We start from the raw sequence: 72,089 nt of genomic DNA, 5'->3' as shown, positions 1-72,089 counted from the left end.
ATGTTGTTTGCTCTATTTGTATTTACATACAGTACCACCTTTACAGGTCAAAAGGTTTCTCTGCTTTTATACTCTTAGGGGTATCGCATCTTTTTTTCCTCATGTACATTATGTCCTCTTGAAATACTTACCAGCACCACTAAAAAGATGCAGCAGTTCTACAGTGATTGTAATCATTGTATGAAATGTATAATCTATAAGATAAATTTAGCTTTCATTTTCAGACATGCTATTCCATTTGGATGTGGTCATAGATATTAAAAAGTAAGATCAGTGATTCTATTTTTTGGCATTTGGTTTTTCATCAAGGCATGTAAAAAAGGAATAAAATAAAAATATAAACCCATACTTAAAAAAGACAGAGAAAATAGGTTTCTAAAAAGTAAGTTATTTTGCTACATCACTTTTTATATTGCCTTCTAAAAAATAAATGCAGTTAGTTGTTCCTGTTAAATGGTACTCTTCCCTTAAGAGTTGGTGAGATTTCAGTAAAAAAAAACCTTTTTATGGCTGCTGTGTCTTTGCCTGTTAGCTAACTGAGTGATTGCTTGCCCACTCAGGAATTGTATTCCTGGCTTTTTCTTGCCCAACAATCAATCTGGCTGCCATCTAGTACAGAAATCGCATCACCTGTGGGGCTTTAGTCCATTAAGGCAGTGAGCTAGCTTCCTACAACTCACACCCTGTGGGCAATCTTTCTATACTTAATAACTGGATAGCATTTTCCACTTCCAGAGCTCCTAAAAGGGAAGTTTTCTGTTTCTTCAGTGTTTAATAGGGAAATTAAATGCTTGTTGAGGCCTCTTCCACAGACCTCTGATTTTTCTTACCAACACTAAGATACAAGGAAGAAGAATCTGAAACAGTTACAAATTCAGTGAGGTCAAGCATTTGCAGTATCAAAAGCCATATGGATGATTCCCCATCATGAAGTAATTTCTATGGGCGTAACCTCTGTTCCCTGTGGTTAATGATAGTCAACATTATCATGATTATTCATTTTGACAGAAGGACCATGGCAAAATCTTTAATGAAATGCAAAACTGCCAGTCACCTTCAAATGTACAGATGCTGCCTACTGACTTTTGACACATTATACACCACCATTCAGAGTGGTAGGAAAACCTCCTCTGTGTATAAAACAGTTCATCACCACCAAAGGGAACATAAATCCTGTTCATTAGGTGAAGCCTTGACATGTACTGTATATGGATATAACCAAATTACATAATATTAAAAAATAAATTAAAATTCTTCATGAAGTGGGGGAAGTGAAATTCATCTCCCCATCTTTTTGAAATATAAAAAAAATGTGCTAGCATTAATCGTTTTCTGCAATGGCCAAGATAGTCCTTTGAACTCAACAGGTAGCAGTTTACTCTCAAAGTCTACTTCTTCTGCATGGTAACAGCTGGAATGGCAGGAGACAGTGACAAGAAACTAAGAAACACAATTTGTGATCTACAAAAAATAGCAAAACAAAATTAAGAGTAGTATTTTGACCCCTAGCATGTCGATCACAGTGTGCGTGTATGTTTTTGTATGTCATACAATTGTCTGATGATGGATAAGTCAGATTTGCCACTTATTAGCTGCACTTGTATTGAAAATGTTCTGAAGAAGAAGTGTGCTGAAGTCAAATCAAACATCATATATTAACGTGAAATATTCAAAAAGCCTAAACTGTAAATATACGAATATACTGACAGAATTATGTTTTGTACAGAGGTGAAAGTTTTTCAAATGAACTGAGAGCATCTACTGAAGCAGAAATAAAGAAGATGCAGATGAACTGATGGAAATTTTGAGGACCATTTTAATGTCTTATTTAAATCATCCAGCAGTAGGCCCCATCAGTTCTGAAAAACATACTGTACACCCTTCTAAAGGATGAAGGTATGTTTATTTTGGCACTTCCTACAACATTAAAAATAATGTCAGACTAGCTTCAGCCTTCTTCTTCAGTATGAAAGCCATTTCTTGAAATGATTTTACAATACTCTTTTCCTGACTTGTATACTGTGCGAGTCAGTTCTGGATGAGTAAAGTCAACGTGAAATAATCCAAATCGAACACTGTAGCCATAGATCCACTCAAAGTTATCCAGCAGGGACCACGCAAAGTAGCCTCTTACATCAACACAGTCTTGGTGGATGGCTAAAAAACAAAAAACATGTTCATGAGCAAAACATGCAAGGAAACTCTTAGGTCATTTATGTAGAACTACTGATGAGTAGTGTAAAAATTCATATACATCATCAAAATAATAGTTATAAAGTACTGCAAACAAAACTAATAATACATCTTAGTATGAAATTATTCTTTAAAGGAAAATACTCAAAACACATTTACTGTACCAACTTTTAAAATATAACAGTATATTTCCAATATTATCTTCTTAAAGTACAGCGCCTTAAAAATAAGACAAACCTTTGAGCTGTGAAGAAAAATGTGCTAAACATACATTATTGTTGCAAAACAGCTTATTTTCAAATACTTTAAAAACAAAACCTGCACAGTGTTTGAGCTTCCTAAAAGTTTTTAATCTTGTTCCCAACTTATGACAGAACTACTGATAGTCTCTTGAATCTCCACAGAAACATAATACCAAAATATGGAAACACTGCAATGTACAGTAATATTATCAGGTGGTTACAAAAATAAAAATTATCATTCAGCCTCTACTACCTAATATTATCTGGGCAAGAGATATGAATCTATTGATGATAATGTCCATGCCGAGATCTGTCTGGTAACTATAATGGTAAAGACATATAAGACAGAAGGTGAAAATTCAAAAACGAATTCAAGTGCTCAATAGATAGCAGCAAGTAGTGCAGTAATGTATATTGATATATATGATGAATCAGTAAGTGAAAACTCTGGGCTGTTGTGTTGCATATGTATTCTGTGGGGGACTAGCAGAAAGAGAGCTGTAGTAATCAGTTCATCAGCTGTAGTATAAATGAGTTTTTGAATATCAGAGAAATCAAGACTGTGCTAAATGTGGGAAATATCTGTATATTATAAAAGATAGCCTTGGAACAAATCTTTAGTGAATCAAAAAATTTTCTGGATACAGTTTGAGCTCCGGACTTCAATAGTAGTACCACATCACAGTCATGAAATAGAAACAAAATGAGGTTAAAGTGTCATATTAGAATGATAGTAGATTTTTTCAAAAGATTTGACACAAGTAGGGATATAAATGGTACTATTAGATGAAATAAAAAGAGACATCTGTGCACAGTATGACCGAAAAGCTATATTATGAAGGCATTATATATTAGTAGCTCATTGCCCATATATTTATGTGCCATAAATACTGAATAAAAGTATTTTATGTTACCTCTGTATTAGTATGTCAATAAGTGAAACAACTCCCCGAGTACATTTTGTATATTCAAAGATTTCATAGCTAGATAAAAAGCAGAATAAAAGGAGGTCATGAAAAAAATATATTTCCATTTTGGATTTAAACGCAATCTCTCAGGGGCTGCAAATACTTTCTCTTGTGAGAATTTTTAACCAGAACTAAATTAATCAGATTCTTTAAACCTTGACTTCACCCCAAGCAAAAAAGTGACCCAATTTCCTTGTACCTCCCTTCATTTCAATCATATTTACTGAAACTAGCAGAGCTGTACCTGTGTAATCACACTAAAAGACTGCTTCCAAAGTTTTTTTTTTAGCTGTAGCTTATATAATTCTTTTCAATCCAGACGTCCTCTTGCTAAAGGCAATATGCAATATCTTTCAAAAACCTGAAAGAAGTAATATCAACCTTGTCCATTTTCATTGCTTGTCTGTTACCTGTACTGGTCATGTTTCCCAAATACTCTAAAGATCACTCAGTTTTCAATATTAAAAATCAAGATGTTTAATCAAAACTACACAATCAAGGTTTCATATCACAAAACTATTGAGAAAATAGAAATTAAAGAGCATAATGACTGCGCATTACAAAGTGGATTAATTTCAAACTTTTACCATTTTTATGAAACAATAAACAGGTTATATTTTGATAACAAATCTCAGTTTTAGTAAATTTTTCTGCTTCCAACCTATGTAACCACCACACCATTTTTAATTTGTTGAGCTCTCCTCCCCCTTTTTTCAGAGTTTATTTTCAACTTGTTAGCACTGTTCTAACAACTGTTCTAATTTTATCTAGAAAGCAGTCAACTCTTTGCGAGGAATAACAGGGATATTCCTCATACAGTACCTTTCAAAACTTCTAGCAGTGTATCTTCGTAGAACGTACAGCGCTGGGTGTCTTCTAAGGGCGCAGGGTCAAGCTGACAGAAACCATTTTCTGTGATGTAGACAGGTGGGTTATTGTATGTGTCCTATGAAAAAAAAAAGTTTATTTTTTTCATCCATCCATCGATTGTCCAACCGCTTCGTCTAATTCAGGGTCACGGGGGAGCTGGACCCTACCTCAGCTAGCACCCCAAGGTCCCAGTACTATAAGGCAGCAATGCTAACCTCTATAAAACATGCAATGCCACCCTCCATTTAACATTATATATAAATACTATTTGAGGCTCACAGCAAAATTATGAGGCCTCAATCATATTTTAGACAGTTATTGAAGACTCCAGTTCCTACATTAACAGGATGTTTAGGAAGTTTTTATCATCACATGCTTCTTAACATGTAATGGAGTTCCATTTGATCCGTTAAATTAATTGAGTTCAGCTCAGTAATGAGTAGATTAGATGGAAATAAAATTAAAGGGAAATAAAAATGTTGCATTTGTGGGTGAGAGCTGGAGAACGCAACTACGAGCATGTTCTCTCTTGCACATGTACTGACTGAATACCGAATAGCAAACAATCAGTCATGCCCCCATATTCGCTTAAAGAATGACTGGGACTTTCGAAGCCTTTTGTTCCAGAGCAGAATTTGCTCCTACCAGAGTTATAAAAGTATGATCATGATAAAAGAAACACAGATGTGGAAAACAAAAATATTTTTTATGTAACAGTAGGATTTAAGGACGCTTAATTGGAGAGAAAAAGTGGAGCAAACTTTGCGCTGCAGCAAAAATGTTGCAAAGCTGTTCCATAAATCCATCAGAAGCAGCTAAACTCTTCAAAAAGTGTGAGATTTACCTTAATGTACTTCAATAACTTTCGCAGACCCCAAGGAACTACTGCTAACCAAGAAACTCCAGAAATGGGCCATGATGGATCCTTTTTTCCTTCTGCCTCCAAATCGGTCTCAAAACTCACTTTATCTGGAGGGCTTTTTGAAAACTTCACTTTGCGAGAAGTGTAGTAGTTTAAAGCGAAAAAGTCTGCAGTGCCCTTAATCTGGTGCTTCTCCTCCTCTGTGAACTCTGGTAACCGAGACCTGGGGAATCCTTGCATTTTGCTTCTGGCCTCAATCTGGGCTTTCATGATGACCGGATAGTCTCCGTTCACAAAGACAGGAGTGGCAAACCAGTCCAACATGAACGCCATATATCTTTCAGTTGCTGCAACATCCTCTGGATTATTTGGATCACAATGTTCTGCCCAGTCACTGTTCAAAGCCAGAGATACTAAGCCTTTCTGTTCTTGTCTAAAAAAGGTGTTATAGCTGTGCCACGCCTTAGCATGAGCCTTCAACATGTTGTGGCCCACCTGATACACAGATTGTCCTGGATCTTTCACTCCAGGCGCAAAACTACCATCTTCATATCCTAAAGTGGCACAAACATAGGGCTCGTTCAATGTAAGCCAGAGCTTTACTCTGTCCCCAAAGGTGCTGAAGCAAAACTTTGCATAGTTGTCAAAGACATCCACAATCTGCTCAGATTTCCATCCATCCTTATCCTGAAGTGCTTGTGGTAGGTCAAAATGATACAGGGTCACCATGGGAGTGACATTATTGGCCAACAGGTCATTGACAATTTTGTTATAGTAATCAACTCCTGGAAAAAAAAAGAAAGTAATTTATATTTCCACCAACTTAAAACCATCGTAGAGCTCAAAGAGTTTGTTCCTAACAGACAATAAAGCATACAATGTCTTGTAGTTTTCAAAATGTTTTATTTTTCTCTTAAAAGTTTTGCGGACATTTAACTTCTTTTACCTATAAGTGGTGAACTTGAGAGTTCCAATTTTTTAAACATTCCCATCAAAAATGTGTATTCATTATTTGTAATTAAAAAGTGGACATAATTGTGAGGGGGTAAAAGCTTTTGTAAGGCACGGTAAATGTATATTGCAGTGTATATTGTAAACATTTCTCCACAGTAGTTCAAGTAGGTAGCTGCATCAGTAGGCTGCAAAGGAACAAGTAAAGATTTATTCCATGCTGAAAAGAGAAGAAAAAAACCACAAAGTTTTCGCTGTTGAGCATTCCTCGGTTTTGGCCGAAGAAGGTTCTACAGCAGAAACATTGTTTTTCTTTTTTTCTCTTTTCAGCATGGAATAAACTTTTACTTGTTCCTTTGCAACATTTCTCCATGTTGGCCAACAGAGGGCACAAATTCACCCAGCCACACTCTTGGGATGGAAATCTTAATGGTCCCAGAAGAGGTTATTGGAAACAAACACCAGTAGCTGTCTAGTCTAATTGGGTCTGCCACTACATAATTTATGACTGGGAACCACAGAGGAAGGTTCTTCATGCTGTTAGGTAGAAGCTACATAAATGTGAAATACTGTACAGAAGTGTGGAGCTGAGTTGTTTTTCTTTTATTGTGTCCAATACACTTGTAAGGGAGGTCTTTGAAATACTGTGAATTCCCATGGAATGAAACAAAAGTGTTGATATTTGTTGGCTATAGAATTTGTGAAAGACACTTAGTAGAGTTCAGCTCTACAGCTCTCACACGTAAGGGGCTAGCATTCTGGCAGAAGAATCTTCCTTGCTGCATCACATGGTGATTCAATCACTGCTGGCTTGTGCCCAGGACAGGAAATCATCTGTCATAAAGCTAAATTTTCTGACAGTGTAGTGGGGCTGCTGGCACATAATGGCTGCTGTGCCTAAGATGGGGATGAAGTGGGTCTTATCCTGTGTATAAAACACGTAGAGTTCCTTTGGGTTGAAAAACGTTACAAAAAATGTAAGGAATGTGTCGTTATTATAAACGCCTCAGGTACTGAAGCACACTAGGAAGACACTGACATTGTTAATTATGAATGTTTGAGGCAGCACTGCAGATGCTGAGCTTCACTGACTTCAGCACACAACCTCAAATCCTCTGCAATTATCGAATGACAGACTGATGGCGAGAAGGAATGCTTGCGGCTTCTCTCACAGACACTGGAGAGGGAAGCTATACTTTACTGCAGGATAGAGTCCTCTCTCTTTCAGTGACTTCAACTTCTTAAGAAAAACACAGGGGACACAGGCAACCGAGCAAAGTCAAAGGAGTGAAGGCTGAGGTCAGTGAGATAAACGATAGTCAGAATAATCACCCTAATAAAAAAATACACTTTACCTTTCTGATTGATATGGTGTGTTGTTCCATCGGGAAGCAGCCGTGACCACGAGAGGGACAGGCGGTAGTGAGTCAGTCCTATCTCCTTTATACACTTCAGATCGGCCTCCCAAAGCTCATAACTGTTGCAAGCCACATCGGCAGTTTGCGCTTGAAAGACCTGGCCTTTTCCATGGCAGAAAGTGTCCCAAATACTGGGACCTCTGCCATCCAGATCCCATCCTCCTGTTTTAGGCAGAAAGATGCAACATCAGACATTATAACAGTTCATTTAAGTAAAAGGAAAATACACATACAGATTTATGTATATATATGATTCCTGGAGAAATCTAAATGTTGCTTAAATCTGTTTTGTGTTTCATTGAAAAACTGAAGAATTTGCAACATGACTTCAGTCAAGAAGGGCCTGGAATAAATCAAGAATTCATTAATCCGATAATCGCAGTTTGAAAATCCCAGCTATTTGATGGAGGCTTTTCCATCTGCCAGGAGTTTCTTGCTTCATCAAAAAGGCAACCAGCTATCCGGCCCTTGGGTAGTAATTTGGAATATCAGTAAAGGGTCATAATTATAATTTAATCCAAACCTTAATCTGTTGCCATTATACTGAGGTCATGATACAGCATCAATAAAGCTTTGGTTATGGATCACTGTGAGCTATCAGCACTCGCATGTAGCACACTCCTTTCAAATGTGTTTAGGTCAGAAAAGCTGCATAAAGAAAGACTGCACAAGAAAGACTGAGACATGATTGACTTGATTTTCCTGTGCATTAGCTATCATTTAGCCATTTATTAACACCATCAAAACAGTTTCCACTTCATTACATGTTAGGATTGTTAGGATCAATAATCTTGAAAACAGTTGTGTGTAGAATTCCTTTCCTTATATCTCACGCTGCAATGATAAGTAAAAAAAAAGTTTTGCAGTAGCTCTCTAGTTTAGTGTATTAATCGCCTCAATCTTTGTTGTTTTAACACCCTTGCAGAGAACACAGTCCAAATATTGTAACTGTTTCCTGCAGCTCCACAGCTTAATTCTCTGTTGTTAATTTGTTACATTGTTTGATTTCCTGAGCTGGCTCAGTACTCCAGCATTCTTTGGTCAAAGCAAGGCTGACTTCACTTTCTAAATAAAAATCAATGTATACAAATACTGTGCTTTCTTTGTCAGTTCTGTTTACTTTTTTCACAGCATTTGGTAATTTGAGCAACACATCTATTTTATAACTATTTGAGAAAGAATACATTCTAGAAAAGCTACTGGGATGTGACTGTGAGGAATTATTATCTGTGAGGCACTATTATCACTGCTCCAAAGCCCAATGGTTAAGTACATAACACTAATAAGAAATGATATTAGTAAATAATATTAATAAATAACACTAATCAGACTAATACAAAATCAACACATGAAATATAAAATATAATTGGTAAAATGTTAAAAAGAAAAAGAATGCTGAAATAAAATTAAAATGGTGTTTTCTTGGGAGATTTATTGGAGCCTGCTGAGCTGGTGATGCTATAGTCTTGTTTTTACTCAGTTATGCTGCAGTGTTCAGTTATATTACAAACAAGTTTGACTAGGAGCGATGAAAATCACATGGGCATTGTGATATGTTAAAATATTGATATTACACTTAACAGTTGGTGATGAAAGTGATATAATGATAAAAGCAGTTAATAATTCAGTTTTATTTTGACTGTAGGGCACATTCTGGACTTCAGGAATGTTGTATGACACGCTAATACAATGTGCTCTTACAGAGTCAGACTAGTTTAGAAAATCAAACAAATAAGTATCCTCAGATTTAAAGAAACGTGAGAGTTTTACAGATGGCCTGATCCATACAGGAAAATAATTGAATTTGAAAAAGAGGCACTTACCTTCTACCTGATAGGCTGCAGTTGCTGCCCCCCAGGCAAAGTTTTCGGGAAACTGGGTTTCTTTACTGACAGACATGATTACCACCAGATTTATTTATATCCGCTGTAGATCTATATCTTTGTCAAATTTCATCAAATGTAAAAACGTGCTTGTTCGTAAGCATGCCTACGTCTAAATGAAATTCCCATGCGGTTTCAGACCTCGGCAGCAAATGTCAGCAACAGTTAAAGTATTTCTTATAACTCATATAAACCACAAAGCACAGAGACATTTTACTACCGTTACGTATCTTGTTCAGCACTTCATTCTGCTTTGGGAAACCATTACCCAGTTGCAATGAGCTGAAAACTACACGAACTATTCGAACAGGGCTAAGTCCCTCCCAAACGCAGCGTGCAGGCCGTGCTGCGTCTCGGCGTCACTCGCTCTTGAATATACAAGTGTCCCCGCTGTAGGAAGGAAGTGTTCAGAGAAGAGCAGACAAAGATAAAACAATAAAATAAGGATTTGATTTGTTGCTTTGTCAGTGGGGCTCTTGTGAGAGCTGGCGGCTGCTCATCGGTTTCTTACGATACATTTTATTATTAACCTGTTCGGCATCATGTGGAGGAAAAGGAACGGTAGACTGTATAAAAACAATAATTGGTCCCAGTTCCCTCATTTACCTGTCCCTTACCTACAGTACAGAGGAGTGCATGGCTCAATTTAAATAGTTATAAAAGTTATATTGCACGAATGCAGTTATCATTGCGCTCTAATGAAAGATTTACGCTGTTGGTACCTGTCAATATGGGGCAAGTTTAATGTGGAAAGCTAAACTAAAGGAAAATGTAGCCAAGACCTTTTTATTCGGTAACGCAAATCATCCGTTTTACGCAGTATTCAATGTACCACAAAAAACTTGCTACCATTAATCGAAATGGTGCAGTATTACCTTGAATTTTAGATTTAAAGTAAGGCTAAAAACTACAACAAAACTAAATTTTACGGCATAGCGAAATGTGCATTACATGCGGTACTGTATTTATTGGTCGTTAAGAAAAAAATCTCTCGTTCTACTGAAATTTTATTACTGTAAGTCATGTAGACTCTGTTACATGTATCATGTCTGGACAATAATTCTGTGGGATTGATCGTTTACTTAAAAATTACCCCCAAACTACATTATGAAATGGCAAATAGTGCATTATTAAATAATCCATCCCATAGAACATTTTTCATTATACATGTGAAGTTTTCTTAGTCGTCTTCCACATTTATCGTAAGTATGACGCAATCTTACATTACAGATGTGTATATTTACAATATTCAAACGTTCCCCAAACCACATTATATGGAAAAACATGCACTACCCTCAGTATACTTTTACTTTTTAATTAACCATATTAAAAACACTGAAAATATCACATCTAAAGTGTAAAAAAAAACCAAAAGAAACTAAATATATATATTGTAACGCTCGGCCGTAAGCGTTACAATATAAATTATCCTTTCTCTGCAGTATTCTGAATACTGCAACATGTATCAGTATAATTAAGTTTGACTGTGGTATTATTTTTTAAAGTAAATGCAACATTTAACCCAAAACACAAAAGGTACAAAACATAACGTGTTCTTCAGAGAACAAGAATAATGTTTACAATTATATAGCACTTTCCTGGACACTCCACTCTAAGCACCTTACATGCAATGGGGACTCCCCTCCACCACCATGTGTAGCACCTACATGATGCAACAACAGTCAGTGTGTGCCAGTATACTCACCACACATCAGAAAGGAGGAGAACAAAGTAATGAACCCAGTTCATAGGTGGAGATTTTTAGGAGGCCATGATTGGTAAAGGACAAGGGGATATTTGGCCAGGACACCAGTAACACTCCTACTATGTTTGAGGAAAGCTATAGGATCACAGAGAGTAAGGACCTTGGTTTTATGTCTCATCCGAATTACAGTGCCTTTTTGGAATTATAGTGTCCCCAACACTATATTGGGGCATTAGGACCCATACAGACCACAGGGTGAGCGCCCCCTACTGGTCATACTAACACCTCTTCCAGCAGCAAGCTAAACTTTCCCAGGAGATCTCTCATCCAGGTACTGACCAGGCTCACACTGTTTAGCTTAAGTGGGTTACCAGTTGTGAGTTGCAGGGTGATATAGCTGCTGGCTTAGAAAAGTGCCTTGTGAGTGCCACTCCTCACAAAGTTACAATAAACGTTGTTCAATGGTACCATGCTACATTTCTAAGTCCTATCGTTTATGAACAGATCCCTGTTTGTTTTTGACAAAGAAACCAGGGATGATTATAGTTATTTTTTTCTGCATCCTGTGCTGTAATCTTTTTGCCAATGGACCAGATCAGTTCCTACATTTTTTTTGTCCCATTGGTATTGCCCATTCTAGAACAATTCCCATTAACTTCTGTTCAAATGCCCTGATATAGAGTTTAACACACTGTGATATGCAATATGTGCTCTGGAAGAATCTTTACTCATTTCCCTAGATATGCTGGACATATAGTTTATTGTGTTAGAAAAAAGCAAAGAGTGCTAAATAATTATTAGAACTAGCTGAAAGTAAATCAGTTCTTTCTGGAAACATTGATTTTGCAATGTTGGTCATTTTTTGTGCTTCACTTCATTGCATTGTTCAGGTGTGCAGTGCAAAGATCAGCTAGCAAATACCTGAGTGTATATTGGTGTGTGGTGGAAAGATGGGATTCTAACTACGATCAACAGTACTGTATTTATTTTAGTCAGCAGTAAGCATAACCTTTGTGTCTGCAAACAAACATGAAACACATTGAATCTAATCCAGTTTTATTATCTGATGCATTTTTCAAAGCTTTTCAGCTTCAAGTCATTAAACAATTACACAGGATATTACCTCAGGCTTTAGATTTGAAATTGTTTAGCTTAAATTGTTTATTCTATTGTACAGTATATTATATTATGTCTATTGTATAATTATCTCATTCCCAGTTCAAACAGAATTGAACAGTATCTCGTCACATACTGGTTTTGGAGTTTACCTTATTGTTCTTTTCCTCATTGTCAGCAATCACCTTCCTGTGTATCCAGCAAAATTAAAAAAACAGGCACACTTAACATGAAAAACATTATTGGTGTTTTATCCTGGCAGTGTGGTATTGAGCAGAGTGTATGTCTGTATTGTGTAAATCTGCCATTGTGTTTAAACATCACTCGACATCTCGACTCGACAGAAATCATATTTTTTTCTTATGGAAACACAGAATAGCACATGCTAACCTATTTTAAAAACTAAACATGCTGATCTATTGAGTGGTAGCAAACCCCTTTTATGTGTAAAAGTATATTATATATCATCAGGTAATATTTTCTTTTGACAATTTTACTGTGTGATATTGTGTATGCTTTTCAGTAGAAATCAGTAAAACTCGAATTCCAACATGTCCAACATGTTCTTTTCCAGTTTGAATCAAAATCCAAGTTAATGTTTTTCCTCAGCCTCAGGTGTAAGGGTTCAAACGCTTGTAAAGGAATTCTGACAAGCAAATCAGGATGTTAGTTAAGGTTTCCCGCATTCAGTCATCACATAAGTAGCCCTAGTGTCTCTTTTGTTTCCTTCTCAAGCACAGTCTTTCTCAAGTGTCTTTGTCTTTTCTGTGAGCTATCATTCTCTCTGTCTGTTTACTTTTAGTCTTCCTTCAGCAACAGCTCAAGCCCTCAAAGATCTGAAAAACAGATAAAGACAAATGGCAGCTAATTTTTCACAGCAGCAAGAAAGGAATCACTCCAGCAACAGACATGAAGGAACTATGGAGTGTCACTGCAACTGTTAACATACTGAGTGACAAACTGTGTGACAAGAGAATATAATGTCTATCCAGCTTAATCCTTAAATATATTTTTAAGCTTCCTATTCTAAGGAATTTCAAACATTTGAGCACACAAAGGTGTTGTCACACTGGGGGACAAGCTGTGTGACAAGAGGATATGACCTCTTCCCAGTTTGGACCTTAAATATATCATTCTTAAGCTTCTTTTTCCAAGGAATTTCAAACATCTGAGCACACAAAGGTATTACTGACTTGTGGTAAAACATGGTCTCAAATCCAGTGTCCAGGCTCCATTCCTGCCTAAACATGTTTCCGCTAGTGTTTTTGGCTCTTCACACACAGTTCAAAACAAAATGAAAAAGTTGTTTTGCCTTCCATAGTGCACATATATATCCAAATTTAACTTTAGCTTATTTTAATATTCTTTGTAATCAATTTTATCAAATATCTGGAATAAAGAAGTGTTATTTTTTTTACATCTCTATTTGAAAATGTATCTAATTATACATTTTATTTTACCTTATTATTGCAACCAAGTGAAACCTTAACAGACAAAAAAATATTGCTTTGTGTGATGATTACACTTATCAATTCCAAGATTGTTTTTTGTAAGAAATTAGAATTTGCAGTTGTTTTTATTTTAGTACCCTCCACCCACATTTAGAATCACCAGGTGCTAAGTGAGCTTACAACTTGTACAGGCAAGGAGACTTTAGACTTTCTCCTGAAAATGTAATGTCAGAACTATCTTCTTCTCATTCACACCATAGCATCTACAGCAAGCCTGTAGGTGAAGCTTATAGGTCAATCCCAGACATGCAGCAACCTGAGGATACCTTGGTTGACTCAAGCCCACCCATCCAGAGTGGTTTTAAGTCAGTTTTGTTTGGTCACTATGAGATATTCTATACTGCTATAAGAAACACTTCTTTACACAAAGGGTTGTGGGAGGATGAAACAAGTTGCCCAAACATATTGTTGAAGTCAATCCCTAGGTTTTTTTGAAGGAACAGCTAGAAAGCATCCTTGGAAAAATTAGCTACCAAGTACCAGATGGGCTAGGTGCTCCAAATAGCCCCCTCTTTTGTAACTGTTCTTGTATTCTTAAGTGAACAAGACTCACGCTGGAAATATCTGGACTGTGGATCTTTAACTGTGCTGGATCTGCTACAGCAAAGCCTTTGACTTGAGTCACTTTAGGGCTAGATTATAAGTTATTTTAAACATTTCATAAACATGAAATGTCAGCCCACACCACCACAGACCACAAATTGTAAAGCTGGCATTTGCAAAGGATGAACTCAGTAAGATAAGAGCACGTTTCATCTTTCCACAAACTTTTGTCTTGGCCTTGTTTTGGGTACATCCATGGCAATTTTGTTTGAATTCTTTTCCTGCACAGAGACAGTTTGCCTTATCCAGAATTCATATGAGGGCTGACAAGAACCATATATCTCTGTATGCATGTAAAGTATGCGTGGCAGCAGGAGAGATTAAGAAAAGGGTCAATTATTATTACAGCTAGATAGCAGTTGGAAACTGACAAAATGTCATCTTTTCTGATGAAGATTCATTTTTACCAATGAACGTGATCTCATCTCTTCATGTAAATAAATCTCTAGTCGAGATAAGAGCTTTCATTGTGAGAGTGAATAAAATTCCCTTCATATCCTCCCACATGGTCTCTGCTCAGGTTATGAATAGCTGTAAGAAAGAGTAAGATGCCCGATAGTTTCCCTGTGTTTCTTTCTTTTCTTGTTGCTTTCAAGTCAGCTAAGTGATCTCTTTTTCATTGAAGCCGAAACCAACAAAGATGTATGTGATGGACTACAAACAAAACAGGCTGTGTTGAGACACATCAGTGAATTTATCGAAATCCCTAAATCACATGCTTCAGGCTGATGGACAAGAACAAAATGAAACAATAACACCGTTCTTTTCTATCCTTGCAAGCTGGAATAAGGGACAACACTGCAGAAAGAAGGATAAAGAATAAAGATGCTACTTTTAAATCATGAGTGGTGACGTTTTATACAGAATTATTTTTTCTAACAAGTTTAGAGGAAAATTAATACAGTAGCACAATCCGTGTTAATGGAGCAATGATGACATACATAACTCTGATGACATCTGAGAGAAAATGGAAATGTTCAGTTTGCTGAAACCTGTTCTGTCATATGATAATCAAAATTTCCAGATTTACTTTTGCTATTTATTAATATAAGATTGAGTCATTTTTACTGCTTCTGTATTATATTCAGTAATTTGTAACTATGCCCATCATCTTTGGTACACTCTAAGGCCATTAATACAAAATAAGAGATTTAATAATGCTTCTTCGAGGTGCAATATTTTATTTTATATTTCAAAGTAACAATGAAAATACATTTTACTTTCATCTTTATACCTGGTGATAGTTGCTTTACATTTTAGTGCTAAACATCCTCTGGCTTGCCATTATAAATAGGTGCAACTTAAAATTTTGTTTGAATTATGTTTCGTTTTGAAACATGAGGAACAACTTTAAACACTACAGTTGTTTTTGTGTTGGTCAACATCAGAGAAGGTCTCCTAATATCCTCTGTCCAAATTCAGTACTCAGTACCCCACTGACGAGTGACCCTAAAGGGAAAAAAAGCCCTAATTTGTAATACATAATAATTTCAACTTTAATTGTGAAAGTGGACAATAAAAGTTAAATGGAATTAGATTTCTGATCCAAGTACAAGGCTGATAAAGCCTATCCTTATCCCAACTATTCTTAGCTGCTCAGTGGAATGTATAACATGGCAGTGACTAAAGCCATGCCTACTTCAGAAACATAACATGCAATCGAGGATCTGGGTGAAAAATTACAAGTGTACAACTGTACAAAATAATTAAGAATTTCTCAAAAGACAATTACGCTGTTACATAATTCCTAACTTTGTTCTGTTTAATTGAAGATAAAATAACATAATGAAAGACTAAATGTAGTCGACACACCATAGCAGTCAGGTAGTTTGCAACTTTATTGCTGCAAAGTGTGTCAGTGTATATAGCTCTGTAATTGTTCTGTGGTTTATTATGCTTTTCAGAATTCGCAGCACAAATGCAGTGTTGTCTGTTCAGCCTCTGGGTGGGACGCTTCTGTTTTACTCTTGTGCAAGGTACTTTACTCAAATTGCACCAGTAAATGCCTTCCAAATGGATCTCTAGATTGTCATTTTAAATGAGAATTTCTTCACAAATGACTTACCCGGTAAATATAAATTTAAAAGACTAGCACCAATCATTAAATTATACAACAGAGTTTACAAAATGCACCTATAATTGTTTCCTTGGACTCAAGACGATAAGACCTCTGCATCTTTAAGACCTCTGAAATTCTTTTGTCAGTCTGATAATACATATATCCTACAGAATATGTTAGAAACATAATATAATCTTCTAATCATAACATCATTTACTTGTGACCTGTTGCCTAGACATTTTCAAACTAGATTACTCAAAAAGCAAACTTTGCTTACAAAGTAAATCCACCTCACTTGGCCAGAACCCTGTTCAAAGATCTTTTTTTTCCTCAAAATACAACCCAGTATGAAATATTTTTAAGGTGAGCAGGAATTATTCCCTCATACTCCAATCTGTGGCCAAAAGGAATAAGGTACTGTATTTTTAAAACTTTTCTGTTACATAAACCTAAACATGTTTTTTTAAAAACAAAATACCAAATCCTAAAATTACAACATAATAGTAAAAAAAAAACAACAACATTTAACTGTCTGTTAGTAACACCACATTAGTGTTTTGAAAATCTTGTCTCACTTGTCACTTCTTTTTAATAATTGTCTTATAATGCAAATACAGGCGATCATTTAACACAACAGTGAAAGTTGTATGAAAATGACCCAGTCTGTCCCTTCTTTGTATCCTCCAACATCTGTTTTTATTCTTTCCTTTTATTTGTCTTTTCAAATACTCTTTTACAATAATTGCTTTTGATTTTATATAATTCCACATTTAGTTTGGATTGTTTGCAGGATTGGACCCCACTATAAATTAGCTTTACAGGTGGTGTTGAGCTAGATTATTTGTTATACAGTATGTCAACTATAATATGTTAACTGTGAAACAAAAAAAATCAATAAAGAGCTGTACATTGAAGAAACAAACATGCAGATAAAGACAATACCAACTCACATACCATTTTAACAAAATCTACAGTTTCCCTACCTCACTTTTTAACAACTAATCCCAAAGATATCAAAAAGACTTAAGTACAGTTCCAAAACTCCTGATGGCAAAACTTCTGGAACCATTGTGATAGAGGTGGTATCCAGACTTTGGCCTCTGGGGTTTTATCTTACTCTGCTAAACTCAGCAAAGATACTGAACTGAGATAATCAAGTTTTTCAAGTTAATATAATGCCTGTGTGTTTCCAAGTTTACCCGGAAAAGCAGGCTATGTGAGTTCTTAATACAATACATTTTCCGATTATTTTCTGGTATCTGCAAACTTTATTTGTGATACTATCTGTGATTCATTTGAAGATGTCATTGTAAAAAAAAGAACAAGAGGAAAAAACTAAATTAAATACACGAACGACGCAAAGTAATAAAACCAAGCATCAGATCAATTATATTCATTAACAGCAATACATAAAGGGATGCAGATTCTTTCGATAGTGTAAATATTGGTGGATGGAGGTTGTCTTTAAAAGGACAGACCTGTGATGACGTCAGGGGGTGGAATTTCAACATGGAGCCCGGGGCAGGTCTTGGAAGAGTGGAGTTCTCAATGAGAAGCTTGTGAATCGTATGGACAGAAGCATTGCGTTGTGTACCAAGGAGGGTCCGTCAAGCACATTTTATTTCGAGGCACAATTTCAAAAGGCGACTTAATTGTTTTTTGTAGAGTTTAAGTGCACGCGTAGAAACAAAGCTGAGTTGTAAAGCGAAATCTTAAAAGTGAGGGAACGTTGCATACATTACGTGTTTCTGGATGTTGGAATATTTCTACTTGACCAAAAGAAAAACTTCAAGGGAGCTGAAAGTAAGCCTCTTTACGAATGCGTTTGTGTGCTTAATGTGCAGTAGCGCGAACTTGCCGAACAATCGAATTTTGGATTTTGTTTTTCAACAGAACTACTTAACTGAGAAAGTTTTTTTCGGTGATCGCATTTCCTGAAGTTTAAATGTGTTATCTTGGGAAGACTGCAGCTGTCTCCTTACGGAATAGGGAAGATTCCTGATGCGAGTGCGCGGTATGCAGACAACAAAGAGAAAATTGCGGTTTCCTATTATGAGGGTAATAATTGTGTGCTAAATTTTATAAACAGTTGGAGTTTTGTGAAGGTGGCCAGTTTCGTATACAGCGTTTTTTATCCACTGATACTGGAAAGCTAGAAAAAGAAATGGAGTGGTTAAGTCTCTTCGCCTGGGAAACAAAGGGATGTCGAGACAACCTGGCTGTCTGACTGACAACGAGCCCATGCAACGAAACCCGTGCAAAAATGGACGAGGAAGGCTCCACGTTGGACAAAATGCTTGCAAAATGACTGAAACGAAGGCTTTTCTTTGATTTTTTTTAAATTGAATAGGGCGCGCACAGGCCGTCAGTGCGGATTAAAATACAAACGTTAAATCAGTTCGGGATTTTAAAAACAATTGTTCCGATGGTAACATCTACATTTTAGTCGTCTTGTTCGAAACATGCGTATTTATAACTATTAATTAGACATGAAGAACGTTTGCGCTGAGGATTTTTTGCAAGTGATTGCAATTCTGCTTCTTGGAAGTGGCTGCTCGGCTCTACCCCTCGGCTGTAAACCCAGCGAGGAGCGTCCAAAAAGCACTGGAAAAACCACCCAGGTCGTGGAGGGGAAAGTGGTCTGCAGCAACATAGAACTTGATCAGGTATTGCCACCGGAGACGTTACCAAACGGAACAGTGACCCTGTAAGTATACAGTTATTCTCCTTTTCTAAGGAGGGGAGAGTGTGTCGTTGATACGCTTGCACGGCTATACTGCTGTACCTCCCCTTCTAAAAAAAAAATGTAAACTCGCGCAGATAGGTGTTGTGTAATCTTATTAAACTTTAAATTCTGTAATTGATCGCCCTAAATTGGAGGGGGGGTGAATGAGTTGGCACAGCGAGTGGACGTTGATTGTTTTTTGGAGTACAAGCCGTAGGTTCCTGTTTACTTACCTGCTGGTGTTGCGCTTTAAAAAAAATATTAGAGACGACAAGGAAGTAGTTGTATTGATGAGGGTGGAGGGTAGGGGCGGGGGCGACGGATTTTTACTCGTAACAAACTTGAGGTTTTGCTGCCGACATACAAGGTTTACACTAATGAAATTGACGTTGGATTTGACAGTCGAGCGTTAGTCATTTATTCGCGAAAATTATTCTTTTTTAACTCAATTTTCTAATATTTTGACTGGCCTGAAACGGCGGTATCGGATGTAATAGAAAGTCCCCAAGAATCTGATGAATTTTTATGTGATGATCAATACTTCACAGACGGGCAAACATAGTTCTAGATGTTTAGTGTGGTTTAGTTGATGTCATTCACTGGGCGTTTGGGAGACAACGTAGTTTCATCCACGTCTAAACACAACCAGAAGTATTCATTTAAATGATCTTGTTTCACCCCTTTACTGTATTTTTTTGCGGCCGGTGTGGTTGTTGACATAGTGTTAGTTATGTAGTTGAAAGCAACTTTTTTATTTCTCTTCCGGGTCAGTTTTTTAAACTGCAGACACCTATTTAATATCCAGTTAGAAGTTGCAATGAGACGTTTATTTGGTCGATATCTTGGGACTCGCAACTAGCCATTTGGATAGATGTTCTTTTCTTCTGCTCCACCAGACGAGTTTTGAAGTGTAAAATGCTGCTTCAGTTTTTTATGTATAGGCTAGCTTTTAAAATCGTTTCCTTCTTTTCCCTTTTCTTCATTGCAATTTACACAAGTTGAATTTGAATCCTGTATAGTGCCACTGTTTGTAATCCCCTTTTTTAATTTTAACATGTATTTGAAAAAAAAAAAGAACTGGAGTAACCCGAGTTAGGAAAAAGCCTCGTGTACAAATACTGTTGCTTATCGTTAATCGTGTCCTATTCATCTAATTACAAACTTGGAGATTGTTTAGTCTAATTTTAAGAGCAGAATTTAAAACAGGATTAGACACGAACTACAGCATACCACTTTGGTTACACATTGGAAAACCTGATAGGAGACACGGATGTAACGTTTTAATAACACAATGTCAATTTGTCCCTTGTCTCCGGTAGAGTATAAATTTAAGTAATGTATACATTTAACGCAATCCTGAACTGTTTCATTGAGTTTTATGGAGATCCAATCTTATTAGTCACTAAAGTATTAGTCATTATTTGATCTAGTCTGAAAGTAAATCTGGGAAACATAAACGTTCAGTTTTAAAAAAAAAGTTCCACTAGGTACTAAATAAAAAAGATCGAAAGTAGATACTACCTCACAATAGTACTAAATTCATAATGCGTTAATTTTCATGAGCATTACATCTGATCTAGAGCATTGAAGCTACTTCCTCACATCAGATTTGTATGTTGCATGACTGCCTGATAACGCAATGTATTTTTTTTTCTTGCAATGTAATTTAGACACCTTTGGTCAGGTGGAGTGCATCAGTAGTATTTAAGATTAATAAAAATTATTGGTGGTATTTAATGCTTGATATCAGGTTCAACACTTTTGCATGAAAACGTAAGCACGCTGAAATCAATTTGTGTGCTAGAAACTTACAGCTGACAAAGGAGCATAGCATATATTTCTCAGATATGAAATAATATTTTCATATTTATCATGAAGTAAAAATGGAAAAGAGAATTAATGTTTGACAAACTGGTTGGTGAAGTCTATTAGATCTGTTTGAGTCTCCTGTAATTGGAAGAACTTTCTCACTAGAGTGAATAGATTCCCAAATCAGACTCCACAGTTATTCTGTTTTTCTTCAGCTACGTTTCAACATTTGACTTGTATGGTCCATAGCCATGGAAGATTTTCAGAACTTGGAAAGACTGTGTGAGGAAGTCATAAATAGCACGTCATTTAGACATGCACTAAACACCTATTCTGAACATTTAGTGATTCCTCATGAAAGTTTGATGTACTACAGCATCAGTTTTTATAACAGCTTCCCACCATGCTTAGATTTGCAGCATGCAAATCTGCCCTACATGCGTAATGGAGAAGCTGTGCTATTAGAGTTCATAAATAAAATTACAAGATGTTTTTCCCTATTTCAACAAAGGGTTGGTTCTAGCAAATGGTGGTGTGAATGGTTAGCTGCAGACGGTTATTCTGAAATAATTTAACATTCAATTTACAACATCTGCCTTGAAACGGGATGCATTTCATTAACAGATTAGATTCTTGTTGCAAAACAAACCAGGGTAGCTTGTACTTATTCAACCTTACTACAATTAGACAGGAAATTGTGAGATGTAGTAGTGTGCTGCTGATGAGCATGCCAGGAGATAAAAAGCTGTAAATTGACAAAGATCTGGAACTAGTCAAAGCTGTAAAAGCTTGCCTAAGACTGCAAAAACCACCCAGTAGTCCTGTTTCTGTAACTTTCAGAGAGCTGGAGTAACACTTAAATTCTTTCTTCAGGGGTTTACTATTTAGGTATATTACCTCAAAGCAGAGGTGGGAAAATGAGAAGCAACACCACTCTTTGAGGCTTAATTGCATCTATACTTAGTGCTTTTGTTAGTCTAATTTAGAAGCAAACCATGTGATAAAGTATCTGAGAGCTATATACTGTATTGATACCGTGTTCTCTTCTCTTATGGCCTCTTTTCATGTTTAGACCTATCCCCACACTCAAAATAAAGATTTGGTCCTCATGAAAAGCATGTCACGGCTCAGTGGTGATGGATGTCATTTTTGCCTAAATAATAAGGGAGGAAAAAAAAGTCGTCAAAGGCTCCTTTTATAATGAGATTTAATTTGTGTTTTCAGTTCACACGCTCAATCTCTCAAGTGATGGTCCTGTTGTGTTGTTGTTAGGTATTTCTGTAGTCAAGCCTGTTGTCACATCTGTTTACCTTTTCCCCACATGTAAAAGTATCTCCACACATTATACTTTACATGTACTCACCTGTGTGCATTGTTTGATCTGGTCAAAAAACATAATTCTTCAAAAACTCATATAACCATGTTTGGTTCTTGTGGTGTGTAAAAGTGATTTCTTTGAGTGTATTTATGATGACATATAATAACTAATTATCACTCATCTGCAGACAGTACTAACCTTTACTGGGAAATAGATACTTTATTGATCCCATGAGGGAATTTGCAGAATTTAGCAAATTTGGCAAAATCTGTGATAGGAGTAAGTGCCTTTGTTATATGTGTTGTCGGTGAGTCAATGAAGAACCAAACTAGCCCTTTTTGTGAGAATTGTTAGTTAGTGTTTATTAATTGCCTATAAAATCAGCAGCTCTTCTGGATTTTATGGTGTCAGGCGTTTTATAGCTACTGAAGGGTCACAGAACAGTTGACACCACTACAGACCTACTTGCTTTGCAGTATTGAATGAGCGCAAAATCAGGCAAGTCCCTGCTGCTTTGTTAAAACCTTTCCTGACCTGAAAAAATCAATCATTTCCCCATGCTGAAGTTTCTCTAAATCATTGTCCCAGCAGGAAGGTCTGACTGCGGGATTTTTGCAGTGCAATTGAAAGTGACCAGCTTCTCCTTCGGAACTTCCAATATGAAGCTAGAAACAAAATAAATAGTGCACTGTAAAATATGAATGTCCTTAGACTGGTTTCTAGTAAACTTCCTTGACTTGCAGGCTCAGTTTTTAATGTTTTTGAATAAGGGCAATGAATGATTATTAATCTGAAATAATTTACCATCAGCAGCTCCTGGATGACCAAGGCAGTCCTTGAGATAAAATTAATATAATGAAGGCTGTTATTATTAAATTATGGTGTTGTGCTGTAAGACCCCAAATTTTACTTTGTTGTACATTTTGTAACAAGTCACTGGTATTACAAAGGACAGGCTATTTTTGTGGTTTGTTACAGTTTTTAACCAAAGCCTTTCACTAGGCAGTTAAGTTTGAAAATGTCTGAGCCTGCTAGGCATGTTTCTGTGGAGTTCTTTAAGATGCGGTTTAGTTATGATGGACTGTCCTGTGGCTTTTACAATGTAAATGTTTCTGTTTTCACACTTAGCTGTCTTTGCCAGCTGAATAGGACTTCTGATAGAAGTGTTTGTTGGTGTCCCATTCTCTGTAAATGTCTGTCTTCCTTATTGAAAAAGCCTTCTGAGTACTAGTGTGATCATTTTTACCTTTACATCTGCTTTAGTCTGTGGAGTCTTGAACATATCTTGTTGTCTTACAAGATCACTTTGAGGCCCTCACTGGAAAAGAGACTGTTTAATAATGAATACACTTAATTAAATACTTATCATATGTGGTTTCTGTTGATAAGTGTTTTAGAATTCCTGAACAAATCAAGTTCTACTCAAATTTTTCTGGGAAATAAACACTAGCTCAAGGACGGTTTCATTCTTTGACCTTTTCAAGCAGTGTTGTCAGCAATTATTATGCTGTCCGTTCTGAAAAATGTATAGAAATTTGGTAGCTCTTCAGAATATCCTGACATTGTTGCTGCTTGGCACACTTCCATTTTACAGGCTGTATGATTTCCTTTACAGTTTCCTGTGTGTGAGGTTGTAAGTGAAATCTTATGGGGTTTTTTTTGTTGTAAGAAATTGCCGTGTCCTGTTACTTATCATGTAAAAGTCTAAACTCATTTATTTTCCGTTTTCTGTAACAAGTATGCTTATGTTTACCCGAGCTTTAAAAATGAAAAAAAATTGGTTGTACAGTATCATACCATACCATAGAAGACGTTTCCTGTCCTGTAACAACAATATTTTTGTTTTTTTTTAATAACTTGCCCTGGCTTGTGGAATGAAAATGCAGATTCCTATCATGTCTAATAACAGGGCTGCATTTAAGTAGTACACTGCTAGACTACTTTCTGACATTTCAAATGTTTTGAAATGAAACTGAGATACTGTGGAGTGCTTTCGCAAATTTTATTTCAATACTATTTTAGTAGTCTTCAAAGGATGTAAAATAAAATAAATAAAAAATAGTTTAAAAAGTCTTTTTAAGGTACAATGTAGGGAAATTGTAGCCACTAAATGTACATGATTGAGCTTTTGTTGTCGTTGTAATGTTCAAGTGGAGGAAATAATCCTGTTACCCTTGTGCATGACTGCAGTATTTCTGGCCTGTTACTGTGTTTGGTAAAAAGTCATTTTTGACCCATATTTCATGTAATCATCACTCCTGGAGCTCTCAAGTGACTTTTCAAGTAAGTGATGTTTAATGGGCATACAGGTTGTATCTAGAACTCCTCGTATGGCCCAGAGAAATAGGCAGACAGCACTTCCTCAATTTGCAGATCCCACAGGGCTCCTGTGATCTTAAAGCGCGATAAGTAGAAGATCTTCCTCTCCTCCAGTCAGTGCCATAAAATCAAGTGAGCATTTAACCTGTACTGTAAAAAGTTACAAATGAGAGGAAGGCATTTGGCCCATCTAGCCACTATGGTAGTAAGTAGTTAGATGATGCAAGCATCTCATCCAGCTGTTTCCTGAAAGAAATCAGAGTTTTGGTTTCAACAACATGGATTAGATATCTTCTTCCATACTTACATTACCCTTTGGTTATAGAAGTTGCTGCTATTCTTGATTTTAAAAGCCTTCCCACATAGCTTCCTTCCACTTGTATCCTCTGGTTTCTGAAGAAGTCCATTGGATTGACTTTACGGACCTTATGCTTGGAAGAATTTTGAATACCCCAAATCCTTTTCGAGTTTCATTTGGTGCTTCTGCAGTGAATGCAAATCCTCCTCTTTTGATATCTTTTGCGAACTTGAATTGTTTACTTACTATGGAACAGGTAAAGGTTTATTCCATGCTAGAGGAAAAGAAACAACACTTCTGCTATGAAGCCTTCAAGTGTAGATTTACTCCATGCTGAAAAGAGAAGAAGGAAAACACAACGTTTTGGCTGTGGAGCCTTCTTCGGGTACTTCGGGAGCATTCTTTCTTCTCTTTTCAGCATGGAGTAAACCTATGACTTGTTCTTTTGCAGCCTATGCATGCTGATGCAGCTATGCACCCGAACTACTTCTTCAAGTGTGTTTATTTTCTTTTCAGTATGGAATAAAGCTTTACATGTTCTTTTGCAGTCTGATACTTGAACTGTTTTACTAATTATACCAACATTGAAATTTTTTGATTTAAGTTAGGGAGGGTAGGGATTCTAATGCATCGCTCCAATATTAGCAGTCGTCTCTTATCACCTGCATTTCCCCAATTGCCTGCTGCCTGTAATTTGAGAATTTTTGCTTCTGTATAATTCCTTTTATAATACATTACGTCAAAGGCCTTCTGAAAGTCTGTTTACTTTATCATATGCTATGTACATACCCATTTCCTGTTGATGTTTGTTCAAAGAACTCTAACAAGTTAGTTAAGCATGACCAACCTTTCCTAAATACATTTTAACTATCCCCTGGGAACTTATTTCCATCCTCCAGTTATTCTAATTATTGGTTCCATAGCCTTGCATGTCACAGAAGTCAGATTATTCTTCTGCATTTATTTTTTTGGTTCAGATTTGTCAGTCTTTGTTTGGACGGACACGACATTAGCAGTTCTCCATGGCTAATACCCCTTGTCTCAACTCTCTGGAAGCACTGTATAAATGACTCACGTGCAATGTCTCTAGTTTCCTTGCATACTATTACCAGGCCCTGAGGGCTTATTTATCTTAAGTGCTTCTAGTACCTGAAAAACTTCAACTTTTGCTATGTTGATGTTATGTAATAACTATGTTCTTCCACATTTCGGATATGTTTGTGGTTTCCTATATGGTGAACTCATTTAGTACATCAATTATTTCCTTTATGTTGTCTAAATAGTTACCATTATTATTGTGGAAAGCTCATAGCACTGAGTATTTCCAGGTGGTCCTTCAGCCAAATAGTAACCAGACTCAGTCCTGCTTGGTTTGCAAGATTGGAAGAGATCAAGTGTACTCAGGATAGTATGGTCATGAGTCACTTGGAAAGCACTGTAGTGCTTGCAGTCAGTCAAATAAGCTGTGGTTCACAGGTGAACATGGTCTTTATTCTCCTTGTTCAACATGCGTAGTATAACAGTAATAGTAATGAATTCCAAATTTGCTGTGACAATTAACAACCACATATATTGTGTTACACTAGGGCACTTCAAGCAGATCCCCTAAGTATGTTTATTGGTACCCTCAATCTTTCAGTTTTAAAAGTTAGGGACTTATTAAATTAACTTTTTTTAATGGTGTTTCTTGTTCTAAAATGACCCGTAAGATACTTCATTTAACAAGTGTTTTGCAATTGATCACTTTTGGGTTTTTCCAAGGTTTAAGAGATTTGTGATATCAAAATTATCTATAAAACCAGGATTTGGGCTCTCCAGGATTAGGGCTGGACTTCAGTGCTTACGCTATGCGATACACTGCAACTCGTATAACATGGACTCAGTTAAACCGATCTGCAGATGGGTCTCACTGTTGGCCAGTTTAAGAAAATAGCCAGTTCCCTTCAGTATGTATTCAGAATAATTCTGAAATTATTCACATTTTTATTTGATAATCCCCTCACAAAGTCCCAGTGCACTTTATTCCACCCTTCTGAGAATATCGTGGAATTGGATGACATGGTCAAATGCAGAGAAGGCCTAATTATGCCCTTTCCCAAGTTTTTTTTTTAAAGTATTTGGTTGCATTCTGCTTTTTCGAACTGAGTGGAAGTGGGATCATTTCTCAGCCACACCATGGTCTCACACGATAGTTTACAGCATCTGGCCACCTCCAGTGGAAATGAAGGATTGATGTCAGGATAAGGGTACGGTTTCCTTCTTGGCTCTGGACAGGAGTTTAACTTGATTATGCAGTTGAGTGCTGTAAACTGTCATGGTTCGCCACAGCATTGAAACACAGAGCGGCGCGGAAAGCAAGCCAAGCTATGTTTATGACTTCAACAGTTCACAACTAGAAGGCAGTCTTTGATTTGACTATGTTCAAATGTACGCTGCTGTAGATGAAGCTGTTTATTAAAAAAATGCTCTGTTTTCCAGTGTTTGGCATGTCATTTGATAACATATCGTTGGGATCATGATTCTTATCCTGCTATTGATGATCAGATTAGCCTAACATTTTACCATTCTCTGTCAAAGTCTTTTCTGTTGGTGTGGAAGACATAGCTTTGTCTAGAACTGTTTAGAAAATTACTGCAATAAATACCTCCAATACATGTTTTCACGTATTTATAGTGGGTATGTTTTATTTATTTTTTTTATCGATGCCATCCACTCTTTCAGTACAGCAATATGAGGAATGAAGAATTCCTTAAAAGGCTCGTTTTACTTTGCTGTTGTGCATCATGGTGTTTCTAAATATTTCCAACTCAACTGAGGCCAGCTGATGGGGGGTGGTGATGGTGGAACAGGGAGAAGCAAGGGTTCCAAAACATCTTTGACCTTTCAAGGCTCCAGCAGGCTGTCTGAATAAACACAATCTACAGACGCAATTGCTTTGATTTTGGTCCTTTGTACAGAAAGCACCTCATACTAGGATTAAGGATGAATTATTCTTCAAATGAATTCAAAAGTTTGCTTCTCTTCTTTCTTGTTTTCCTATACTGCTTTCTTCTTTTGGGGGCAATAACTAAGAGTGAAATTTATGTTCTTCTGTGGGAGAGAGAGTTTTATCATGTTTTGTTTCAGGAGACTCAAGATCATGCTGTTATATTCTACAAATTAAATATTATACACCCAAGCTGCAATCATCAACCTTAAAAAAAACTGTCCTACTTTTTCAAATGGGGGGAACATTTGTGCCGCTAAATAAAATAAAAATTGCTGTATTGCTAGCAATATATATGAAATATTGCCTAATATACATGTACCTAAATTACAATGCCAAGAATAAAAAGTGTAACTTTCATTATATAAAATGTTATATTCAGAGACATTCTGTCTGCTTATTTTCAGAAACAAAAAATAAATAAAAAGATACTAGATTAGAGACTGGGGTTGTATTATTTATGTTGTATTGCTGACATTCCTGGTGTCATGTCTACATAAATGTATATTATTTGTTTCAAATGTATTGTTTATTATTGGAAATGAAATCAGTTTAAAACAGAAAGTAAGAAACTGTTCTATACAATGTATCACTACATCCAGTGTAAATGTTAGAACCTAAGTCAAAGGTTTGTTTGTGTCAAAGGTGGTTAAGAGATGACTTGGTTTAAATTCTAACACTAAAAATTCTAAAAAGATGCACAGAAAAGGTGCACATTCCACAAACTGTTTTGCTGTGTACAGTTGAAATGAAAATTGTCAGTAGCAGTGACATCTTGCAGCCCTAAAGGTATTCACCAGTGTAAAACAAACTAATTATTTCCGCTTCTTTCAGTTATCTAATATCTTAATCATATTCATTAAAGAAACAGAACATTAGTTAGCATGTTTCCTTAAAATGATAGCCTCTCTGGTCAGGCCTTATGAATTTTAGCAAACTATGCTGCATCAGCATTTGTTTTAGAACACGGAGGGATTTAATAAACCTGATTTATCAAGATAAAAGTGTAAATTTTAAGTTTTAAAAGTGTAAAGTGGTGACAAAGGTCATCTTATGTTACCTTAGGTGTGTATGAAGATGGTTTGGAAAGGTAACTATTTCTTTTATCTGTTAACTGTAATGGGTCTGTGGAAGTACCAGTCAGTAGTGGTCAGGGAATCTATTCGTTGCCCTCTGCATTCTGGGATGTGTCGTTAAACAGCCCTGCATACGAATGGTTGTTTGTATCAGTGGGGAAGAAGAAAGCCTTGTTGTCTTTGATGCACATAATAGGCAGCCCACAAAGAAGGAGACTGTGTTTTAATTGCACTGTTTTGTCTGAGAAGCTGTTCTTTCCTCTCACTTAGCGAAGTCTCTGTGACCTGAGTCGTTACCACTTCATGCATTGTGTTTGGCATACCTTTAAGATTTGTTAGTTTGCCTCAAGCTGAAGCATTCAGTCCCCTTCCTCCTTGTTCAATGATGACTGTTAACAAGGTGTCAACTTACCCCCTTCCCCTTAATTCCTCCAAGAATTGTGTGTTCTTGAGCAGTAAAGCACACGTAAACACACTAAAGAGTAGTAAGAAACTAATTTCAGATCACATAGTTGAGCTATCTTAACCCTACATTTCAATGTCCTGCCACAGATCTGAATGTTTCTAATTGGATTACAGTACAAACATTTGTGCTGATGAGAGATACCTTGCTTTAAAGCCTTTTCTAGCTGGGGAGCTATTGGGCGGTTTGCTTTTTTTGCGTATTGATCCTATTTCTCCACTATATTGTGTGGTGTTCTGAAACAGCACAGCTTGCTACTACTGCTTGCAAACATCATTGTGATATGAAGATATTTGATTTCAGTAATGTAGGTGTAACTGTACCTTAATCTCAATTCCAATTGTTTTCTTAATATGCAAATAAATGAAAAGTGTCAGATTGAAAAATGTTATGTTTTAAAAAGAAGAATGTTTGTTTTATGTATATTACATGAAGCCAAGGGGAATTCCCATCGGAACATTCTCAAATATAAAGCACAGTCATTTATATATAAAATAGTTCAAAGTCACTGATGAAGAGCGCACTTGGAAATTGTGCAGTTATTTTAATATGTCCTTTTTGTTCAAGCTATATACACTCAATGCTATTTGTTTTGTGTCATGATGAACACGAAGAGACTTCTGAAACTGATCTTCAGTCTTCAAATGAATTCATAAGCAGTCTTCCGCATTGCGCCACTATTGGTGTGTGTTTAAAGATTTGGTTATTTTTAATTTGCTTGTGTTGGTTTAATAACTATTCAGTAACAGCAACAGTACCTGAGTTCGGTGGCTGTTTATCACAGTATCAGTCTGTCCAGACTGTTTATTGAGGCTTCCTGAAGCTGAAGTGTTTATAGACAATCACCGCTGGAGAGAACAAATCTAATTTGTTACATGCTAAGACAGATTGATATTGTGGGTCATCCCAAAATGTTGCTGCCATCAAGGTGTACTGATAACCTCTCAGTCCACATGACCAGCAATTGAATGAGATGGCCTTTTATTGATGTTCCTTGATAATGTTGGAAAGCCACCAAGTTCTAAACATGGTAAGAGGTTATTGTAAAGTTCCTCAAGAAATCATGAAAGGTGGTGTATACAATAATTATACATTTCAGGACTATAATTTTGCCCAGTGCCTGTGGTATTTGTCGCTTTTTTTGAGACTCAGAAATAGGAAGAAAATATGACTCTTATTTAAAAGAAATTGCCTTACTTTTAAGGTGCTTATTTTAAAACTTAATTTGTCAGTGATGCACCACTTATAAGTCTATTATAAAATTAAGACACTATTTTGAATTATCTACAGTAGTTTAAAATATTGTCTTAGTTGGTGTGAAACACTGAATAAGGCAAAGGCTGCATATTTCCATCACCTGCTATGATAAAACTAGTCAAAATACCTTGTAAATAACCTTCAATTGTTGAGAAGCTATGTAAAGCCTGAAGTTCTGTTTGAATCCTATTTTATAGGAGGACTCTTTTGGTCAGATTTTGTTTCTGAAATCTTTATCAATACACGGTAAGGACTGGCATTTTTCTCAAAATGTCAAGATTGATGTAAAATGGCCTAGATTCTAGTTTGTTACATATGGCCGTTCTCTTTTCATGCACTGCTAAAGAGTCATGGAACACTGAAAATTGTGGAGCTAATCTCTGCCAGCCAATTCTGTAGTAAACTGTGCTGGATCCAGATTTCAGAGCACAACAAGAAGCAGGATTCTTTGGAGGCTCTTTGTGTGATCAACATCCCTGAAGCCAAAAATTTAAACCACAAATCAGTTTGTGCTCTCTGCCGAAAGTAATAATATATACATATGATTAATATCCCATAGCTACTGGTCAACATTTTTTTGGTGCTGTTTGGGAACATGAAATTGGAGAATGGAAACACTTCTCCAGTCGTGTGAAACAGCAGTGTCTCTTCTGTATTGGTTTTGAGTTTTAAAAAATGAAATTTGGAGTTGGTGGGGGGTGGGATCCATGGGGCTCTTTGTTTATGTACTTCAGTCAAAAGCCTACTGAGGCAAACATTTTCTTTTGGTCGGTATTCATTCAGTTATTTCAAAGTGACTGAAAACTGGCACTGAGAAAAGCCAAATTTGTTAAGATACATGCTCAGCCACAGTTATCTAGATCATGTTAAACTAGGTTGAATTTTTTTTGCAAACAGCCTTGGTATTAAAATGCTAAAGGATTTTTCTTGGGATTAAACAGCGTAGAGGTAATTTGCACGTGCTACTTGTAATGATTTGTAATCTTGTAGAACTGCCTTCAATAACCGGTTGTGCTAGACAGCATCGCTGTGTTCCTTTGTTTAAATTCTATTTCCTTCCAGTCTAGTTACAACACCTGTGCTGAAACAGGATTTTTTGTGTTTCAGTATTTGAGGTCATAGAATGTCCAAAGCTTTTTTGGCAACATCAGTGAGAGGATTAATCCCTTGATTTTGAATCCCTCCGAGCGATGTCTTGCTTTTTTGAGCTTGGTATTAAGCATTAAGTAAATCAGTCCTATTAATAAAGCTTATGCTCTTCTTTCTAGTTTTATACTTGTGAATGTGATTTGTTAAAAAAAAACATTTTAAAATGTGCTTTCATTAAAGGCTGTAGTGTTATATGACTTGAATTTATAGATAAATAAGGAGTCCATTATGGAAGATCCTGGCAAATTTTACATCTTGACGGGGTGTCTATTACCAGAAATATTTATGACATTCTTTAAAAACATTTTTATAGTTTAAGTAATGATGTAGCCCTAGAAAGTGGGGCTTATTAACCATATCTGAACTCCAAGGAATGCATCATGCATACATTTTGTACTGTTATCACATGACCTGGAACATATTTCATATTAATAGTTAATAACTGAATGATTCACCGTTTGTCTTAAGAGTAACCCGACAGCCATCCATTAAGAGGTTGCAGTGATTAATTTCTGTAGAAATAAGACGGTACTATGCCTAGAGACATGCATATGCTGTAAACTGATTGTATTACCACTCTTAATGTTAAATATTTTTTTCAAAAAACTATAAATCAATGTCAAAATAAATCTTCATATCTGGTTTTAGTAAAAGACTGTAAAACCTTGAATATCAGGATGATCAAGTGTATAATTGTGGCTTGGAAGTTTTGTACATGGAACTATGAAAACAAGATCTTAATTATTCATACCAATAGGCCAGGTCATCATACTTCAAAATCTGCAGCAACTTCAAAGGTGTTTGCATTGGAATTTAAACCCCTTTGATGACAAGTATGCATCTTATCAAGTTTATGCCGGTCTCTTCTGCTGAAATAAATATAGAGGCATCTGTGTAAAAGTATCTGGAAACCTGATGAATACAATGTTTTAAATCGGAGCAAAATAAAAAATACCAGTGCATCTTTTTTTTAACCCATTATATGTTAAGTGTTTGCCAGCTATTGCTATTGGCTGTAGTCCAGTTACAGTATATTTAATTTGAAAGTTTGCAAGTTCTTTGAAAAAAACAACAACAACAACAACAACAACAACAATTGTAAAATCTGAGCTGACGAGACCCCAGGCATGAGATTATGTAGTTTGTGACAATTTGTTTTAGGCAAGGAAAAAAACTGTTAAGGAAGTGTTGCCAGCAGCCATATCACCCTGGAACTTACAACTGGCAACCCACTGAAGCTAAGCAGGTTAGCTGGTGAGTGAGCAGGGGAGTGAGCCTGGATGTGAGTCCTCCTGGGAAAAACTATGGGTTGCTGCTGGAAGTGGTGTTTGTGGGGCCAGTAGGGGACGCTCACCCTGCGGTCTGTGTGGGTCCTAACGCCCCAGTATAGGGATGAGGGCACTGTACTGTTAAAAGGCGCTGTCTTCTGGATGAGACGTAAAACTGAGGTCCTGATTCTTTGTGGTCATTAAAAATACCTGGGCATTTCTTGAAAAGAGTAGGGGTGTAACCCTGGCATCCTGGCCAAATTCCCCATTGGCCTTTACTAATCATGGCCTCCTAATAATCCCCATCTGTGAATTGGCTTCATCACTCTGTTCTCCTCCCCACTGATAGCTGATGTGTGGTGACCATACTGGTGCACTATGGCTGCCGTTGCATCATCTGGGTGGGTTGCACATTGGGGGTGGTGGAGGGGAGCCTCCATTACTTGTTAAGCACTTTGAGTGGAGAGTCCTGAAATCTAAGTGTAAGGAATTATTAAGGAAAATGAGAGATAGGGGCAGGAACGCAGTTTTAATTTTCAGACAAATCTTGCAGACCTAATTAGGATCTAATGCAGCTGTTAGGCCAAAAGTGTCCAGAAATGATCAGATCAGGAACAACGTGAACCTGTTTACATGTTTCACTGTTGGGACAAAACTTCCATTTGGCAGCTTTGTGATTTCTCAGTTATTCAGCAGGCTGCTCTGCCAAGCTGCTTTTGCATTTGGTTTTGTGTAAATTGCGGTTGGATTACTTTAGTGCTTCGTTAAATGCAGATTTTTCCAGACCCAGCTGTCACGCTTCCAGGTGCTTGCATTTTGAGGTGTTGAATTCTTGCATAAAATACATAAACTAGAAAGATATTACATGTCATTCTTTTTTTTCTTTTAATACCTTACAGTGTGCAGTAGATCAGGGGTTTCAGAGTGTAGAGAAATAGAGAGTTGTGGGAAATATTCTTAATAATGTGTTGTATCGTGTGAGTGCCGTCTTTACATTTTTCATATGGGAATTATTACTTATTATCATTAAAAAATAACTAACGCATTTTATTTTTCCCTAGGATCCTAAGCAATAATAAAATTCAGGAATTGAGGAATGGCTCGTTTGTTGGTCTCTCAGCACTGGAAAGACTGTAAGTATATATTTATTTCGCTTATTTTGAAAAAGGTTCTCTTGTCAGGTGGTCTGTACAATAAGAATTCAAAATATGATTTGCAAACACTGCATATGTTGGCGTTTGCAAGACAACCTTATTTGCCAGATTCCTTCATGTATCTTTTGAACATTAGGCTTTGCTGGAGTGGCCACTACCGGTATAGGTAGTTCTACACACTGCATAGTTCGTTTTATAAGGGGACAGGGGAATGGAAGGGTTCCATTTTTTTACAAAAAGCAAGAAATTGTCTTAAATGACCAATAACCAAAAACATCCTTTTAAATGAAGGAGTGGGGGATTGTCATTTTTTTACTATATTGTCTTATCTGTTTGCTTCCTTAGGGCTGTTTTATATTTTCACAAAATAGTCATACGCGCTGACTCAGAACCTCTGAAAATTGAATTCAAATTTTTTAGGGGGTTGTTGAATGCAACGTGTGGCAGTTTACTTGAAAGAAATAGTATTTGTACAGTTCAGTGGCCCTTATGAGTTCCTCAGACATTGGGGAAACAACATTCATTGTGTTTTGTAAGTTAAATGCCACATTATAGACTTGTTAGACCTATCATGATCTAAAGTGAATTTACTAAATGAATGTAATATGCTGGTACTTGGCTTAGTTTTCTAATTATTCCCTGAAAAATCCTCTAGAACTTTAAACCTTATGTGGGCTTTGTCATGTGAACTAACGTTCGTTAGAGATTAAGGAGAGACGGATGACAAAATGTACTTGTGATCTAAGCGTGATTCAGAGGCATTGGCTCCTATGCCACTCAGAAAACAGTAGAATCGAATTTTTGTATTTAAAGGGAAGTGTACACTTTAAAACAATGATCTTTTTCTTTACAAACAAAAGCATACCTTTGTATGAGCCATGTGTTAAAACTTGGACTTAAGTAGTTTTGATTAAGTGGGTTTTATAAGTTTTATAGTCTGTCCTATAATGAGATGCTACACTTGCACAGTCTAATACTGGATTGGTTACCAGGTTAAAGACTCCCGGTGTTGTATGCATTTACTGTCTTGTGAAAACTGCAATAATATGTAGGTGATGGGGGGAGGGGTTAAGGAAAGAGATTGAAAGAAGTTATTGTTCATACTAGAAAGTGAAATGCTTGGCTGCTGAGTTTGAAATATTGGTTATGTTTCTTTTGAGATTTGAAGGAAATACTTCATGCATGTGCCTGTGGATTGGCTTGATTTATTGCTCTTGAATTGGTTCACGCAGATAAAATAACCAGAGCACTAATAGCCCACTTTTACAGAGACGTAGAATAACAGATGATTACATAAATGTGGAATTTTAAGGAGAGTTTTCCATGTAGTTATTTCAGATCTTTCTTAAAACGGTCCAGAAGATTTTGAACATTTACAGAGCTGTGTTTCCCTGGGTCGTTTTACTGTAATTGCCTATTCATCAGGGGACTTGGAATATAAGTGGCACTATGATGGAGAAAGGAAACTTTCGTTACAATGGCTTATAAGATTGCTGTTACCTGTACAAGGAAAAGGACTTTTCCATTCTTTTACCATACATAGTCAGACCATTTTTCCTTCCATTTGACTAGTTTATTGCACATGAAGGGTTCCAATTAAATAATATGGACTTTATACAAGGTGAAACCTTGCCAAAAACGTGGTATTACTGGAAAATGTCTTATGAAAAGACTTTTCATGCAATGATTCCACTCCTGTACTGTAGAGATGTCACAGGTAACAAATGTGATGTATAGTCTTGCCTCTATAAATATTCCAAAGTATCTGACCTCTAGCTTTAAAACCATCTATCAAGACAACAGCAATTAATATCATATCGGATTCCTGTAGAGAAGACTTTTGCTGGCAAGTGATCAAATCCCTTATGCTCAAGCATGCTTATACTCAAATCCCCAGAGTTATATTTCATAAGGGACTGTGAGGATCAAAGATTGCAGTTTAAACAGTTCTTTTTTTACAGTAAGACTAAGGAAGTTCTGGTTTTAACTCAGTATCTCCATTTAAGAAATGTGTGTATGTAACTTTAACTGCACTTTATAAATGAACATTTGTTATGGAAGCTTCTGAATATAATGCACCCCAAGTCATTTGATTTAGGATGCTTATATATATCCATAAATTACAATAAATATGTAAATGCGGTACTAGAATGTGGTCAGTATTTGTTTAGATTATTAAATGACAGCTACTATAGAATTATAAACAGAACCGCAACAGACGTACACCTCTCCTAACAGTTTGCTGTGCACTCAGATCATTTCAGCATTAAATCACTCTAATTGAACACCAGTTCATTCTTCAATCATAAAAAAACAACATGTTGGTAGCTTTTTTTAGACTGCAGCAGCTTGATTCAACCCAATTGAGTTGAGCTCCAGCCGGATATCTAATTGGTGGTTAGCATTTGGGTTCAGGATGATATTTAATGCAGTCCCTTGAGTGTCTGGGAAAGAAAATTGACAAATTGACAAAGCAGATTTATTTAAGAAATACACTTTTTCTTAAGTTTATTCCATAGAGGAAATTCTCAGTCACAGTAAAGTATTTTAGCCAGCTGTTTTTGCTTTTGTTTATTGTTATAATGTCTTTATTTTGTATTTCTCTTTTCTGTAGTATGCAGAAACTAAGCAGCAGGTACTCTTTACTAGCGATTGTGTTTCCTAAGAATATTACTTTCATTGAGCTTTATGTAAAAAAAAAATCTTGATTATTTCATCTAGAAATCTTGTTGTCATTATATGGGTGAAAAATGTTAATGTACATTTTTATTGAAAGATATTCTGTTTTTTTAGGGGAAAAAAATTCTAGAATCTTTTCATATAAAAGGCATTTAGCAAGTCATTTTAAGAAAATGATTTTTGGTTGCCGCTATAAAAATAGCCCAGAGCATTTTTAAATTTCACTCTTTATACATCTGGTTACGCTAGCTAACACTAAACCTGCAGGAATAAATGAAAGCCTTCTGAAAACAGACTTTGTTGCTATGTTTATGTATCATAACGTCTCCGTAATATAATAACATGTTAAAAGGACTTAGAGGTCACATGCTGATTGAAAGATGTGACTTGTCTACTTTTGCTGTCTTGGCGAGAACAGCTTCTTTTAACACAAGTCTTACATATGTAGGAAACAGTCAAGAAGGAGCCAAAAGAGTTCAGTGTTTTAAAATGAGCCTCAGCATTGATGCTTCAGATACAAAGAGCGTTGCGTCAGAAGGTAGGGGGCTCAAGCTGTAGGGAATCAGTGGGCTGTGTATCATACTTTTACTGATATGTAACCACAGATAAAGTTCCTTAGCTGGAAAATGTGCCCGTGCCTCCACAACTAAGTAGCAGGCACTTCTTTGTCATTTTAATGAGTTTGTCTGAGCCCAACAGTGTCCCTCACTAGATGCCTAGGACAGCCACTCTTAAAACCCTCACTCCTATTTTCTTTGGTTGAACGTTTTCTCCACCAGCGATACTCTGAAAGGAATTCCCCATCTTTCTCCATCAGTAGCTGCGGTGAACCGCTTTGGAACTGATCGTCATAAAGCATCTTGAGTGGCAACCAGAGAAAATCAATTACAATGCCTGTGCCATGAAATTGCGCGGCTAGTGTTGGCAACTGAATGATTTTGTTAAGTTTAAAAAGGCATCTCCTTTGGAAATTAAAGCTCCAAGTTTCTTTTGTTAGTTTATTATAGAAATATGACTCTAATCCGGATTGCATGACGGGTTACTTCTTAAAAACCATAACTGTGTAAAGCACCCTGCAGCACATGGGAAAGAATGCTATGTCTTGAACCACAAAGACCATTGAATGGAAGGGACGCTGAAAACTATTGTGTGCTTAGAATGTGGGAAAGGACTTCAGTAAAAGGCAGAATACATTTGTAGTATGAAGGTGGTTTGTTCAGATTATGTATTTTATTTCAAACACTCCCATATTTCAGAATCAACTTTTAAGATGACATCCTGCAGAAAATATATAAAGTGTCATCAAAGGTGATATGATTAAGTATGAAAATTTAAACACAAAATTCACGTTTGCGGTTGAGTGTTTAAATTAAGAGGCAAAATTATTTAACAGAAATCACAATTTTAGATCTCCCTTCCCTCATTTAGAATGATGATCTTACCCAGTATTGTTTTCTTGCCATGAACATTAAATAGTTGTTTGAATTGTTTGAGTTGTCTTGGGAAAACGCTGATTTTATAAGCACTATCACACTTATTCACTAGCAGTCTGGACCCAGGTTTCCATTCATCTAAGTGTGGTATCCCAGCTTGTTCAGGTGATAGCATTGTAGCAGTTCATTTTTCTGTGTTCTAAAATCAATGTGATTACATTATTTGAGCAGATGAAAATAATAAATTAAAAAATAAGGTAACAAAGAAAAGTGCTACAAAGAAACATTTTTTGCCATTTGTAGTGGTTTTGCATATTACAGTTATGATGCAGATCTTCCAGCTAAGTCTGTTTTTATTGTAGTTTTTGTAATACCTTGTATTGTTTTGATTGTGATCTAAAGGGAAGTAGGTTAAGTTCTAATTAAAGGGGATTTTTAATATGCCTTGTAAAACTGTCAAACTTGACACAGTAATAAAAATTGTATGCAGTCTGAGCCTCAAGCAGAACAATTTGTGTATCATTTGCAAACTCTACAGGTTAACCTATGTTGAGTTTGCAAATGATAAACTATGTTGCCTACACTTTTATATGTTTCCAAATTTATAATGTTCCCTGAAAATAAGTTGTGTGAGAAGCTCTTGGTGTCATGTTTCATCCAAAGATGTTAACGTTTAAGCCTCATTACTATTTCTGAAACTCATTCTTTTTGCTTTAATGCAAGTGAAGCAACTTGCTCGTTATTAAAATACAGTGAAGAAGAATTGTGGAAACCTGTCATTAAAATTAAAATTTCTGGGGTGTCAGAATTTGATGACCAATAACATGCCTGCTGTGGAAAAATGCGTTTAAACGTTTGGGCTTTTTTGTCAGCAGAAAAAAAGACGTGGTTTTAGGACCTAATACGGTTTGAAACAGTAACGTGAAAAGAGGTGAAGTAGCAGAAACTTTTTGTCAGTCGCTTTTTGTCATTCATCTATTGTATATTAGACAAGGGTTTCAAACTTTGAAAATCTTCAGCATTTGTGGAACTTTAATTGCAGGATGCTTTAATGGAGGACTGTTTTTTTTTAATTTGTATGTTGCTCATTTAAAGTAATTTATGGATCTTTTTTTATTAAAATGTAATGTGAGCTTGGACTGCTGTGGTGTGAATTCTTCTTGGTTATAACAGCACACATTTGGCCCGACTTGGAATTATCTAAACCTCTGTGAGGCTCTTCTGGTTGTTTGAAATATTTGATACTTCAGCTGAATAAGAGTCTTGCCTCTGGTGTCTGTTCACCCTAATCATGGAGCAATTTTTGCTGCCTCCTTAATTAGAATGTAAGTTCATATCAATATGTAAGTCATTCACCATTTTGACTATTGAGAATTGACAACCCCTTTTAAACCGTTTCAACCATATTCATATAAAACATGTTTTTGCAGTTGGCTTCAGCTTTGTTTGCTGCTAGCTATAAACACTCAAATCAGATTTTTAATGTTCTTTTGGTTTTCTTTCTCTGTCTCGTAGTACTCAGACTGTGAGTACACAGCAGCCTCTTGTGTTGAAAGACAGACTTCCTTTCAGAGCAGGCTCTGAAATGCAGCATTTTTAGCTACTTAGTTGGTGTACTTGATTAAGTACATCAATGTAATACTTCTAACAAGGCTTTGAGGTGATTTATTGATAATAGTACCTTCGATTTAGGGAATATTTTGAGTATAAAGGAAAGGAAACCTTTAAAAAATACTGTAAATATAAGAAAACAGTTACGTTACTCAGGTTGGTTCAAAAACCAAAAGATATGGAAGTCTCTCTAGATTTTCTTTAATATCACCAATGAGATGCTTCGTTCTAAACTCTCGCAGTGATGCATTTCATTGTGGACAAAATAAACATTTCTGTCCATAATCTCAATTGAGACCATTAGTGCAATTTATAGCACCGCTCCTTTTTGGATAATCTCAGTATGAAAACAAAAAGACATTTTATACATTGTATCTTTTTGCTATGTATGATTTGTACCTCAAATGAAAATAATTATAATAACTTTGTTAAATTATTATTTTGGATAATATTGTATTATACAAACTTCATAATACAAACTTCAAGATCAGTTGTTCTTGTGAAACCTCAAATTGGGACAATGAAGAAAATTGTTTTAAGGGGACAAAATATTTGAAGGACTGAACTTGTTTACAAGAAATACAGAATAAAGTGACTTTGTAACCTGCTCACACTCAATTTAGCTGTTTTTGTGAGTTGTAGTGTGATCACTGTAGGAGGCTCTCGTATCTAATGAGGTGCTGTGGTAAGAAAATAACAGGCTGCGTTTACTGACTTCAGGAGTAAAGACTTTCCTTCCTTTTGTTTTCTCTAGATAATGCATTTAATGCAGTTGCAGTATTTTACATATCTCCTCAATTAATATTCTTGATTATTCCTTTTTTGTACAGTATATAATAGTGAAGAAATGGCAGGTTTTTATCCACACACTGACAAAAGTGAAGCAGTATTTTCTTGTGCAAAATCTACTGGGTCTGACAGTAAATTAAGTGGGGTATGTTTCCTGGTCCAGCTGCCCAGCTGTGGTTACTTTCTTTGGTAAGCTTTACCTATAGCCACAGCTAGAAAATCTGATGTGTTGCCTGTCAGAGTAAATTCACTAAACACTGTAAGATCTTATTTTCACAGTGGCCCCCTTATATCTTAGGCAAGCATCGCTGATAATTCCTGTCAAGCATATAACTGATATACGAGACTTTTTGCGTTTCCTGTTCACAGGTGGTCCATTAAGCTGGGCATTTGTCATGTCAAATAGTTTAATCTAACCCTTGAACTACATTGTTCAAAGACATTTTACAAAAAAAATCCTAGGGTTTTTGAGATAACACTGAAATAGCTATACAACAGTGTTCATGTTTTTTATGTATATGAAATCAAGCAGGTGTTCATAAAAATCGGAGAGGATTGTCGCAGACGTGTCAAGACATCTAGTTTTGTTGATGCCTCACATGCGGTTCATTTAACATGGCAAGATTGACCGACAATTCATACAAAGATATGGCAATTTAAATGATACATTAGTGATATGGCTCAAAAGGTAATATTTTGTGTAACCATTCTTTTGAAATTAAGTTCTGTTTCATGTATATACTGTATGCCTATTTACTGCAATCAAGATCATTCTGTTTTATTGATCTTTTTTAATCAGCTAATTTGTATTAGATGTCTTGTAATAAACAAATACATTAAAATGTATTACATAAATATATGTTCATAATGCTGTTATATTGATAATACCTTATACTGAAATATATCATTGGTGGGAATATAAAATGTAAAGTTATGGCACAATCTACTTCTTTTTATTTTGTTTACAGGGATTTGAGAAACAACATAATAAGCCACATAGAGCCAGGAGCTTTTCTGGGACTGCAGGCTCTCAAGAGACTGTAAGTAGTTTTCTATTTTTACTTTCCTGTTGAGTACGAAGACTGTATTTATTAATGCATCTCTACACTTACATTAAGAAGGAAATATGTTGGATTTTTTATACATTTTACAACATTATACAACGTTTTTACATCATATAAATGTTCAACAGTAAACCTTTTGTAATAAATGTATCTCTCAATCTCACTCTTACACAATTTTCTAGGTGTTTGGTGTTTGTTTTAAATCCTTGTATAGGTAACTTTGATACCCAATTTGCATAATTGATATCCATGATGAGGAGTTGATGCATTGGTTAGCATTGCTGCAATTCCAGGGGTGACATCTGTGTGGAGTCTGTATTTTCTCCACATGTTCACGTGGATTAACTCGGGATTAGCTCGGGGTGCTCCGTTTTCCTTCCACAGTCCAAAGACATACTGGTGCATTAATTGGCTTCTGGGAAAACTAGCCCTGGTGTGAGTAATAATAATAATAAACTTTATTTTATATAGCGCCTTTAAAGGTGGCTTCTCAAAGCGCTTTACAGGATGACAATAACAATAAATAAGAAGACTACAACAATAAATAAGAAGATTTCACAAGATAGGAGACAATTATAATTACAACAATACAACAATAACAATAGAGGAGACCGTGGAAGGTGGTATTTGCATGTTTGTCTGTGTGTGCCCTGCGAATGAATGGCACCCCGTCCAGGGTGAATCCACCTTGTGCCTGTTGCTTGCTGGGATAGGCTCCAGCTCCTCTACAGCCCTGAATTGGATAAAGCACTTAGTAAATGGACGGATACATATGTTTGATTTTTTAAGAATTCGGTTTCAGTAAACTTAAGGTAGTTAGAAGATTGACTTCCAAATATAAGAACTGCATAATGTAAATGGTTTTGTGAATACGAATCATATGTCCATCAACAGGACATATTACCTCTTTGCTGGCCCTGATGGTGAATGAATAAGGTGTGGTTTTAGTGCTTTAGAAAAACATTTGAATTACCCGTTTCTGTCGCTGTGTGGCCACAAACAAAAGAATGTGAGTTGAAATTTCTTCATTTACAGGAAAGGAAAACTGTCATTTAAGTTATTTACTTAAGCTGAAGATCCATAAACCCATCATTAAACTATTGATTTAATTTATATTATTGTCTGGTAAGGAGATAACTTACCTACCCGCTGTTTTTTGTCATTTCAATCACTAGTTCAGTAGCTCAGTGCTACTCACTTTAACCTGATGGTTCCTTTTTTGCGTGTATTAGTTTTCAATGTAGTCTTTCTGCATAATTTTTTCCAAATGAAATGTTATTGTTTTTCTTTTGATACTGCCAGTGGTTTGGCTACCCCTATGAAAATCACAAGGTCTTTAAGTACATGCAGGTTGAGACCATCAATGAAACTTATAGCTCTGATCCTTTTTGGCAGTAGTTTGATTAGTGTATAATTTACAACTACTATGATAAATGGCCAGTGCAGTTTACAACACGTAAGTATATGCCAACAAATTATATGTTTATTTCACCTTGTTTGTTCTTCATAGTGTATGGTCCCTTGATGAAAGTTTTTTTTATGTTTGATGTGGTTACAGAGTCACTAATTATTGATTCCTTAAGGCCAGAAATATCTCATTGAGCTGTTTAGGCAATGCCAGCTCTGATTTAGATTGGCTTCTATTTTAACAGACGGTTCTATTTAGCATTGTCTAGATGTTAAATACACTGCTTTATTTTATTGGCTCCATAGATTGTAACGTGTCTGAAAGCAGTTGTTGAAATGTAACTGCATATCCCATGTGCCTTCCAACTCTTCTGAGAGCAGCCGGGCTTAATTGTGTATGATGTGTATTTTGCTGTCTTAAACAGTTTGGGTTACATGAATAGGAGGGGAAAAGATCTGCCTGTGTTGAAAGCATCTGATTCTGAATTTTTTTTTCTGCCAATGTAGAAAAGAATTTCCGAGCTGCCTTGAAGACACTTTGCAGGTTTCTCTGTGTTGATAGTTGTAATAGTGGGTTAAGAAAGAGGGCTTTCTCATAAATATGGAGAGCCGTGGCTTTCAGATTCAAAATCAAATTGAGCACTTCGCCATTTTTTTTTACTTCCATGTGCTATTCAACCTAACCTTTGGCGGCACTTCTGCACTACTTGTGTCTGCAAGATGTGTTGTAGAGTCTATTCCTCATTATTTGCTGCACCTTCTCAGCGAGAAATGAGTGGATTTGGGCTCCTTCCATCTGGTTGTCGATTTAGACTACCTAGTTTCAAATGCAATAATATAAAAAAGTTATATTTTAATCCCACAGCTATTAACCTGCTTAATTTAGATAATCGATTGTATGGTTTGCTTTAGATATTTTAATTTCTCACCATACGTGCATGTCTCTTATTTGTTAACAGGTTCATGTAGTGTTAAATGTATTGTGTATTTTGTTACGACTTTACCTGCCTGCAAAGCAAATTTCCGATTAGGGACAAGAAATGAAAGCAAGAGTTCAGGGTAAATTTTACTTCCTCTGAATCTTGCTTTGCAATTTTTAGAATAGAAGAATTCTGTTTTAAGAGAAAGCTATTGTTTTTTACTAGTTACTAATATGGAAAGAAACCAGAGTATTAGCTTTAGCCGAAGAGGTTCCTGCTTGCTTGTTCTCTCGGGTATTTCTTTAGACTTATCACTTCACCTTAGAGACAAATTTTAAGCAGATATTTGTGTCTCCCAGAATCAATGTATAGAGGGCACAAATACAACAGTGTCTGGGAGACTGGTCTTGATCTAGGCATAGACAATTTAATATAGCTGCCCAGGGAAAACATTAATATTTGTCTTAAAGGTAAAATTACTAATTGACTTATATCACACTATTTTTAAAAATGTCGGAGCGCTGTATGTGAGTACAAGTTTGCTCGTGTCAACTTATCTTGTATTGAAGGGGTTTGAGTGAAGTGAGTGATGCACACATCTTGATTGTGAAGTTGGGAGCCAGTGAGTTTTTTAGAACATCATGCACTGTGAAAACATGCTAACAATGTAGATCTACTTTCTGTGCTAGGATAGTCATCCTATATCTGCTCATGAAAACCAGTCTTTCTCCAGTAGGAAGGCTAGAACAAAGCACAGCAATATTACTGAGGAGAAGTAATGGAGCAGGTGATATTTGATCTAAATCTCGTGGTAAATTTCAAATTGATTTTAAACCATAGCAAGTGCTGTGGTACTGATATTGGAGGAAAGCCCAATTGTTAATTGGAGGACTTGGTGGGGAGGGTGTTACAGTGTTTAATATCACTGGTAGTATTCTCACAAAGAATTACAGTGTACTGTTCTCTTTTTCCATCTGTAATTTTTCCCATCTGTTTCTACCATTTTTTTAAAGAGCTCAATTAGATTTGTCTTGGTTTGACACACAAAGCTTTTGCTAAACTATGGCTCCCTTCATTTAGCTTTCAAAATAAAGCGTTCTCACTTTCTAAGTCATTCCACTGCTAGAGGCACCTTTATTTACAAAAAACGTTCCCCCGTGAAGCAGTTGTCCTAAGCTGTTGTGACACACGTTAACTATCATGTTATCCGATTACATTTTTTTCTCTTGCAAATGTGAATAGCCTGATTCATTATTTTACCCTGTTTCTGCCACCCATGCTTGAGCCAGAGAGCTTGAATAGGAAGCAGAGATTTCCATATAGTATCATCTAGTCAGAAATGTCATTGTTGGTTCAGAGCTTGTCATGAACATCAGGTTGTTAAGCATTACTTTTTTATGTTGAATGGCACGCTCAAGAAGGAAGAGATTAAATATGCCCCCAGGTGTCAACATTTTTTATTTCCTTCTATAGGCTCATAATTTCTAGACTGAAGACATTTATAGCTACCTGGTATAACTGAGTGCCAACTGACCCACCTGCCTCTCTTCTTTCTTGGTGTGCTGCTTAACAGTACTTTAAATCAGTATCTGAAAGCCTAAATTATTTAAAATCCTATGAATAAACTTTGAATGTGGTTTTGCTCTCTTATTGCGTAGGTGTGCACCAGTACATCAAAGCTAAGCAAGCTCTAAGGCTTATTCTAACGAAGGGATAATTCTTCCTTGACGCGCATCTCAAAAATGACTTTTTGTGAAGGTTGCAGAATACATAACTATACACAGCGCTATAAATTTTTTTCATTGTTGCCAGAGAATAAAACCAACTGTTTACAGTTAGTACACGAACAAGGAAATTGTTGTTAGAATCCCCCTCCCCCTTACAAAGTAGGGATGCTAGGGGCTCAAAAATGTACCTCACGGCACAAAAATGAAAGAATGAACGGTGATATAACTATCTAGCCATTTGACGATTAGGAAGAAATAAGTCAATTACTTCAATTAATTTTGATAGTGTTTTTAAGTTTGAATACTCCAGATATATAACAGAGATCTTAGAATATTTCTTAATAAATCGGTTACCCGCTATTATGGAATTTAAAGCTGGGTTCTTATACTGCTATGGGATTTGTAAGAAGTGAGCAGGATAAATGACTTAATTCTCACAGTGTATTGTTGTAAACCCTGTTAAATTTGTGTGTGAAGTGTACAATGCAAATTTAGTAATAAACTAAGTGTTAAAAGTTTTAGTTAACTAAATACATGAAGACCTTTACCTTCAAGCTAAAAGGAGAGTTGACAATTTGCAAGAATGCACAGCAGTCCGATTCTGACTAGTTCTGGGTATTCGAAGTTAATGGCTTATGTTCAGTAAAGGAATTTTTTACTCCTGCCTGCTGTATCAAATTTCCAGGGACAGATTAAGGCTGTCTCATTGTGCCATCATTTATCTAAAAATGCTCAGTTTTAATGGAGAAAGGTGCCCCTAGTGCAAAGAAAATATGTTTTCCTCAAATCATAGTTTTCTCTTAAGTATGAAGCAGATAAACACTGATAATCACTGGAATGGGTAGGGTAACAGAACAAGATTAAATAAGACAATGTAAAAAATGTAAAAGGGAAATGCTAATTATGATGGAATTGTTCTTTACTTTAAAAATGAGCTTGACAAGAAATGTTGATGATTATTTTTAGCATGTCTTCTAGGACACGTTTTAAGTTCTGCAGACATTTTACAATTGATGTCAGTATTTGATTTTTACCAATGCTGTTTTCCTTTTCCCTCCGATCATAGCGACTTGTCTAATAACAGAATTGGCTGCCTGAATGTGGACATTTTTAAAGGCCTCCAGAGTCTTGTTAGACTGTAAGTACTATATATTCCTCTAAATTACAATAAGCTGCCATGCACAGTGAAGCAAACTACTTGTAAACTCCCTTTGCAATTTCATTTTAGGAGCTGCAGGCTCTTAGTAATCCAGCATCAGATTTTGTGTATTTGAAGCTGACATAGTATGAGTAAAAATAATTGAAGAATGGGGTAATATTTTGAAGGCTTATCTCTGCAAGCATTTTCTGTTAGAACTTGGTTCTTATTTGTAAATATTTTTAGGACATTAATAATATACTTTCAAGTGATTAAATGAAGACCTTCATTTTTAACTGTTGAATTTTTATGTAAACCATGTTGTGAACATATTGCTAATTAACCCCTGTAAGATGCAAAAATTTAGTTTTTGATGGATCAGAAGTTAATCTGTATTGCATTTGTCATTGCCTTTCAGGGATTGCCATGAGTATTTGCTCTCCAGTTTTTTAAAAGTTCTCTAACCAATACTTAAAGATTGTCCATCCAGCAGCTGCAGGGTTAACATTTATGCACTTCACCTCCCTGATAGATAAATAATGACCTTACATTTCTATTAAGGAAGAAAAAAAAATCGAACAAATATTGTAACAGCTGAGTTAATCAGTTTTCTCCTTAAATAATTGCAAAGACTAAGTCTTCAATTTGTCAAAACAAATCGTGCTTTGAAGTATCATTAAACGAATACATTATAATTGCTGTTATGTGCAATATAGGTTTATGTAGAAATAACTTCAAAGAAAATGTTTTTTTGCTTTTATTTCCTTGCAGAAATCTTTCAGGGAACATATTTTCTTCTCTGTCTCAAGGCATCTTTGACAGTCTTGACTCCTTGAAAACCCTGTAAGTATAGGTTTTAATCTATTGTTTTTTGTGTGTGTTCTGCTCAGTTAAGATAGATCTACTCTATGCAGGATGAAGGTGAATATTCCCAATCCTAATTCCTGCCCTTGTGTGTAAAGTGGATGCAAAAGTTTCTAAAGCACAAATAATCCTCCATAGAAATTAACAACTTCCTTCTCAAGATTTAGTAGTAGTTTTAATTTGACTTCAGCATGGTCCTGGAGTGCTCAATCATTTTCCATCTCCATTCTTGTGTACAGTGGCTATCAAAAGCATTCACCTCCCCTTGGATTTGTTTTTTTCATTTTATGGTGTTACAATATGGAATCATAATGTATCTAACTGGGAGTTTTTGCCATTGATAGATAGAAAATGCTGTATAATGTCATAGTGAAAACTAAATTCTACAGATCCTGCTAAATTAATTATAAATATGGAAAATAAGTGCAGAAGGATGCACCCTTTTTGAGTCAATATTTGGTAAAGGCATGTTTGGCAGAAATTACAGCCATGAGTATTCTTGGATGTTTCTGCCAACTTTGCACATTTGGACACTTTTCCAAAATTACGCAGACTCCCCTCAGGATGGATGTGAAAAGTTGGTGAAGCAATTTTGAACTCCTGCCACAGATGTTTGATTGGAGTGAGGTCCGGGCTTTGCCTGGGCCGCTCTGGAACATTGACCTTTTTTTCTTTTTAAACCACTCCAATGTGGATTTGTATGTTTTGGGTCATTATCCTCCTGGAAGACGGATCCTCTCCCAAGTCCCATTTCTCTTTTTTTGCTTATCCATATTTGCTTCTATCTTCATAAGTCTTCCCGGCTCTGATGCAGCAAAGCATGCCCATAGCATGATACTGCCACCAACATACTAACACAGTAGGAATGGTGTTCTCAGGATTATGTTAACTGTTACTCTTGAGCTAAACTTAACTGTTGCATGTGTTACTCTTGCACTAAACTCTAAACATCTACTTACCATTGAGGCCAAAAAGGTCAATTTTCTTCTCGTCATACTATAGAATCTTATTATACTTGGTGTCAGAGTATAGTTGAGATTTGATGTGATTTTTTGTCACTCTCCCATGAATCCCAAATTTGAGAAGCACACAAGCAATTATCATATGCACACTGCACATCTCAGCCATGGAAGACTGTAATTCCTTTAGAGTTGTCGCAGATCTCTTGGTGGCCTCCCTGACTAGTGCTCTTCTGGTCTGGATACTCAGTTTTTTAGGACATCTCATTCTTCACAGTTTTACAGTTGTGCCATATTTTCTACACTTCTGTATAATGGACTTCACTGTGGTTTGAGGAATATTTAATTACTTGGAAATGTTCTTATACCCTTCTCCAATTGGTGCATTTAAATAATGGTCCCTTTGTCTTCGTGATGTAGGTTTTTTTGGGTGCTGTACTTATCAATTGTGGGACCTCGCATGTTAACCCATGTTAAATACCCTGTTTACACAGAGGTGGACTCCATTCAACACTAGGTGACTTCTAAAGACATTTGGTTGCACCAGAGCCTATTTAGGTGTAAAAGGGTAATAGTAAAAGGGGGTGGGTACTTATGCATTTATATTTATAATTAATTTAGGAGGGTCTATAAAATTGTCACTTTTGTTTTCATTAGAGTGTGTTTTATGTCGATCAGTGACAAGTAAATACTATACATTGTGATTCTATATTGTAAAACGGTAAAATGCGAAGAGGTCCAAGGGGGTGAATACTTTTGTTAGCCACTGTAGTTTACCTTTCTCTGGGTAATTAGTAACTCTCAGAAAGGTTTCTCTGATAATTCTCAAAACGGTGTTGGCACAAGCATGTATAGGTGTTGATTTGCTTAATTTATCTTTTTGTTACAGAGAGTTTCAAACACCGTACCTTCTTTGTGACTGCAACCTGCTGTGGTTGATACGCTGGATGAAGGAGAAGAATGTCAGCACGCGGGGAACTATATGCTCGTACCCGCGTTCTCTCCAGGGCCAGCTGGTGAATGCTGTCATGCCAGACCGTCTGACATGTGGTGAGAAGCACTTTCAGCATGTGGTCCTGTCTGCTTCCCACCACTCTGGGGATATCTTGAACAGAAAAGCACAACTGTGTTGAGATTTGTTTTTGAGTGCTTAGTAATAGTACTATTTTAGATACCATGGCTTTTATTTTATATAGTCATCATAACGTCAAACTGGGGCACTTTCAGAATTTTAAATGGTCCTAAATCAAATGTTTAAGATTAAGTTCATGGCAGTGGCTCCTGTACTGCAGACATGGGCACCTTCAGAACACACATCTGTCACAGCCATTCATATTTTGATACACTGCTTGTGCCAGAGTCTCTCAGAGTAAAATTAGATTTGATCGGAGAAGTGGTGTGTGTCTGATGCCATGACCCAGGTCTGAGCCGTAGAGCTTACTGTGTGCTGAGTTGCCACTTGCAGCTGATTTGAAATATGGAGCCACATTACTTTTCTGTACTTTAAATGTTATGCTGAATTGGGGGGAAAAAAAGCTAAAATTTATATGTTCTGCATGTACGAAAGTAAATTCAAAAGGCAGTGGTTTGAAGATCTTAAGGAATAAGACTGGAGTATTGCCTCATTATGAACCCTAGAAATAGGTGCATGTTTTTAATTGAATTATTGCATATTGAAGTAAATACTGTTGTTATTTTTACGGTTTTTATAGATGACATCTGTTTTTAGAGTCTTACATAGCTTTTAAATTCATTATATGTTGTGTAAAACCTGATGTGAAATTATGTTCTGTCCCCTATTAGAAAAACACCGATGATGTTTTATGAAGTGCTCAGTTAGGCACTTGGACCCATCGTCACTGACACCTGATTTTGTTTTTTGCAGATGCTCCCCTTGAGCTGCCGTCTTTCCAGATGACACCGTCTCATCGTCAAGTTGTGTTCAAGGGCGACAGCCTGCCCTTTCAGTGTATGGCTTCCTATATCGATGAGGATATGCAGGTTTTGTGGTATCAGGATGGAAAAATAGTGGAACCTAATGCTTCCCAGGGAATTTTCATTGAAAAGAGGATGGTGCAGAACTGCTCGTTGATTGCAAGGTAGGAGTATAAAGACTTAACCAATTTAATGCACAAGTTCACATGACAAACTGAACTGAACTTCAAGGTTTAAAAACCTTCTTCTTTCAAGTGTGGATTATTTTTACCGGTAAGAGTGAAAAATTGTGTGTTTATTTTTATTAGATTAAAGCTTAAGTATTTCAAAAGCCAGAATTTAATTGGGATGAAACGTCTCCATTGTTGTGTAGTGCAAACCAGTGGGAGTGTTACAGATGCTAACCCTAGATGGAACTGTAATCCATCTCAGGTGGAAAGTTTTCAGCAATGCTGGGTATCGTTTGATATTTACCACACTATTCAGGGTAAAATTTGGGATTGTTACATCAAACTCCAATCTAGGGACATGAGCCCTCGGTTCTTTACTGCTAATCCATACTTTACCTTTCATAGTAGTCAACTTTGAAAACGTAAAACAAGAAGTAAAGGTTTATTCCATGCTAAAAAAGAGAAGAAAAGAAATGCAACATTTTGGTTGTTTGAACTGCTCACAGTAATGCCAATATTTTTTTTGTAAAATGGTGACCAAATTGTGCACAGTATTCTAAACAAAGTCTTACTAATGCATTGTATACTTTCAATATAATTTATCTTTTTTTTAATTCTATGTATTTCACAATATATTCTATAACTTTAGTTGACCCCTTTTTACTCATTCATTTCACTTCACTTTATGGATGAAGACATTGAAGCGGCTTCCTTAAGCTTGCATTAGTGAAATGTAAGAATGTATTAGACTTTGTTTTAGATTTATTGCAGAAATGTGCTTCTGTGCCCCATTAATTCCAGCATTCTTTTGCCAATAAATGAATCTTGAATGTGGTCATTTTCTATATGATTATCATAATATAATGACATGACTTCTTTTGACATGGGATTTGTGCTGCAGGAAAGTAAATATAGGTAGACAGGTGAGAAGTCAAAGCTGGTAGCTATATTTCATGAGGGCATCTAGACTTTTTTACTGCATTGTGAGTGAAATACATATACGATTTAAGACACACTTTTGATGTGCTTCACTGCAGATGTCTCTCAGCAATGTGGGATTTGTTTTGTGTGCAGATGGGAATTTGTAAAAACTGTATCCCTGGTTATCCTCTCTGACATTTCCTTATTTAATGTCCCCTTCAAAGGGAGTGTTAAAAAAATGAATTTCATTACAATATATAGGAATGTGGGGAGTTGGTGTCAATGGGATTAAGCCCCTGCTTTCCTGTTGCAGTGCCCTTACCATTTCCAACATCCAGCCTGGCTCGACAGGAAACTGGGAGTGTCGTGTGAGGACAAGTCGAGGGAACAATACCAGAACCGTTCACATTGTGGTCTTGGAGAGCTCTGCTAAGTATTGCCCTCCGGAGAGAGTGGTCAACAACAAAGGAGAGTTCAGGTCAGTGCCAGCTTCTCCACACATCTACCCAGCCCATTTTCACATACCTGAAAAACGATTCTATACTTTAAGTTCTTCACCAACAGGTACTGCTGCGCATAGTTCTTAATAACAAACATTCTGGGATATGTAGATGTTTTAATTTTATTGTGTGTTTTGGATAGCAAGCAAGCGGGGCTTATTTCCTTTGCTGAAACTTTTGTGTAGAATTCAGTATTGAAGAGGAAAGCAACACAAAAAAGAAGTTCGGCTTGTATACAATCTCAAAGAAATAAGTAGTTTTTGTAAACGTTTCTTATTTATTTCTAATCAAAAGGGCATTTACTGTTATTGCATTATCGACTTGTATAGTGCAAATTATTTTATCAATCACAGTGTAGTTTCATCCCTTGAATTTTGTACATATTTAAGTGCTGATTTAGCTTCAGCATAGGGTGAATTGTGTAAATGTTTTCATTCTATATCTTATATAATAGAGGTTTTCATTATCTGACTTTGTTGTGTGTGTTAACATTTTTTAATGTGCAAATTGAGGAGCACGATTTGAGAACAAGTGTTGTTTAATTCCATGGCAGTGTAAAGAACAGGGCTTTTGGCTCTTGAGTCTTCTTCGAGTCTTACAGCTGAAGAAGTTATACATACCTAAAGAAATCTTCGTAGCTGCATTTTGTCCACTTTTCAGTCTGGAATTAACCTGTATTTCTTATTTTGCTGACAAAGCTCCCTGCTATAACAATTTTGTCAAGTTCAGTATTTTACCAGATAAGCAGTTGAGGATTATTCAGCTATATAGTGTCCCCTAGTGACAAAAAACAGAATGAGGTGAAGCACTGAAATCTTCAATATGTTGCGAGTGAGGGGGGTGATGGGAGGTTTTGAGTTGGCAGAGTCACATCAGCACATCTGTGTATCAAGGAAGTAACAACCCCAGGGTTTCTTTTTTAATAGCGTGTTTTATTGTAAGAGGGATGTGTATTAAATATTCTGCCACACCATGTGGAAAATTACAAAAAAGTTCTTTTCTGTGTGATTGAACTCTCCTCTCTGGAAGGGAATGATTTAGAAATGCATTAATTTGGGGTTTGATAAAAACCTTCTCACACTGTTAAAACTTTTTGGAAAAGAGCACCGTAATGTATGATATTGGAGTTTTAAAAAAGTCAAATTAATTGGTGCCTTTTTTTACGTTCTTTGTGTACAAGTGAACTGTTTAAGTTAACCACTTTGCCTGTAAACTGAGTAAAGAGCGGAAGCCATCTGGGTATTAAAAAGTTGTATTCAAATAATATAAACTTTTAACGCTAAAACGTGCTGAAAGCTTTTTGAGTAACAAAGGTTAATGGCATTAAAAGTTTCCCATAGTTAATAATTTTACAGTGTTGCTCATGCTACTGTACAGCATGGAGGACATAGTGATTCGAGGGAGTGGGAGTAATTACGAGTTCTTGAACTTTAGATAGGAGGAGTGTCTTAGGAGAACCAATAGACATACTCGGATAACACACATTCGGCAGGGGGAAACGCGACGACTCGAGCGATTCCTGCGATCTTGACATCTCCCACGTGACCGTCTATTGTAGGTGGCCAAGGACACTGGCGGGTATCACTGCCTACCTTCCATGCACTCGATACTCTGCGGGAAGTGGCATCTACCCTGGCTCTTCCCCTGATGACAGGAGAGCCTGGCGAAGGTGCGACAGGGGTGGCTTTTGGACGGAAGAAGACTACTCTAAGTGCCAGTATGCCAACGATGTCACCCGTGTGCTGTACATAATCAATCAGGTAAATTGTCATTTTACTGCACAGTGAAATGGCCTCTTTTGCTCATACAGCATCCCTAAACTCTTTTTGGTGAGTTTGATTCTCCAGCCTTTGAAAATCCAGGGCCTTTTTTTTTTCCTCAAAGTGCACCACTTTGTGATTTTTAACACCTGTTTTGCAGTTCTAAAATTTGAGGGCTTTATCTTTTGCTTCATTGTAGTGTTCTGGGAATTTGATCTTTAAAATAGTGATACAAGTAACTGTGGCAAGGAGTTTGTGATCTTAACATGCAAGCCTTCTTCTGCCAAGTTTATGTAATCATTTTGTTCAAAGTAGTTTAGTTAATGTGCTTTGTCTTTGGATATGTATGTAAATTGAAAATTGGAAGCAGTTATTTTAAAAGAGTATTTTACAGCAATTTTTAGATGACTTGTACATCTTGGACACAAAGCAATGTGTTACCTATATATAAGGGCAGTATGTCCAGAAATTCTCAAACACGGCATACATTATATTGCTGACACCTTTTACTAATCCTCTTCATGTAATATATTTTAGCATTATTAATGGATGTAAATCAAAGCATGGCAAAGACCTCATTTCAGACTATTGAATTCACTGCCTGCCTTCCATGTACCCTGATTCTTCTTCAGCTAACTGGAGAGCTTTTAAACTATTGAAAGTTACAGAGCCTTGTGGGTTAACAATGCTCATTTTTGTTCCATTTTGGTCTGCATTGTCTTCCCAGGAGTGATAAAGATGTCTTACTGCCACATCCACAAGCTGTAAAAAAGTTCACCCAAAATAGAACCTATTTTGAAAGTAATAATGCAGCTCTGATGAATGTAAGTGATATCTAGTCTCTGCAGGTATTGAACTGCTGTGTTAAGGTGGATTGCTTTGCCTTTGCAGATGCCTCTAAACCTGACAAATGCGGTGACGACGGCGAGGCAGCTGCTGGCCTACACCGTGGAAGCGGCCAACTTCTCTGACAAGATGGATGTCATCTTTGTGGCTCAGATGATTGAGAAGTTTGGAAAATTTGCGGAGAAGTATAAAGAGGTATATCCACACAGATGGTAGCTACAAGACAGTTTGTCATTTTAAAAGCCAGATTCTTCCTCTCTTGATTAGATGAGGTCATATCAGGGTTATCCCTGTTGTTTTCTGCCTTTTTAAATAGCTCCTTTGTGTCGTGTGTGAAGAATAGCTGTCTTCTATCGTTCCCCTTCTGTTTTCACCTGTGGAAACATTAGTGAAATATACTAATATTCTGCCTTATTTCTCTGTAAAATCCAAACTGCTGTCAATCACATCACCCACCCAAGTTTGGAAAAAAATGTTTTTTAATGTCAGTGGTACAGTGAAGAGGCATGCGTATTGCTATTATGTATAAACTGTGTTGTGTTGTTTTCTAACCTTTTTATGTGAAACAGCTACTGTCTGCTCCCTTGTTTTCATTATTGATTTTAATTGAGTTTATGATAAATAGTGTTTCACACAAAGCCCTTACAAACGTTTTCAGTGATGATCCACAGTTTGCAGCTCCGGGGCCTGACCTCCAATTAACTCTGTTAGTAGTGAGGTAAACTGTTTGAAGCAGCTGTGTTATTGTGTGTGACAGCTTCCAGGAGTGGGGAAAAAACAACATTCAATCAGTGCTTGCCACAGCTCAACAGGCTCTTGCTGGATATCCTCCAACGTTCATTTCTTTTTTTGTCAAGATGGTTGATAAACCAACCAAAGAAGTGTTGAACAGTAGAGCGCTGACTTTGTAATGCCTGGTTTTGGTATATTATCCACTTACAAAATTAGATTTCTTGCTGATACCCCCAATTTAACAAGCTTGCTTTATACAGGTCCCTATCATTTGCAGTTGTCCAGACTTAAGACATTCTGTGTTTTTCTCTTGTCGCCTGCTTTGTGTCATGGCCTTCTCTAGATAAATGGCTTCTCAAAGTAAGCTGGAGAAAGGAAAGGGATTTCTTTTTTAATAGAAAAAAGAGCACCTGCATTTTGTTGCTGTGGGAGAGATGAAAGCAATTTAAAACCTGCAGGAGGAAATGATAAATCACCCAGTAATAATTGCCTGCTGCTTGGTTTGTCCTTGTGGCCCTGTGCAGTGCTGAGGTGTTTAATCTAAGCTACTGTCTGCAACAGCTGATGCTGGCTCTCCCTGCTTGCTGTTGCAGCTGTCACAGAGCAGCTGTGCTCAGCCTGTGTCAGGATTTGTCAGTGCTTTTTCAAGACTCCTTTTTTTTCCTCTGCCCTGCTTGTGTGTGGAGGATAAAGCTGCTCCTTCATATTAATCCATCCTGAAATCAAAATCAGACCGTGCGATAACAACCTTGTGAAGTTGATGCCAAGAAAGGCTCAATTTGTAACTGTTATCTGTTTTAAAGGATTGAGTTTCATCCAGCTGGAAAGTGACACAGTGGCTGGAGTGTCTCATTGAGTGATACCAGTGGAAAAAAATCAAGATTTTCCATTAGGTGAAATATGAAGTTTTACCCGAAAGCGGTAAAAAGTGAACACTATAGAGGAGTTCTAACTTGACACAGGCAATTCTCTTCACCACTGGTGTTTCATGGTCTATAAACTCCTAGAGGAGTATATGGATACATCTCTAAAATACTAAACTAAGTGTTTGAAAAGCTTTTTTGCTTATGCTGAAGACGACAGATCAAGTCCTTTTTGTGCTTAACATTTTTTCTTTAGATTGTATAGAATACTGAGTGTTTTGAAGCCATAGTTCCACTGGTAGAAAAAAATACTAAATTTCTTTATTCACCAATGTATGATTTTCAACTGGGAAATGAGATATAATGTAAAAAAAAAGTAACGAACAGAAATCTGCAGTGTGGTTTGTATGAATTGCTTGTTAGATTGGTGGCAATTTTGTTTCAGGACAATGGGCAAAATTTCATCTTTGTTTTACAGCGGTTATCTAAAAGAAAAATAATTCTAAACTGCAGAGAACAGCTGTTTTGTGAGGTTGTGTGTGTGAGCCTGCTAGGCAGAAATTTTCCTGTTTTTCAGCTGGGAGATGTTATGGTGGACATCTCCAGTAACCTCATACTGGCTGATGAGAGAGTTCTGTGGATGGCTCAGAAAGAGGCCAGAGCCTGCTCACGAATTGTGGAGTGCTTGCAGAGGATTGCCAGTTATCGACTGGCCAGCGGAGCCCAGGTTTATTCCACTGTAAGTAGAATAAACTCATCTTTCTTACTTTTTCTCATTGTTAACACTTTAAGGATTTAATTAAAAGATGGAGAATAAAATGCTCTGAAAATGCTGTCCCTTCTTGAAATGATTACCAAACATCTAAACCAGTAAGGTTGGTCTTGTATTTTAATGTCTCGGATTAAGGAAGTTTAACTCAGTAATGCTAGTCTAAAACAAATCTAATGAATATATCTCGACTGCTTACTGAAAAGAAATTGTACCAACATCACTATTAAGTAAAGGATTTGCTCCATTAATTTCCCTACCATGTTGAACACTACATCCACTATAAGACATGGTCATATACAGTACATATCTGTTCTCTTTTCTGGTATTTGTATGACTGTATCTCAGTGTGCCCCAAAATCCAGTCATTTTAGCCTTTTCAATATTTTCTTCATCGGCTAGTATTGTCATATTAAATCATTTAATTTGTTTGCACTGATGAATCCCTGAAAATATGAAGTGTTAATCAGTTGGGACTATATAATACAGGATCCTTTACATTTGGAAGACAGAAAAGTCTGTCATTTGAACAATCAGTGTAGAATTACTTTTATTCTCTAAAGTTTTTATCATTGACTCTATAACGAGCTTTAAGATCTTTGTAATACAGCTCACAGGTTTGACATGTTGTGAAAATGTCACAGTTGAATATGTGATCGTGAACGTTTTTCTTGAGGTGTTAATTTTATATACCTTAGATACATGGTTACGTCCCAGAGTGAATAAAAGATAAACAAAATATTGGCTGCCAAAGTGCAAAGAGTTTGTGTTAATTGTGTCTTGTCTTTGTTAGTACTCTCCGAATATTGCTCTGGAGGCGTATGTGATCAAGGCCAGCAGTTTCAATGGAATGACCTGCACGGTATTCCAGAAAGTCACCCCAGACCGCACAGGGCTGGGCGAGTTTAGCAGGAGGGACCCAGATATGAATCTGGACAAACAGCTGAGCTTCAAATGCAACGTCACAAGCACTCTGTCTAGCCTGGCGCTCAAGGTAAGCATGTATCATAAACGTAAACAATTCAATTTTATTTTTATAGCATGAATTGAATTTGGGGTTCATATCAGGAACTTAGATTTTGGTGTCTAGGAAAGCTGCGTGCACATTTGCTTAAGATTTAAATGTGTGGAAATGCTTAACAAACGTTTATCATTATTATGACAATGGGCAAATATGATTTTGAAACCATGATTGTAATATTGGGAGAAAGTTAACCTTGTGCTTCTATTGTAAAATTGTGTCCATGTTCTTTTGACTAATTGAAAAGCAATTGTGTTGCTTAGGAATATACCTATCCAACTTTTAAAGGTATTATAGCGTAAGTAAGACAATGATCTGTTTTAGTTGCTTTTTTAAAGATGAAGGAGAGCAGCAATGACTACTCAAGTGCAGCAAGCTCTGGTGACTAAATTTCTTGACTGCTCTGAATTTCTTCAGAACACTATTATAGAGGCCTCTATCCAGCTGCCTTCAACTCTGTTCTCTCAATACACCACTGCCGGCCAACCAGATGAAGCCTATTACAAGCTACAGCTCCTAGCCTTTAGAAATGGAAAACTTTTCCCAACCACTGGGAATTCGACAGTGCTGGCTGATGACCGGAAGAGGAGAAGTGTGGCAACCCCTGTCATCCTCGCAAAGATAGGTGAGCATGGTCAGGACATATAGACCGAATTTTGATAAGTGAACAATTGGATTTGTCTGTATGTGTAATAGTGTTGCTTATACTTTAGTAGTGAAATCAGGGAACAATATGGTTTTTAAATAAAAATCAAATAAAAGTAAATGTATAAATTGGTTCTTAGTTGGATATATCAACACTGCAGGCTACAGTATTTTGTCCATGGCCGGTCAACTTTTTTTCTCGACATACAAGCGTGGAAACTTAGAATGTCAACACAAGTAATTTGCTTAACGAGGCTATGATCTATGAATAGAATAGATTCTGCATTGCGATCATCGCCATGTCCAAAAGTAATGTGTGTTGCTGCAGCTTGGAGAGGGTATAGACACAGCAGAGAAGTGGCTTTTTCATTTGCTTTTCCAAACATTTTGGACAAGACCGCACCTGCTTATCTTTGATGGTTCTAACACGAGTGATGTTCGGACGAACGCAATGACTGCTTGTGGGGAAAAAAAAATACACCTTTGACCAGAGTTTAAAGTGTTGAAAACGGAGATGTTGAACTAAAACCCGGTACATGCAGATGGTTCCCAGTGGCTGCGAGAACAGGGATTTTCAGTGTAATTTTATTCTGCAGATGGGTATCCTCTGAAAAACCTGCGGAACCCTGTGAATGCCACCCTGCGGCGGTTTGCCCATGGTGTGGATGCGGTAGCGGCTTACTGGAACTTCAGCCTCCTCAACGGACAGGGGGGCTGGGAGTCGGAAGACTGCCGCATCCTCTTCTCTGATGACAACTTCACCACTATTTCCTGCAGTTCACTCAACAACTATGCAGTGCTAATGGTAAAGAAAAATGAATTGATAAACCACCGTTTGGTATTAGACCATTACATCTAATGTTTCTTTCAGATTTCTATTTTACTTCTCATATATAATAACTAGCTTATTTTAATATAATTATGTTTCTTTCAGAGCATGGCTAATTTCATAATTTCATAATTTCATATTTAACGTAGTATTTCTGTTCTTTATCTTAAGTTAAATGTGCCTGTCATTCGATCATATGTGCAAATCTATCACGTTAAATGCACAGTGCAGCAGATTAAATCTGGTTAAAAGAAAACCTTCAATATGAATGTTTTTTTTCTTTTCTCACGTGTTCTTAATTGAATATATTTTAGCTCGGATGAATCGGAAAAGCAAGAAATCCTGACCTAATTTTGATGTTATGGTTCTATTTAGGGAGGGAGCTTTTAAAGTATGGTGTAAAATTCACTGTAAGTTTTTTTTTATGGCTCTGCCACCCAACCTGTCTCCTTCTGCAAAGGGGTTTTCTGGCTTGCATTGTCCTCAGCTTTTTGAAACCCTAAGCAAATAATAGGATGGCGTAGTCCTTTTTTTACAACCCCGCAAAATAGATTGAATTGTGGGGTGTTGTGTGTTTTTTTTAGGACCTAAGTGGCGGAGAGTACTTCACCTTAACAACTGAGCTGCTTCATCCAGTCATCTACGCTACTGCTGTGATACTTCTGCTGTGTCTGCTGACAATAATTGTTAGCTACGTGTACCATCACAGGTAAGTCAAATATAGTTGAAGTATCTGATTATTCACCTTCTGCAGTCTATCTTACAAGAGTCAAGCAAGGATAATCCGGAATAAATCCCTTAAGGAACTGTCTAGTTTTGCCAGGGTTAATAAAGAATTAAGGCTTTTTTAAAACTGTTTATTTTTGTGTTATAGAATTTGACAATCCAAGATTTTCCAAGGATTTTGTTTCCACCTTGTTCGTTACTGTGCTTTGATTTTCCAGGTCTGTCCGAATCAGCCGCAAGTGCTGGCACATGCTTGTTAATCTGTGCTTTCACATTCTCCTGACTTGCGTGGTATTTATCGGAGGCATTAATCAGATGCGCAACACGAGCATTTGCCAGGCGGTAAGTTGCATTTTATTTTGTTTCAGAATCTTGATGATGCATGGCATTTGAGAAAATAATGGGAACTGGTAAAACCCTTCAGTGTGCCTCACTATTCACACCCTTTATATCATAAGATACAGATTGTAAGATCTTGTTAGAAAAATGTCACCAAAGAAATCTTTATTCCTGTGGATAACTATGTACCAACTTTTATTCTTTTCAATGAGATTTATTATTATTTATTTATTATTATTATTATTAATTTATTATTAATTCAAGCTATTATTTTGCTTAATTTTGCTATTCAATAAATTTGCTTACCAGTTTTTTAACAGTTTGCAGAAAAGGGAAATCTATTAAGGGAAGCTGAAATGTCATCTTTTTAGGTGGGGAAGACACGTATTTGACAGCAATGATAACAAGAAAATATAACAGGACAAATAGCGCACTATTTTCTACAGCGCATAAATTGGATGCAAGTAAAGATTCATGTTTAGAATATTATACTATTATTTATACTTCTATATTCACTTCTCAGATTGTTTCTGCGGGTAGTAATTATAATTAAATTACATGCTGTGTTGTCAGTGCTGTTTGTCGGTGAATGTTTTGCACATATGTAACAGTAAATGTTTAATGAAATGTTTATTATAGAAGTTAAGAGAAATATCTGGAAAATTCTATTTTCTAGGCTCCTTTATAGCAGAAAATCTGACAGCACTTAGAAGTCATTAAGAGTTTGTGCAGGTTAACACTGAATTACTTAATGCAAGCCAGATAAGCAATTGAATGCAGATCTTATATACAGTATCTATTGTCAGTATTTGGTTAGCTTGTAAAATTGGTATAAAGTGGTATCTAAGTGGTACTGTATGTGCATACTTCATGCAGTTAACTATCTGGAATATTTAAATTCAATTAGGATCACCGTTTGAACCACACAAAATTTCATCAAAAATGAATTCATCTGCTCTTGACGTGGGTAATTGTGACTCGATTATAACTCAGTCATTTTCCTCAGGTGGGGATCATTCTGCATTACTCCACACTGGCCACTTTGCTGTGGGTGGGCGTGATGGCCAGGAACATCTACAAGCAGGTGACCCGGAAGGCGAAGAGGTGCGAGGACCTGGACGAGCCCCCTCCCCCACCGAGGCCCATGCTCCGGTACGACCGCTGATCGAGCTGTGACCAAGCAGTCGCTGCGTTCTCCTCCGTGTCGGAGTGTCGAAACACTTTTCTGAGCACTTCACGGGAATGAAACGCTCAAACTGCAAAATATGTCGAGTTTAGTCGCAGGGCCTTTTGCGATGGGGAAAAATTATGTAAATACTGAATGCATTTGGAGCTGCTGTTCCTCACCTTATGTAAATAGCTATTCTGAACTCCCTCTTGACTAGGCACAATAAAAGAAACTCTAATATTCAGTTTATTCTCTGCATGTAAACATGGTGAGCTGAAAAGGCTATTCTTAGTGCAGAATGTCTTTGACCACAAGATGTCAGTAATGATCATTCTTGAGAATTATATTCTTGTTAGTAATGCCAAGTACTCACAGAGGCTGGGTTTTTGCATCTATTTAAAACTGAAAAAAAGTGGAAAAGATTGTTGTGTTTTATAACACAGCTACACTTCTTAAAATATGGGTTTTAGTTGTCTGGGTAAAAAAAAAAGACAAGCTCTCATAAACAAGCACTTAGACTCCGTTAACTACACCCTACACGTCTTCATTTTTTGTTTATATAGAACAAATACATGGGAGAAAATATGTGATGTAAATATATAGGTTTGTGATAAAAAATGTGCTGCGTTAATAATTTTCTTTAAGCTTAAAACATTGATTTGCTCAGTAACATAGTAGACTTAATGGTTTGAAAATATGAACAGAAGTTATAAATGACTCACATCTGAGTCTTTCCACTGCTAATTCATTCAAAGCAACTCCTCGGGGTTATTCATTATGATATTATTTTAACAGATGGTTATTCACTGTTATTAACTACTTTGGGTCAGTAGTTCACAGATTAAGTAAGAAGATTACTACATTACAGTATTGCACAGAGTGTATATATTTACTATAAATATGAATATAGCAGTGATGCACAGGAATTTCCTGGAGTAATCTAGTTTTCCATTTTTAATATTTGTCTAGCAGTAGATATTGTTTTAATATAAATACCAGAAACCAGATGTCCATACGTGTACATGTATACGCACAGTGCCAAAGTTTACATAAATGTTATAAAGTAGTGATTATCATCATAATACTATCCAACAAAAAACAGTCAAATAGTAATGTGTAATTAAACCAAAGCCACCCACGTTTTCACAAACAAAAGAAACAGTGAGCATATTACTTGATTTCCATACTGCCATGAGTATAAAGGATGTCCTTGGGTTGATTTGTACACATTTTCAATTTGTTGAGCAGCTTTGAGAAAGTCTGTTTTTTGGAGTTTTGTGGTAATTGATGTTATTGAGGAAAAGCACAGGTAGGTGGTTCAAAATGTGGCTTTTTGTTACATTGCACGGTCGTTGATTTTTACCTCCAACCAAATGCTTGTGAAGCTGATAACTGCATTGTTTTAAAGGTCTTACTTGACCAAGTATACTGTTGTATTTATAGAGATAGCCACAGCCATTTCTTTTTCTTCCCTATGACATGAATTTGAACCCGGAAAGTTTTGTCGATCTGTTTCTTAATGAAAGAAAGTCTCCCTTCTCAGAGACACTGCACAAACGCGACTTAAACATTCTTTTCCAGAAACATCTGTTGCTTTGTCCAGTTGCTGGATGTATTTATTGCAAGTTTCAGTCCGCTCCATGAGCTACATTTTGTTAATCAAAAGGCATATCTTTGTTTTGTTTTTTTTGCTGTGTTTTGTGGTTAGTTCGACAGAAGCCCTAGACAGCTAAATTTATGACGGGTTCTATTGCTACTAGATGTTTCTCTCCAGTTGTGAAACTAATATGCTCTGAGAGAGTATAACTTTTTACTGTTATGATGACTGATTCTTTTAATACATACTCGCACACTTGCAGAATTCAGATTCTTTCAGGTTTCTAAAAAGCACTGATTTATCCAGCAAATGAGGATGTCTGGAATACAAATACTAGTGTTTTGAAGGCTTCATTGATCCATTTGTAATGTCTCCAAACAACGTCAGATTTTGTGAATTTAGATTAGCAATGAGACCAATACCTCACAATTTTAAATTTCTCATACTTCCATATTACACGCTTCACAGCATGCATCTTTTTTGGTGTTTGATTTACAGGGTTCTTTATTCAGAGATACTCTTTTAAGAAAATGGTCTATGTTAAAAGCAAAGTTTAATAATAATCCAATTTTTCTCTTACAAAGACAAATGAACAAACATAGTCACACGCACGTTTTAACATCTCACTTTGCTGTTTAAGCAATTTGGATCCTTTGAGTGTTACTGTCTCAGTGCCCATTATGAAAAAGGAATGCTCAGACATAATCCATAGGGAATCTTCCTGCAGTCTTTTGGTAGCTCATGATCCTGCATTTGGAAATCACCTGTCTACAGTGTTGGAACACGGACACAAAAGCATGCCATCTTGTACTGAGTGTTGACATGGTTATTCAAGCAAAAATTTCGACATGTGTGAAAAATAGCTTTATGTTGTTCTTTTGGAAAATGTTAAGACTTTAGTGACATGGCAGTGTTTTGGTTATGTGTGCATGATTAACTTGAGTTAATATTTAAGAGCTGATGACATATTTTAAGGGTTGTTGAATTATCTCTCTCTTCAAACTGGCAATGCTAGACTGATGCACATTCATCCATGGGGTCTATACATATTTCATCTTAGTTAACTACTTGTTGATTTTCAATATATATGAATTGGTCTTGCCGTAAGATATTAAACTTTATTTTTTGTCTAAATTGAATTGCCTAAATTGATTTCCTAGCACATTAATGATATTACTAAACTGTGTCTTTTTCATCACCCTCAAAAACGTGTGGTACGTGTAGGGCTCATTCCTGTATGATTCGAATTAATGATGAGAAAGGGAATCTCTGTGTTACCGTGGATTAAATTAATGCTACTTTATCTTCTTCTTGCAGGTTTTACCTAATAGGTGGAGGAATTCCTGTCATTGTCTGTGGAATAACCGCTGCAGCAAATATAAAAAATTATGGAAGCCAAGTGAACGCACTATAGTAAGCACAGTAGTTCATTTAATAAGTAAAGATGAATTCCTTTAGTAAGATTGTCTGCTGCTTTGTGTTGTTGTAGAAGCCTTCATTTATCAACTGGTCTGTAGTGCTTTCAGGAACAAAACCTTGTTTTTCACTACATTTCTCAGAAATTTCAATAGGGAAGTGTTTGCCTCAAGATGGACATGGCATCTTTGAATTTCTTAGAGCTATATTAAAGTGTGCTGTTTTCCATCATAAGTGCCACTAAACTAATTATGGCTGTCTATTTATAGATCTCACTTTACTTGCTTGCAACTGCTGTTTCTAAAGCTGTTCATCTTTGACGTGACAGCTGTTCACAGTTACATAACAGCAAATAGCAATTTTATATCTGCAGTGTAGAAGTATTTGATTGAAACTCTTTTCCATTGTACAGAAAAATCAATGAATCATCTCAAGATTTAATAACAGTTGTGGTATTATTAAAAAAATTGTAAAACAGTATATGTACCATATTTTAGAGTGCATACTTTAGTATGACCTTAATGTGTTTTGTTTTTGCTCACCCTCAGTTTTGGCTATTGATTCTTCCAGTTCACACTATAACAATGATCATACATAACATTATAAATATTAAATCGCCATTCCAACCTGAAGTTCTCATATATCTATTAAACCAAAGAAGGCTGGTTCATTAGATTGTGGACACCATCAAATTGTCTTTCACAAAAATGTAATTTTTAAACTTCAATCTTTCAGCTGTTGGATGGCATGGGAGCCCAGCCTTGGCGCGTTCTATGGCCCAGCGGGATTCATCATCTTCATAAACTGTATGTATTTTCTTAGTATCTTCATCCAACTAAAACGGCACCCCGAAAGGAAGTATGAGCTCAAGGAGCCAGCAGAGGAGCAGCAGCGCTTGGCAACCAACGAGCACGGAGAGACCAACCTCAATGACTCTCTGTCCATCTCCCAGGGCAATTACTCGGCCGTCTCTCTGTCAGCCCTGGAGAATGAGCACACTTTCCCAGCACAGCTGTTTGGTACTAGCTTGACCCTGCTGCTGTTTGTGGCTTTGTGGGTTTTTGGGGCTGTGTCGGTCTCGCAGGATTACCCAGTAGACCTCATCTTCAGCTGTCTTTTTGGGGTGGTGGCATTGGGCCTGGGTGCCTTTTTAGTGGTCCACCACTGTGTCAACAGAGAAGACATGCGCCGTTATTGGATCTCTGCCTGCTGTCCTGGGAGAAGCACTTATTCTGTGCAAGTGAATGCTCCTCCAGTGGGTTCAAGCAGCGGGAATGGTGAGGCTCCTAAATGTGCTAACAGCAGCGCTGAATCCTCTTGCACGAACAAGAGCGCGTCCAGCGTTAAAAATTCCTCCCAGGGCTGCAAGCTGACTAATCTGCAGGTTGAGGCGGCTCAGTGCAAGCCAAATCCTGCTCATAGCAATGGGGCAGCCCAGGTGGATAACAGCCTGACAGAGCATTCGTTGGACAATGAAATTAAAATGCACATTGCACCAGTTGAGGTTCAGTTCCGTCCAAATGGGCACCCGGGCAGGCACCATAAAAACAGGACTAGAGCCCACCGAGCCAGCAGGCTGACGGTGCTGAGAGAGTATGCCTACGATGTTCCCACCAGCGTGGAAGGGAGCGTACAAAATGGCTTCCATAGAAACCGTCACAGCAGCTATGACAGCCACACGAGAAACCGCCGAGCCGCCTACTTGGCCTACAGAGAGCGGCACCAGAACCAGTTCCAGCAGGACAGCAGCGATGCCAGCACCACAATGCCCAGACGCAGCAGGAGCACTGATAAAGGAGGAGGTGGCGGCACAGGGGAAGTGGGCTGTGGAATATCAGACACAAGCAAAGACAGCTTAAAGCAACCAATCCTTGAAATTGAGAGCCAGAAGTCATATGGCCTGAATTTGGCTAGTCAGAATGGACCACTTAAAGACAGTGGGCAAAATGTGCCATTAATCAATGCAGATAACACTGGCAATATAAGGACTGGCTTATGGAAACATGAAACTACTGTGTAGTGATCATTCCTTTTTAATACCACCCTATTTACTATTCCCTGAACTGTGAAATACATTATTTCGAGCTTTAATCACTGTTTAAGTGTTCTGCAGGTGTCTAAAATATTTAATGTATAAAAAGTCATGATGATTCAGTACGTGAAGCTGTCATGCTTGTATATTTCAGTAAAATGATAAGGGTGTGAAAATGAGTCAAGTCACACTTGATTGTACGAGGGCACGTTTATCACACTTGTAAATTGTCTATTTTTTATATTGTCGGATCCTGTTTAATATACTATTTGAATTTTGTAATTTTTATATGTGATACTGCATGATTCGTGCTGTTGCCCTGTGAGTATAATGGGGGCTAGTCATTTCTTTTTTCATAATAAACAGAATGTGTTCAATTGCAGTTAAACTCAGGACTACTGCATCACTTGACAGAGTAATGACAAGGACTTGTTGGTCTAAAGTATCTGAAGTTATCAGAACTTTTCCAAAGACAGCTAGTCAATTGGAGATGTTTACAATTATAGGACTCCTATTATTATATATATATATTTGAAATGTTTCTTTTTATACACTCTGAAAACAGCAATAGGAAACAGGAATGAAACACTCTCCCCCCACCAGCCCTCTCTCTGATCCTTACCATTAGGGTCAATCTACTCTTAAAGAGGAGAGGGAAAAAAAACACTTCATCAAAAAGCCTGTGACTACGACAATTATAAGAGTAGAAAACATATGAAATGTATACATGTCAAAACTAAAATAATGAGTTATAGTTGTTATGTGTTATACTGTCCTGTATTTAATTGGGGCCAAGGTCAGTCGAGACAATTTGTCAAGACCCATCATCCTTATTTGGTGGAAATCTGGGAATAAATATAATAAGTTATATTTATGTCAACACTGTGGTTACTTGGAGTGCTGTGTAAGGAAGATAATTGGTGTTATCTTTTTAAGTTTTAAATGCACACATTTTCTCAAACTTGGAAGGGAACAAAATCAATGAATGCACACTAGAAAAAGGAATGTGGCTGCCAACTTGCATAGTATGATATGAAATTGCTCTGTCTTTGATTGCTAGTGACAACCCTCTCTTCTCACACCTGAAGAAAGCTCCACAACTGTGACCGTGTTAAATTTTGCTGTTAATATTTTAATTGCATAGATCTGCATTATTGTATCACATTATTTTATTTATTTCTGAGTTCTGTGACTTCAGGATTATGCCCGACCTTTAAAAAATGCTTTTCACAGTCATGTCATTACAAGGGTTATTAAATTGCCTGCTCTTTATATTGAGTGACCTAAGCAGATATTGATTTTGATAGTCTTAAACACAGCTCCCTTTTATGCATCATTCAGATAACCTAATGTGTTTCAAATTCCTCGAAAGTCAAGCCAAGGATTTTAATTAATGGTCCCCAATCTTGATTGGGGAATAATTAATGAATTTTTGGATGTTTATTTCCTAAGGAACTGGCAGAACACAAGATTTAACATGGCACATTTACCAACATGTAGGTAGCTGCACCAGCATGGGTGGGCTGCAAAGGAACAGGTAAAGTTTTATTCCATGCTGAAAGGTAAGGAGAGAAACAGCATTTTTCTTTCTCGTTTCTTTCCTTAACCTTTCAGGATGAAATTTGCCATCAGTCATTCCAAAAACTCGATACCCCTGGTAGATTAGCCCTGTTAGTATCAGTTTGAAGAGAATGAGCTCAGACTTCCTCACTACTTCTTTAAGAAGTTGCATTTCTGCTTGATGCAAGTAAAGCCCCAAAGGTTAATAATATTGATGAGGAGCTGTGTTGGAAATTAATCCTCTTAGAAATAGGGTCCAATATGATGGGTTCCAGAAAAAGATAAGTGGCAGGCCAGATTACAGTTCTGGTTTGGGTGGAACTGGTTGCCTTGATATAATTATAATTAAAGAAGCTTAAACTGTCTACATTCAAGAAACCAGAGGCATTTTAAGGCAGTTGATTTTCTGTGAATGAAGTCGCATCTAACCCGAGGTTTACACATGAATTAAAATACTTTAAATCAATCTCAAAAAAGCTGATATCCAGCAAATTTTAATACTAATTAATTTAATATTAATTATGAATTCTAAAATAATTGTTCACCTCACAGAAGGCCGCAAGGTCAAGTCTGGCATCCATCACAGCTTGAAATGGTCGTATTGCTGCAGAACACTTTCACTGTTAACATGATGAACGTAGACTTGCTGGTCACCCAGGTAAGGTTAATCCTCCAATACATTTATTTACTAAGTAAGCTTTGGTAGATGTTGCATTGTTTACAGGGCCTTTTGAAAAAATCCTTTCCTCAACTGCTTTGTTTTAAATTCAGATTTAGTTTTATTCAGCAGCCATCTGGTGGCTAGTAGTTTGTCACAGGGGCTTAGACATTAGTGATCTGTGATTCACTCTCAGCACTCCCTGACGTTTATATGAGATAATCTGTGTGATTTATGTATACCCTATATTTATTATAGATTAATTTTGTGCATGTTGCATAGCATCTGCTTTTAAAGTACCTATCACCCCTGTTTCCTCTCAACAGGAGTTTTAGGAGATTTCGGAAATGTTGGGCTATACTTTGGAATGTAATCCCCTTAGGTCAGAATAGAATGATGTTATGCTATTGCTTCATTAAAATTTAACACGTTTAAAAAGGAATTAGATAGCCCATTCATGTTTTCCCCACATATGTTATAGAAATGTAATCCTTTAAGAGCTTTTTCTGTGTTGCTGTAGATGTTTGAGAACCATGGTTGTGAAAATTTGTTATCCGCAATTCAGGAACAGTTAACAAATAGAAACTAGTTTAACCCCATAACATAATTTAGCACACCCCTCTCAGGCAAATGAAAAACCACTGTGCTTTCCAGATGCTTTCCTTTTCGGTATCCTTTCTAATTTGTATTGTATGAAATGGCTTGCTATTATATAATCCATCCATTTTCTAACTATTTTATCCAATACAGGGTCACGGGGGAGCTGGAGCCTATCCTGGGGCACAAGGCAGGATACACCCTGGATGGGAGATCAGTTCATCGCAAAACGCACACAGAAACGAAACCAATTGACCTACCAGTGCCTTTGCACTGTGGGTGGAAATCGGAGCACCCAAAGGAGGTACACATGAACATGTGGAGAATATACATACTCCACACAGGTAACACCCTAGGGATTGAACCCATGGCCCCAGTGCTGCAAGGCAGCAATGCTAAACACTGTGTCACCCTCCTATTATATAATCCACAGGATAATGGAAGAGAAGTAGATGTTACCAGAATAGCTTGTTGCCTTCAAGAATAAAACTGTCAGAAACAGTTAAAAGGTTTCTCATTAATGTAATATTCTAACTTTAATTCACAGAGAAAATCTAGAATTAGTGATCTTCTTATTCCAAAATAGAGCTGAACTGCTGTACTAGTAGACATAATTTAGTTTCCATATCGGCAAGCCACTGCTCTGTTTGAATAGGCAAAGAAAAGTTCTGCTAAAATAATGCAGAAGGCCATCTCTAGAGAGCATACTGTCACATGTCTATTTTAAAAGTTACGCAACTGATAAAAAACCTGGTCGTTTAGCAACATTATCAAAAACAAATATCAAGATGCATCTGGGTTTGCAAGTGAAGTATCATACACAGAAAGATTGTTCCTGAAAGGTCACAGGAATCATAGAACAATGAAACTACATCCATCCCTAAGTCTTTTACTTCCATCCCTCAGATGGTCAATGCAAAGAAAATCCTCACTGCTTTACACATAAAATGAAACATTCACACAATTGTTCTTGGTGTTCTCAAATAGTATAAACTGGCAGGAGTTAAGGCTGGGAGCAAGGCATAGGGAGAGATGTCTGAGCTTTCATCGCTGCTAGCAGATAAAGGGCATGTCCTATATCCTCTGTGAAACAAATTGCAAGGTGTTTGTGTACTTTGTGTTTGTCAGCTCCAGATTTTTTTTTTGCTGTTGAAAGAATCTTTCATCCTAGTTCTATGCAAATATTCTTTTTTTTAATATCATAACAGATGTTGAATGGCAGCTCGATTCCAACAAAAACTTAGAAAGGTCTCGGAGTAGTTCTGCATGGTAAATAAAATATTAATTTAAAAAAATGTATTTTTTTAATCTATGAGCATTCACATAAAAAGTATGTGTAAAGATCATAAATGATGGCAGTACAGAAGCTTCTTTCAGACTAGTGTTGCAGTTTCCACAATTTCAGGCAAAGGAGCAGGACAAGGCAGCCAATACTTGACCTGGGTGCCATGTGAGCCTTGAAACCTGGGCATTGGTAGTGCCATGTACAGATCAGCTGAGCCTCAAACAAAAGGTAAAAGATACTACAAAGTTCTACCCCTAAAAAAAAATTAATTTTACTTTTGACTTAACGTGTCTTGCGATACTAAAGAGCTCTTTTAGTGAAATGACAAACACGACGGGTAGCTGTAAGAACAGCTTGAAGCCGTGAAAAGTTCTTGACAGCCATGCTGGCAGCAGAAGATTAAAGAAGAATGATGGGATTTGAAAGCGACACTGGTGGATGTCAGTAGTAAAACTAAAAGGTAGTATATATTCCTCTGTGAGCTATTAAGGGGTTAAATGTCCAATTAAAAACAAAAAGATGGGTATCTACAGAGTTGTGTCCAATATACTTAACTATCCACAAGGGTAGATTCCTTGCTCTGAGCCAAGAAAAATATGTCATTTCTGCTAAAATGAAATGTAACAATATTTTTTGTCCTGGTCACAAGAACTAGTCCATTTGGATACTTGCAATGTTATTCCAGTAGTTGTCATCAGCATACACCAGGAAGTACCCCCTTTCAAGCTTTGGTGAAGGTCATTTAACAGGAATTCATTACATTTTAATGTCCTTTAAATACTCCTTATCCATAACTGTCATCAGCCATTATATTGTTGATGATCTATGCAGAAAGTCCAATTTTCCTCAGAATGATGATGTCTTTAATGCATATTTCAAACAGAAGATATATTGCTACACCATCCTGGATGTATAAAAACGTAATA

The 72,089-nt window shown here is 36.7% G+C and overlaps 2 protein-coding genes across 2 annotated transcripts; one reads left to right on the top strand and one right to left on the bottom strand.

Annotated features, from left to right (window-relative positions):
* Positions 1-1,944: 1,944 nt before the first annotated feature.
* On the bottom strand, positions 1,945-9,403 carry gba3 (glucosidase, beta, acid 3). The gene is made up of 5 exons (XM_088919844.1): positions 9,328-9,403; positions 7,442-7,666; positions 5,118-5,920; positions 4,226-4,349; positions 1,945-2,157 (listed from the first exon to the last, which is right to left on the bottom strand). Exons 1-5 carry the CDS (start codon positions 9,401-9,403, stop codon positions 1,949-1,951), a joined length of 1,437 nt encoding a protein of 478 aa, XP_088775970.1. The 3' UTR covers positions 1,945-1,948.
* Positions 9,404-17,919: 8,516 nt separating this feature from the next.
* adgra3 (adhesion G protein-coupled receptor A3) lies at positions 17,920-67,446 on the top strand. Its single transcript, XM_088922347.1, has 19 exons — positions 17,920-19,088; positions 34,111-34,182; positions 41,684-41,755; positions 46,900-46,971; positions 47,743-47,814; positions 49,684-49,844; positions 50,680-50,893; positions 52,134-52,298; positions 53,879-54,080; positions 54,972-55,121; positions 57,099-57,260; positions 58,084-58,284; positions 58,729-58,936; positions 59,553-59,761; positions 60,370-60,494; positions 60,730-60,853; positions 61,857-62,002; positions 64,933-65,028; positions 65,767-67,446. Exons 1-19 carry the CDS (start codon positions 18,871-18,873, stop codon positions 67,049-67,051), a joined length of 3,954 nt encoding a protein of 1,317 aa, XP_088778473.1. The 5' UTR covers positions 17,920-18,870; the 3' UTR covers positions 67,052-67,446.
* Positions 67,447-72,089: the final 4,643 nt, after the last annotated feature.

This window comes from Atractosteus spatula, chromosome 1, assembly GCF_055471065.1.
Source record: "Atractosteus spatula isolate fAtrSpa1 chromosome 1, fAtrSpa1.hap1, whole genome shotgun sequence".
Taxonomy (NCBI): Eukaryota; Metazoa; Chordata; class Actinopteri; order Semionotiformes; family Lepisosteidae; genus Atractosteus; species Atractosteus spatula.
The sequence above is the reverse complement of the archived record's forward strand: the minus strand, read 5'-3'. Positions and strand labels throughout refer to the sequence as shown.

Excerpts from the sequence above, each read along its gene's own strand:
- gba3 (XM_088919844.1), bottom strand. The coding sequence starts at position 9,403 with ATGTCTGTCAGTAAAGAAACCCAGTTTCCCGAAAACTTTGCCTGGGGG. Across the intron at positions 5,921-7,441 it reads ACACCATATCAATCAGAAAG|GAGTTGATTACTATAACAAA; the intron begins GTAAAGTGTATT and ends TTTTTTTTCCAG. Across the intron at positions 2,158-4,225 it reads ACTGCTAGAAGTTTTGAAAG|CCATCCACCAAGACTGTGTT; the intron begins GTACTGTATGAG and ends TTTGTTTTTTAG.
- adgra3 (XM_088922347.1), top strand. The coding sequence starts at position 18,871 with ATGAAGAACGTTTGCGCTGAGGATTTTTTGCAAGTGATTGCAATTCTG. Across the intron at positions 34,183-41,683 it reads CTCTCAGCACTGGAAAGACT|GGATTTGAGAAACAACATAA; the intron begins GTAAGTATATAT and ends TTTTGTTTACAG. Across the intron at positions 58,937-59,552 it reads TGTCATCCTCGCAAAGATAG|ATGGGTATCCTCTGAAAAAC; the intron begins GTGAGCATGGTC and ends TTTATTCTGCAG.